The sequence below is a fragment of the Diplotaxodon limnothrissa genome, linkage group LG14, assembly GCF_057381915.1.
Source record: "Diplotaxodon limnothrissa isolate DT_005_m linkage group LG14, D_limnothrissa_male_GT1.1, whole genome shotgun sequence".
Lineage (NCBI taxonomy): Eukaryota > Metazoa > Chordata > Actinopteri > Cichliformes > Cichlidae > Diplotaxodon > Diplotaxodon limnothrissa.
In genome coordinates, this window is record NC_140609.1 from 30,576,179 (window position 1) to 30,643,443 (window position 67,265).

At 40.3% G+C, this 67,265-nt stretch overlaps 1 protein-coding gene across 1 annotated transcript; it reads right to left on the reverse strand.

The window, feature by feature from the left end:
* Positions 1 to 13,826: 13,826 nt before the first annotated feature.
* tada2a (transcriptional adaptor 2A) lies at positions 13,827 to 30,898 on the reverse strand. Its single transcript, XM_085370416.1, has 15 exons — positions 30,808 to 30,898; positions 30,302 to 30,408; positions 30,161 to 30,220; positions 29,973 to 30,064; positions 26,043 to 26,200; positions 25,520 to 25,608; positions 25,034 to 25,106; positions 24,865 to 24,928; positions 22,935 to 22,978; positions 18,173 to 18,283; positions 15,987 to 16,058; positions 15,422 to 15,554; positions 14,967 to 15,010; positions 14,524 to 14,603; positions 13,827 to 14,053 (listed from the first exon to the last, which is right to left on the reverse strand). Exons 1-15 carry the CDS (start codon positions 30,830 to 30,832, stop codon positions 13,868 to 13,870), a joined length of 1,338 nt encoding a protein of 445 aa, XP_085226542.1. The 5' UTR covers positions 30,833 to 30,898; the 3' UTR covers positions 13,827 to 13,867.
* Between the last annotated feature and the right edge of the window lie 36,367 nt (positions 30,899 to 67,265).

Below are 67,265 nucleotides of genomic sequence, written 5' to 3' on the forward strand. Positions count from 1 at the left end.
CTTTAAGTCCAGGTAAAAGATGATGAGGCTGTGTGATTTCACAGTTGGCATGTGACATGTGATTATAAAGTAGGCTTTGTTGTTTTGCAATCTAGAACAGACTGTATACCTGAAATATTTACTGTTATTTCAGCTGCAGTTCTGTGTGGTAACCCCTTAATCAAGCCTACTGACCTTAGTTCAGCCATGCTCTGACCACCATTTAGTTTGAAATCTATCACAGCTAATGTAGGCTGACAATGAGTGGAAAGAAAGAAATAATTTATCAGTGTTTTAATTCTATAATCCCAAGAACGTTTCCCACAAGGTTATTGCTATGCTTGATTTAATTAACAAAAAGTCAAGACTATTTATTACTAAAAAGCACTGAATATGATGTAGAAGCATGGTGAGGTGAGAATCAACAATCAGAGGCAGGTGTGCCTCGTATGCTACTGTGTCCCTGGCATCAATCACTCCTCATACAGAAGCTGTGGGAGGATCAAGCACCTCCCTGAAAACTGTGAGCTACAGCTATGGAACAAACAAACCTGTTAATGGAATCACTAAAGTCAGAATGAAACTCGTTTTGCTTCTTTACATGAATACAAACAGGACTTAATGAAGACTACAGACACAGTCACACCAAACTGACACCCACCAGCCAAACTCTGTAATCATTTATTCTACTTATAACCATATTTCTTCTGTCCACCCATCCATCTGGTTATTTGAGGTTGTGGTAGTTTATATTTTGTATAAAATCCTTTTAGGCTTATATATCAGTATATTTGGTGTAACATTTAAAACCAGGATGTGAACTGTTCTTTAAAAAAGTTGTAAGCTCCCCTTGAAAATTTGGTTTGTGAAATTGTGTTTGGGTCTCTAAAACACTGACAATTTACTGTTTTTTTCTATCTGCAACATTAGGCTGTTACTGATTAATTTAAGAGAATGATTCATCACCAATACACTTTAGTAATGATACCAGCATGAATGCTGCGCCCGTGAAGTGTAAAACAGAAAATAAACAAGTTAATGAATGTATGAAGAGCAGCACTCAGGAATCCAAGAGCTGTACTTGCTGAAGTCGTGTTTTCCATTATGACCATCGACATCTTCTTTTTTTCCAAAAAGGACGCCTCAAGCAAAAGGTGAATCATAGCCATTCAGAGCATAGACACAGCCTGTGTGTTTTATTGTTTTTTAATGGAGTTTATTCTAAATGCAGACAGTAATTTACAAAGTCAGCATATTGAACCGATGCCTTAAACTGTATACTTAACTTTATATTTAGGTCATAGCTCAAGAAAGTAGAGGTTATCTACAGACTTCTGTTTCATCTACAGGAGTCACACCCTCCCAGACTAACTTTTGGCCACCTTGAATGAGACCAGGATTGTTTGTTAGCATATTAAAACAGTGTTCCTGTAGCTAAACACTGATTGGAGCACCTTAAGAATTTCTGGTCAGCTAAACTAAGATATACTAGGTATATTTAATCTAAAACACAAAGCTCATTTTTTTTGGCTAACTATAATAAATTAATGCAACTTACTTGTTGTAAAAAATTCACCCCAAAGTGAGACCGTGCAATGTTCATAGAAATACCCAAGAGCTACATCTCAGACTCTACAGGCTTCAGTTAGCATGTTAAATGTTGGAGTTAACTTGATGCCAGATGGTGGCACCTTATTTGGCTGCAGCTGCACTGGCTCCTGATAGTAAAAGACATTTAATGTCTCAAATGCCCTTAAACTGGATCGTTTGGCTGTGAATCTGCTGGATGGTAAAGCCAAACTAATATACAACTGTCAGTCATTGGTAGCACTTTGTGAAACCAACAGTTTAGGAACTATACATGCAAGCACTCTGTAAGGTCTGCGTAGCTGGCTACACAAGCTGCATGAGCTATGATTGGTACATCAAGCAGTAAAGTCTCCTACCAGCACTGTCTGCTAGTGGAGTAGAAGAAGGTGGTGCAATAGAAAAATAGAAAGCATTGCAGTTGATGGAAGAGGGGGAGATCGCCCATGCAGGATGCACGCAAGGCCCCAAGACCTTATGTCCTCCTTGTTAACATCTGCGCTTCTTGGAGAACAAACTGGACTACCAGAAGCTAAGACATGGCTAAATCCATCCATTCCAAGTGTTGCAATAATATTCTGAAGCTGTGCTCTTATTACCTGTAGTCGTCGTGTGTGCATTTAAACTTAAAAGAGCTTGTGCAAAAATACTGAAGTCATCTCAAGTCACAGCTCTTCACACACAGCGTTTTTTGTAAAAGCTAGGCTCTTCTACCTGACCACTGAATGTACTGTTGTTATCATCACAGCTGTGCACATTCCCTGCAGTGAAAATATCAAGGAAGCCCTGAATACTCTCTACTGCCATCAATGACTTGCAAATACTTATCCAGATGGTGTTTTCATTGTAACAGGAGACTTTAATCAGGCTTGCATGAGAACAGTTCTCCCTCATTTCCATCATGTAGATTTTGCAACTAGTGAAAAGAACACACTGGACTTAGTCTATTCAAACATAAAGGAAACATTTAAGGCAGCACCCCTTCCTCACCTCGGTTCTTTGTGTGATACTGATTCCTACATACAAGCCTTTGCTAATCAGAGAAAAACCCACCATGAAGCAAGTGAGAATCTGGCCTGCAGGAGCATTGAAAGCATTACAGGACTGCTCTGCTTTGAATATGCTTACTGGGACATGTTCCTGGCAGCTGCAACTGACAATCAACATGCAAATGTGAATGAGCATGCCAAGTCTGTGTCTGCATATAGTCAGAAGTGCATGGAAGATGTCTCTGTCACCAGAAACATCATCACATACTGGACAACAATAAACTGTGAATGAGTAAAGAGATACATGCGATGCTCAAAGCACATAATGATGTGTTTAAATCAGATGACATTGTGGCACTCAGAACAGCAACAAGTCAACATGAATCATTCCATAAAAGCAGCCAAGCAAAACCACGGTACAAGAATACAGAAACTTCTCCAATGACCCTGTAAGTACCAGGTGAATGTGGCAGGATATCAAAGCCATTATGGACTCTAACCCTACTCACTCACCCTGTGAGAACAGTATAATCTTTTTTAATCAACCTAAACAAACATTTTGGGAAGTTCAAAGTGCTTAACAACACCTGTAACACCTGCCTGCACACCCTGATGTGCAGGCGTTTAGTCTTGAAACAGCTCATGTCTGGAAGACCTTGAGAAAAAGGGAACATAAAGGAAGCATTGGACCCTGAAAACATACCAGGATGGGCCCTCAAGGAGTATGCCAACCAATTAGCTCTGGTTCCCACAGAAATCTTCAACATGTCACTGAACAAGGCTGTCATAGCATCTTGTTTCAAGATTGCTGCCATCATTCCAGTACCCAAAAATACCCACAGTCACTCATCTTAATGATTACTGCCCTGTAGCACTCATCCACATAATGAAGAAGTGCTTTGAGAGGCTGGTAAAGGACCACATTGTTTCTGACTACCTCCTGCATTCAACCCATTCTGGTTTGTTTACTGCCCATATCACTGCATAGAAGACACCATGCCCTCTGTGCTGCTTCTAAGCCAGGCACATCTAGAGGAGAATAAAATACATGCAAATGCTGTTCATGGATATCAGTTTAGCAGTTAACACCATCATTCCACAACACTTGCATAAAAGGGTTTACCTGTGTAACTGGCTGTTAGACTGCCTCACCAGAGCCCAGTTTGTTTGGGCAGGTAAAAAATGCCTCTAGCATCATCTCCCTGAGCTGCCATCAGGGCCGCGTCCTGATCCCACTGCTGTCCACTCTGACGACCCACGACTGCTGTGCCAGATCAACCACTAATAACCCTGAGGCCTGCTACTGTTTACAACAGTATTGTTTACAACACACTGTTTACAACACATGAGGCCTCATGTGAGATAATGACAGCTAGGCCCATGCAGAGGAAGTGAGCCAGCTGGTGGACGAGTGCAACACTAAAAACTTGACTCAAAATGTTGAAAAACAAAAATCAGTAGGATGCAGCAGAGTCACACTTGGTGGTCAGCAGCACAAAGTTCCTGAGTGGACAGATAACAGCCTGGTCATTTCAAATTGGAGCAGAAATTAGTTTTTGTGCTGATTGAGGAGAGCTCACCTCTCCCCACCCATTTGCAACATTTGCAGCATCTGCAGCAGAGCAGCTAGATTCTGCATCAGCTTCTTTCCCCCAGCCATCAAGCTGCTGAATTCTCAATAAGTCCCCTCATCACTGACACACACATACACTCACTCACACTGGACTGACTGATCCTGGAGTACTCAATATGTTCAACACAGGTTTCTATCTATGAAAAAACAAAAAACAAATATGGCTTGTTTGGAAGGATTGCCTCTTCTCTCTAAGAAAAACATGGCAACAAAATTGCATCTGAACAAGCCACAGGACTTCTGGAACATCCTCCTTTGGAAAGACGAGACCAAAGTGGAGATGTTTGGCCACAATGTCAGAACCAAACACAGAATATCAGCACAAGTACCTCACACTGTCAGCCCCGTGGTGCAGGGTTGATGATTCGGGTGTTTGTTTTGCAGCCAAGGGACCTGGGAACCTTGCGGTCATTGAGTCGACCATGAACTTCTTTGTATACCAAAGTATTCTAGAACAGACAGTCCAGACCTCAGCCTGATTGAAATGCTTTGGTGGGACCTTAAGAGAACATAAATGACCAAACCACAAACCTCAATGAACTGACGCAATGGAAAACTGCAAAAACCTTTGTTTTCACATGACTGTAGTATTTGACACTCTGAAAATGAATTAAAGTGTTGGGCAATCAAAATAAGTGACAAAGGTTTCTGCTAACTTTTCAATGTAATTTTTATGATGCGCTAATTTTGCATATATTTGTAAGCACAGCCAACTCGCATTAATTTCAATTAATACCATTGTAATTAATTTACAGTTTACTTTCATCTGATCAACTGATCAAACTGCTCTCGTATTTGTTCCTTCAGGAATTCATCCTGTTGAATTAGTGAGTTAGCAATTTATTCACTGGTACTTTGTCTGAAAAATACAGATCATCTGATCAATCATTTATTATCTCTCTCACACACACACACACACACACACACACACACACACACACACACACACACACACACACACACACACACACACACAACATGCCACTGCTTGTTTACTATTCAACCTAGTACACTCTTTTTATCATGCTTCCTGTCTCGTAACCTGTTTATTTAATTTATCTATACTCCTGTTATTGTTTCAAATAAGACAGGGTGTAACAGGCTGCAGCAATAAATGTACCCCTCTGCTACGCTGCTATATTATATGTGCAAATACACTCACGAGGTGTTTTCTTCACCTCTTTCTTTGGTGTGCAGACAGCTGCATCATACAAGAGGAATGCTCGATACTGTAGCTTCACAAACAACGTGAACTATTTATTTGACTGCCTGCAGAGACGTGTGATCGTGTTGCAGGTCTTGAACTTATAAAACCCACGAGCAAACCGAGTTGGAGATGTAATAAACAATGTAGGACCACACTCCACAGCGGCTCAGGCAATACATATCCACTTTAGTATGCTACTGAGGACGCGCACATTACCAATTTAAATGTTGCCTTGGCATGGCAGGCTACAGGCGTACATGGAAAACAAATATACTGACTGTTCTTTAGGTCTGTTATTTCAAATCTCATTATGCCCTGCCTGGAAGAAAACAGCTCTGACCATCTATGGCCACAGCTCGGAGACCTTGGAGATTGCAGCTGCATCTGCGCGGCTTTCTGTGCAACCCTTAGTGAATACATCCATGTGCAAAACCGTAATTAGACGTGCCTTCCAAAGTCAATTCTATTTCAAAGGGCTCCTAGGGGAGATATTACGCTACCCGTAAACCCATGGCCCCGGCCTCAGTCACTCCTAATTACATTCCAAATTCAATCAAGTGGAAACAAACAGCAGCAGTAACAATAAAAAAAAAAGGTTTGAGGCAGACTGGTTCTGCTTTATGAGAGAAAAAAGTGACAGACTGACACCGATTTGTGATCCTGTACTTAAAATGCATCCTGACAAGAAAAATGCAGAGGAGAGGTATCAGCTCGAGCTGATTGAAATTCACCTGACGAATGTTTAAGGGGGAAACTGTGACACCAAATGTCTGTGAATGAAACAAGCAAGGAGTAAAAGACGAGTGATAGATGTGTTAAGAATGGCTAACCTTGAATCAGAACAGTGAAAAGTGAGAGAAGAGATGGATGGAGATGGAAACGGAGAGAGAGAGAGAGAGAGGGAGGAGAGAGCTGCAGGCTGCAGAGACAGGGACTGGGGTTCAGACTGAAATGTCAGATGAGTCAGAGGCATTCTGGGAAGATGCTCCTGTTTAATATGTCTCCACAGTCTGCCATGGAGGCTGAAAATTTACAATGACACCATTACCATAATAACAAGCACCTGCAGCCACGTTGTGAAGAAGCTGTCTGCTCCGAATGAGCGGCGAAGTGACATTGATTAACCCTGACCGCCTGTAACACCAGATAACTGATGTGGAGAGGGTGCCACGGCGATTTAACCTTAAAATCCTGTGCACATCCCTCAAACGCGTGGACACTCAATAACCTGTGCTTCTCAGTTATGGCTACTTATTTACACTTTCTGAGAGCCAGCACAGATCTGCCAATCCAAACACTGAATGATGAGCACGGCTGTGAAAAATCACTGAGGGGGAAAGCTGTAGAAGACAGACAAGCACCTTTTGGAGTCATGCTGTGAGAGCTGAGGCAGAAACACATGCAAGAGGGACCAGAACATCTTTATCTCAAGATGGGTGTGCGACCTGCAGATTATCAGAGTATCTGTGTCGTCTTGGGGATAATTAGAGGAACGATTATCTCTGAGAAAGTAAAAGCAAAGTGTGAAAATCTGATCCCAGCTGGCTGGTAACACTAGAGATGTTTATTTCTGTCCATGGTGCTGTGCGTGTGTGAGTGAGACCAGTGGGCCGGGGGGTGGTAAGATGAGGAGAATGGAAAGTGTTTTGTGGTCAGATGCAGGCGTGTGTGTGTCTCTGTGTGTGTGCACATCTAAATAAAGTTGCCGCTGATCCCACAGGCACCCCAATCGCTCCAGCTGTGACGGTGGTAAATAGACATGGGATCTAAGTGTTTGCTGTGGCAACATGTGAGAGCAGCGTGGAGGCTGAGCTCAGCGGGAAGCCTCCCCGTCACTCTGATCCGCTCTGACATCAAACGCGCGCATACGCACATGTCACATGCGTCACGCTGCACAAAAGAAACACACACACACACAGAAATACAAACACACATCCTCCGTACAGTGGCGGCATCTCTTCTCATCCCAATAATATTATCTTACTGAGTGCTGAATGGCTCCCTCCATGACAGTGAGTCGCTGAGAAAAATTGCACACAGACGGATGGGTGGGGGAGAAGAGGGGAGGGGGCCACAGCAGACTTCACTGCTCTGGTTTAGTCACGACTCCTCTGCCCAACAGATGAGCATGAGCAACAGGGCGAGCGTGTGTGTGTGTGTGTGTGTGTGTGTGTGTGTGTGTGTGTCTCCATGGAGCTGGCCCCCTGCCCCTCCTCTCCAGCATGCCACAGACCTGGTTGCCAAGGTAACCTCTTGTGTTGATGGGTTCACCTCTGTGTTAATCACCGGCTAGCAATAATGACCAAAGGATGCATGGTGTGTGTGTGTCCTTGTAAGGTCGAGTTTAAGGCTTAGGTTAGAGCCACAATAAGAGCTTGGATTATTCATTTAGCTGTGATGGTTAAAGAAAGGAACCACTGTCCTCACAAAGGTAGTACAAATACGTGTGCGAGTGAGCCTCTCAGCAACATACAGATGTGAGAGACATCTTTTTCCCTTTTCCCTGAATAGCAGCAAAGTTAAAAATCAATAAGACAGCAGCAAAGGAGAAGCTCTGAAACCAATCGATCGATTTTCTCTGCAGAGTTTGTGTTTTCTGTTTCCATATCCACAACAAAAGAAATGTAGTCTAGTTTTTCTGCCTTAAAAAAACAACTATATTCAAATGTCTCTACTGCAAACATGCAGATCATTAAACTTGGTATATTATGGACGATTAATTAACATTTGTCAGCTGGGATCGGCTCCAGACCCCTGGAGAGATAAGTGGTTGAGGCAACAGGTGGATAATTTCCTCTGTGTTATGTATAAAATCCAGCGCAGCCTGATGCAGATTAGCAGTGGAAAAAAAACCAACTAAACTAAACTAAAAATCTCTAAACTTAAGTGCAGCGTTCAGATCCTTGCACTTGTCCTTCAGTCATTTTTTGTCACTTTAAGCTTTTATTTGATCTCAGATGGAAAATTGTTCTTTTTAAATCCTCTGTGTTTATCCTGTGATTGAGAATATTACATGTATTATTATACTACTTATGTTGAATATGTTGAAGCTAGGCAACAATATATACATAGTGCGATCAGGATTTTTACTGGACCATTGCACCATTTTGATTCTTTTCTTTTTTCAGCAATTTTGTTGTAGATTTTCTGCTGTGCTTGGAATCATCGTCCTATTGCACAACCCAAGTTTTAGATGTCAAATTGATGACCTCACATTTGACTCTAGAATATTTTGGTACACAGAGGCGTTCGTGGTGGACTCAGTGACTTCAAGGTTTCCGGGTCCTGTGGCAGCAAAATAAACCCAAATCATTGCCCCTCCCCCACCACACTTGGTAGTTGGTATGAGGTGTTTGTGCTGATATGCTGTGTTAGGTATTCTGTAATTGTGGCATTGCGGTCAAACATCCCTACTTTGGTCCAAACAACATTGTTCCAGAAGTCTTGTGCTTTGTTCAGATGCAAGTCTTCTTTTTAGAGAGAAGAGGATAAATATACAGTTAAATTCACGTAGCGAATAGAATCGAATAGGATAGCCCTTTATCATTGTACATGTACAAATGAATGAAATTATGGAATTTATTTTCTTTTTCCAAAGTGCCAAAATGTCTGCTCTTACAGAGGTGCTCACACTTGTTAATGAAGTGCATTTTCACCACCCTACATCACATCTGCTGTATAAAAATCTAACACCTCAACACTGCTAATTTGGGGTTGCTGACTTAAAAAAATAGCAACGCATTTTGCTCGCTCACATTGTGTTTTTTTTGGCAATTGTAAACATGATCAAAATGGGTTCTTTTTTTCTGGAATATCCGTGGATGCTTTATCACATCAAAACAGCCAAAACAACCAACAACCAAGGCAAGCAAGCCACAGGCACCTCATTCGGTTTGCCAGGAGCGTGTCAAAACCTTGAAACACTGAGTAAGAGAAGGAGAAAAGAGCCAAATCACTTTGATGACAGCTACTTCTGTTTAGTTAATATTCTGGATACACACATGCACGCAGCAAAACAGAGAACAGAGGAGAGCAACACAACAACAGGAGAGACTCACACCAGACTGAAAGTCAACACAGACAACACAAGCAGCAAAGATTCATATGTTGTGTAGCACAATGAATGCTATATTTTCATATTGCATTGTAAATCACCAGTTAGTGGCAACAGTTGCTAATGTTAGATAAACCTTTTTTGAGATCACCTACTCTGACAAGTTAAAATAAAATCAGTTTCTGAGATTTTCATGTATGAAACCATTTGAATCTGTGCATCCTGAGACTGTCATCTATTAATCTGTCAGTCCAGCTTACTTACATACTGTATAGATGTTACATAAAAAATATTTTAGGGTATGACTGTGCGAATTTCTCTGTTTGAATATATTTATTACCAGTATATAAGCTGAAATTCAGCTTTGTTTTACCTTTGTGAGGAGTCTGAAATGAGCACAGAGCAGCAGGCACAGTCTGCCTGAGAAGACAGTATGTGGGTGGATTGAGAAATGCTGCATCTCTGCACACATGCAGAGCGTTGACACTGACATCTGCTCCATCTGCTGCCCCTGCCACTTCAGCACAGACTTTACAGTGACGGAGAGAGGAGTGAGACACGTGCTGGGCGAAACAGGTGAGGAGTCTGTTCAGCTTCACTGCCAATGGAAGACTGGGGAAAAATACCTGCTCAATTTGGCTTGAAAGGGGCTAATTAACTTGATCATTTCTTACTTCAGCACACTTGATGAATCAGACTTGTTGCAGACTTTTCCTGAAAAACGTCATCTGCTTGTGTTGTCTTCGTACACCTCCATCTTTGTAAGCCACAAGTAATCCAAAGCCAGTGACAGACTGGCGCACACATCACTGAAAACGAGCTAAAGCTGTTGGAACAAATGTAACACCTCTGCCACCTCAACCTGACACAAATCACATCCCTACAGTTCAAAAAGCTGAACTAAACCAGAAGGAAGAGCTTGTGCAAAGGATAAAGCGGCAACAGCACCGTTTACATGTTAAATTAATGAGCAACATTTATTCAGATGATAATTGGGTAGAGCTTGAAAAACAAAAAAAAAGAAAGAAAAAGATTCTGGAATAATCCAGAATGTAAAAGCCAAAAATTAGCCAAACTGTCAATATTAACACATTTTAAGTGTAAATGATATTTTACTATTAATGAAGACATATCTAGTACCTTTTCCAGATAAGAATTTCCAGCAGACCAATTTCTTTATGTAGTGAATTTTAAAGGCCAGTATATAGCTGCCTGTTTCATACTATTCATTAATTTTTTCTCCTGTTCTCAGATAATAAATTTCTCAGCGTGTCACATATGAGACCAGCTTGGCTATGTAAGATATATTCACCAGCCGCTTTGTAAGGTACACCTGTTCAAGAGCTTGTTACTGCAAAAGTTTAATTGTCCAATCACACGGCAGCAAATGAGTGCATTTAGGCACGTCGCCATGGTTAAGACGATCCATTGAAGTACAAACAAGAATGAAGGAAGTGTCTGAGTGTTTCAGAAACTGCTGATCTACTTGGATTGTTCAACACAACCATTTCTAGTGTTTATAGAGAACGATCTGAAGAAGAGAACATTTCCACTGGTTGAAAATACCTTGTTGATGCCAAAGGTCAGAGGAGAATGGCTTTGGGCTAACAGAAAGGCAACAGTAACTCGACCATTCAAACAACCATTGCCCAAGCCACAATTGGTGCTGGAATTTGAATGGTAGGGTCAGAACTTTGCATAAATGACATGAAAACATGGATCCATCCTGCCTTGTATCAGTAATTCTGGCTGTGCAGTTACTTGAAGAACTACAAAAGTCGCATTGTCTCAAGAAAATCACCCATATCCTTCAAGACCCATCATGCCTCAAATCATCTCAAATTGGTTTTCTGGACTTAGTTCATTGTATTCAAATGGCCTCCACAGTCACCAGATCTCAATACAATATACAGCCTTACTTTAAAAGTCACAAAATTCAGCATTTATTTATGTGCCTAAATCGCAGACAGAATGAGCACCAGTTTCCACTCTGCGGAGAAAAAAAAAAAAAAAAAAAAAGAGTTGAAGCTTTAGACGGAAAATAAAAGGCAAAGAGGAAAGATCAAAGTCTAGTTTTTCGAGGCTGGGTGGAACACATTCTCCAGTAAAGACACAAAGTTGACATGAGAAAAACTGTATTGAACGAAATAAGCAATTTCACTCTGCTGCCTCTTGTTTTGTTTTGAAACCTTGATTTTAGAAGACTTGTGGAGGCGTAACAAGTTTTTTCTCCTTCACATCCTCTTAAATTTTCTGCATTTCAGTACAGACGCCTCTCCGCAGTCATCAAAGGTTGAATGTGCAGTTATAATCAGGCCGTTAGCTGAGGCTGATGCGGCGGTTGCTCTCTGCTCCGATAAGCCTGCCAGAGGCCGGCGGTCTCCTGCCTGTAATACATTTGTCACAGTTTCCCCAAGACACATGAGCGAGCCCCACACAAATGAAGACTGAAATATCTGCTTCCGTTTGTCTGCGTCAGAGAAGAGCATCGTTCACCCTTACTCAGCAGTATTCTGTCTCAATTTGAAGAATCTGCAATGAGGTGTGAATGCCTCTCAATAATATACTCGTCATTCCTCTGCCAAGGGAAAAGCAGAGGTATACTTTCAGTGCTTTTTGTCAGCAGGAAAGATCACAAAATCTAGAGCCAAAGATCATGTAACTGGGTAGAGAGATGGAACCCCAGCCAGAGGAATAACCCATTAAATTCTGGCACAGATATACATGAACCAGTTTAAAGATATGACAAAGGACATTGTTCTTTCTATTTGTGTAACTGTTGAAAGAAATCTACAATAATGTATTTATTATATGAGAAATTCTAAAGTGAAATAAATTCTGATTAGCTTTTATTGAAGTTCATGAAACTATTTGCAAAATTAAATCAATCTTGCATAGACTGACTCTGCACATTTCTGTGGTTTCTCTTCTTCGAGTTTGCCTCAAACTTATTTCAGCAGATCCAACTTAATTAAAAGGAAGATAATCATTTCAATTAGCAGTAATTTATATTTGGAGGTAAGGCTCTTTTTTGTGACCTACCAGTCTGTTTCGGTATAACCTTGTATGTGTAAGCATTTAAAAAAAAAAAAAAAAAAGGGAGGTAGTGACATGGATTTGGGTTGCCAAGCAGCTTGAAGATGCAACTGTAAGCAGGCTAAAGATATTATTCTGTGCCCCCCATGCCCTCCTGACACCCCAAGTTCTCATATGGGGACATTAAAATTTGATATTTCTGCACCTTATACTTCATTCTGCTTAACAAAGTCTTTTATACTTTGTCAAATAACGGCAGCTTTATTGTGTTTTACTTTAAACTAAACTGTCCCCATGTGAGGACAAACAATCCCCAAATAGCTAGGTGAAATAAAAAAAATAAAAAATTCAACCCCAAACAAAAGCTCAGGTCACGGTGGGATGGAGACTTGACTGATACACAGAAGGAAGGTTCAGCTGAGTAATCGAGTGACTTTGATTTTATTGTCTGCATTAATTAAAACTACATCCAATCTAACAGCCATGACATCCCGAAGAGGATGCTGCTTATTATCATTTTAACCCTCAGTGCTGCAGTTATGTGGCTTGTGCCAGTTATACAATTTTCACCTCTGCAGCTTTCCAAAAAAATTACAATGAAATTATGTTTTCTTTTTATACTCTTTCCCCCATGAAAGCAGCATTTGATGACTTCTTCCTCAATGATGAGTTTTGACACCTCAGTAAAAACCAATAAAGACATGGTTAGACAATCATTAGAATAGTTTTTGTTTTTCCAGGAGTAGTTAAATGGGCAGAGACCACTCACACCAACATCTGATTAAAAAAAAACAGTTACCTTGCTCTATAAGCAGCCCTGAAAAACCACTCATTTCATAAAAGAGCTCCTTTCATCACTTGTTTTTTGCAAATGCAAACGGATCTCCACTAGGAAGTACAAAAACAGCTAAAAAAAAGATTTGAAGTAAATATTCATGTTATAAATATAATTTTACTATAAAATTTACTGAATTGTATGGTTTCGACAAGCCTCACATTTATGACCAAATGGTGCTCCGGTTCCTAATTTCACTAAATGAATCCGCTTATTAATTCAAACCTACAGTAAACTAAAAAGTTACCAAGAATTTTAATCCAAGCGGCTCTTTTACAGTTTAAAAATATCAACATGTACATCAGGTCATTTTCTAACACTTTATATCAGGAGAAATAAATACATAATTTTAATACAATCCCCTGTTCTTCTCACAATTATACAAGACTTGAGTACATTTAAACTAAAAACACACAATAACAAATGTTATAATATAACAAGCAGCAACAATCTGAACGTCTTACAAAACTTGAGCTGACAACATTACAAGATTAAAAACAAACTAAACACTAACCACGATCGAACTTCCCACTGTGGTCAAACACTCCTACGCCTTGGTGATGTAACCCTCTTTGATTAGGAAGTCATAGATCTTGCGAGTCTTGTTGACGTCGATCTTGATCAGCGCCCGCGCCTGCGCCAGCCGCAGCCCGCCCTGCCGTCTGCACTCGTTAAGTAAAGCTTGTTTGTACTCCAGGTAGGCGCCCGGTACCAGCCGCACCACCTGACACAGCTACAACCACAAAATAAACACAGGGTTTAGAAACGGAGGGAGTAGCTTTAAAAAACAAACACACCGGTAAATACAGTGCTAAAGTCTTGAGCCAACTCTCATTTCTTTACCTTTTTCTAAGAAAATACGTGAAGTGATTTATGTATTTTTCCAACTTCGGCATGCTTTTATTCCAATGGCAGTGTATTTGGCATCATTGTCAAGCTGGAAAAATTAAGACAATCACATGCTTTCAGATAGTATTCCACGATGGATCCAAATCTGACTGTACTTTTCTGTGTTCATAATTCCATCACTTCTGATAAGATTCCCAACACCACTGTCCAAAATGGAGATCCAAACCATGACAGAGGGAAGTCATTAAGAGAGGCCAGGGCCATGTTGTTGACATAGATGTGTAAGCAGATGACTAATGAGAAACGACTTAACGCATATTGACCCTTATTCCATCTGCCTGACCATATCTTTACCTCTTTCTCCCGCTCGTTGAGCTTCTCTGTTCCCGGCAGTCCGGTCAGGTTGAGAGGTGGGGCGCTCCGCCTACCTGTTGCTGTGGAGCAAAAAATTTCTACAGTCAAATGGAAATTCAGCACCACAATGTTAGCCAACCCTTCAGAGAACATAATAGCAGCCTGGCAACATGCAGTTAATTCCTTTGCATTGAAGAGACGGGCGAACAAATATTTACGCTGTGCAAATTGTGTAAATATAGCCATGTGGGAGTGTGCGTCCCATTTGTGCTCTGGAGGTTAGGGAAAGGCAGTTAATTTGAAAGGGAAACAAAAATAGCTAGGAAAATATGCAAGCAGGGGGCTATTTTTGAGCAGATAAATGGAGAAGTTGTTTGCATTAATGTGCCAGGAGCCACGGAAAGGACAGAATACATAAGGAAAGGTGGAAAGAAACGCCGTACCTGACACTGTGATTGTTGTGACAGCTGGAGTGATTCCAGCATCTCTGCAATCATTAAGAAAAGTGTTATTATCTTGGCTGCCATGTTTATATATGTACACACACACACACACACACCCCCACCCCTGGGCTTTTGTTCACTACTCTCACTCCAGGATCATCAGCCAGAAAAGAAGAATCATAGCATTCAAGGTTTTTTTTAAAAGGTAGAATAATTGGAAGAACTTGGATAACATCCAAAGAAAAGGATGAAAACAAGAGGAGCAGCGACCCATTAAAAGGACTAAAAATACAGCAGAGACTGTGGTGTAAGCGAGATGCTCTATAATACAGCTCGATTCATCTCAGCATGAACAGTGCTGGGAGTGATGACAGAGGTCAGTGTCTCCGGAGAGCGCGGCTTCACCAGCCCTTCTATTACACGCTGGGCTACAAGCGGGGAGTTTAGAGCCTTACATTGCAGCCTGTTTGCTGAGCCACTGCTGACAGGCTCTGCCATCCTGGATGTACTGCAGCACGTCACACAGCATGGTCCTCTTCCTCCGCTCGTCTTCACGCATTCGCTTCACCCGCTCGTACACCTTGGCACCTATTGCACAGAAAGGTGAACAAAGAGCGTACAAAATTAGGGCTGCGACTCGAAACTGCTACGCTGTTTAGGCCATAAAGTATCAGAAACTGCCAAAAATGTCCTTTACAATTTCGCACAGTTCAAGCTAACACCCTCACATGTCTTACTCTGCTGGATCAACAGTCCACATACCAAAGAAAAGCCCTAGGAGCCTGTGCACTTTTAGTCTTTCCGTGGCACACATTAACAAGCTGGTCCAGGATTAAAATTCCAAAAATGATCCAAACACTGTGAGTGTTCTGCTGGTGCAGCAAAAAATAATTGATTTGAACTGAACTAAAAATAAAGTGCAAGCCTGAATATAAACACATTTTCCTGCTTATGCACACAACTTTAAAATGAAGTTTTTGTTCAGGGGAGGAGGGAAAGAAAAGTTCAAACTTGACTCACTGCAGAAAGACTTGATCCCTGCTTTCCTGTACTCCTGCAGCCTGCGGATCTCTCTCCTCAGCTCAAACTCCACTGGAAACAAAGAGAGAGAGAGATGAAGGCAGTTAAAAGCAAACCTGTGCAGACTGTTGCAGAGATCCCTGAACTCACTTTCACACAGCTGCAGCTCACATTTCATTTAGCACAATGAGTAAGCATTTTGTGCTTCTCAGAACAGTTTCATACAGCATTCATAAAAAATTAAATCAACATCTGGGAACTGGACGGCTCGAGGACTACTGAGAAAGACACAAAAGAAAACATCAATGTCTGAATTGATTACTGGACTTTTTATGACTTTCGTGACATGAGTAACCCCCCCCCCCCCCAAAAAAAAAAAAAAAAAAAAAAAAACAACATTTAGAAGCATCAAGCTCCATTACATATTTTTAGTATCTCATATTCAGATTAGTACATCTATGGCCGATATAACACCATCAATTAATCTACCAAGCTTCAGACTGTGGGAGGAAGCCGGAGTACACAGAAAACCTACATGCACAGTATTCAAACTCGACAGAGAAAGGCTGCAGTAGACCAGGAGATCTGAACCAGCAACCTGTTTGCTGCCCAGGACTCTAATTTTTCCAGGTTTGAACTGTTTTATTGTTGTTTATCTAGGTCATTGTCTTTTTGTATCACCTAGCCTCTCCTGAACTTTGGGTTATGAACTGGTGTCCTGATTTTTTTTGATACATTAGATACAAACAGGGACAGCAAATCCCCAACAAGCTTTATTTGTGTGCACTGCTTTTCAGGACACTGCCAAGGAATTGTTATGGGACATCCAGCTGGTCTGTTGCAGACTGCTTTCATTCACAGACACATGAACACGGATTTCAGCAGACTGTAGAGAATCCTGCAGGCTTTGATGTTATCCTGGTGTTTTTTTCCCCCCTCCTTTTTAAGCAATGGACTTGTTCTCACTGTGAACTTTGCAGCACGTCCACCTTTAGGGACAGTCCTGAATTTTCTTCATGCATGGACACTTTGTCCTACTGTGAACCAATTAACAGTGTAGTTTTAGCTTTGTGCAGCTCTGCAATGATTTGTCTGCAGTCCTGAAAAAGTTGTTGCAATAGATGCACGGTTCACATGAACCGTAAGTCCTTGACCATAAGAGCAGGTCTTTCTAGTATCCTGAGTTTTTTTTTTTTTTTTTTAAAGAAATCACTAACCTGCGCTATGACTGACTAATTAGTGTGGTCCAAAAAATAACGTTATCAGTTTAGTTCGTCTATCCATCTTCCACTTATCCAACGCAGGGTCACTGGGTGCTGGAGCCTAACCCAGCTGCAGGGGGTACACCCTGGACAGCTCACCAGTTTTGTGCAGAGCTAACAGCGAGAATGTGTTGCTCAATAACTGTGAAAGTGATTTTGATTATACTACATGTTATGAGTAATCAATCGATTAAGAAATCCTGGTTGTTCCAAAGATTAGTTACGATTTTTCTTGTAGCAGGATTAGCGTTCAACTTGAAGGTTAAGAAGACTGAAACCAACCTAATACATGCCTGTTTAATCTAACTGTGTGCTGGCTGTCGAACTGCAGCCAGAGCAGACTTAGCTTAGTTTAGCATAAAGATGGTAAACAAGTGGAAACAGCTAGCCAGGCTCCGTCCAACATGTAAAGAAAAAGAAAAAAATCCAGTCAGCACTTCCAAAGCTGACTAATTACCTTAATATATGTGAAGTGTAAAAATAAAAATCTGCTGTTTAAAGAGATGTAGGTGCTTGACTATTTCTTTGCAATGAACTGCAACTTCCTGGAGTCCCTGCTGGTTGCCAGGAAACTGCAACTGTCTGTGAGATGCCAATTTAAGAGATATCCAAATGACAGCAGAGGTTCAAAAACTTGATAAGCCTGTGTCAAGAAGCATTGCTGACTAATGAAGACATTTCGTGTTAGAATTTTCTTTAATTTGTACACAGACATAGTGGAAACGTGGGAATCTCTCAGAGAAAAACAGGAAGTGGTCTGGCATTACCTTCCCACAAAGATTAAAAATAACCTCCCTTGACGCTGCGATCGTCTGTGCGATGCTGAGACAGTGTGGCAAAAACTGGTCAAATCGATTCTCTGTGTTTGTGACAGTTGCTTAAATTGCACGTAACCCTGCCATGTGAACTCAGCCAGATACTAACATGCGTGACTTTCGATGAATTTGTCATGTTCAATTGGTCCAACCACTCTGGCAAATCTTCTCATGACATCATACAGCTCCTGCACCTCCTTTGGGTAGCATCGCTCCAGCACTACCGGAGACAGAGAGACGAGAAAGAGAGAGAGAGATGTGAGTAGGCAGGCAGATACAAACAAATATAAAACAGAAATATGAAAGAAAAATATCCCCAGCAGACACTTTTAGACGTGAGCAGTTTTTTTTTTTTTTTACTGCATTCTAGGTGAAGTAATTTGGTTTCTTTTTTGCAGTTAACCACCAGAGAACAGCCGTCAACTTGCAGCTCTGCATCAATGCTGTGCATATAGGCATGTAAATATTACCAACATTTATCACAGTCACCCTGTAGATGCACCGCTATGATTCTCTGAAGCTGGTGCAAGGGGAGAATTTGCATCCTGTAGCTACTAAATGGCCTGTATGGTCTCTCAGCATCCACGCAAACAGTGCTTAACAGATTTATCTAACCACAACCCAATGTAAGGCTTATGGAATAGCTGCCCTGAAGTAACAATACTGTTAGTTACCATCATTTATTCATGTTCTTGTAGGGGTTAACTGTACAGTAACCGTTCTTGTTCTGACAGGTGAACACACCTGTCAGCAAAAGGATTTCACACACATTTCTTTATTACACCTTCTTGCAACTGTTTCTTAATTTCTTACAATTTACACTACTCTCTTGCACATCTCTCAGTCTCACTGTTTACTTTTTGTTAACTTAGCTCTTGTTGTTTTTCTTTAACCACTGTTGTATGTATGAAATGTTTGCACTCTCTCACAGTATAAGGCTCTCTCTGTGCACCCGTGGCACTTTTATTATGTTGTTTATTTTCTGTAGACTGTACCACTTTTAATCTTGATCCTGTTGCTGTAACACAATATTTCCCTTGCGGGACGGAGTGACTAACTGTAAGCAAGAAGTAGCAGCTCTTTGATCTAAATTAGATTTTTAATGCTAAAACCTTGTTATCCAATAATTTTCAGATTTGCTTTAAAAAAAACAAACAAACAAACAAAAAAAAACAAAAAAACAAAACAAAAACCAAAACACGTCACATGTTTTTTGATTAGGTTCCAGTTATTTAGTTGCATTCCTGACAGATTTGTGTGTTTCTTGTTTTTCTGTTTTTCCAAAACAGCATCCAACACTGTTGATCCATGAAAAAATGAAAAGAACCCCCCCCCCCCAAAAAAAAAACAAAACAAAAAAAACAAAACAAAAAAAACAAAAAAAAAAACACAACAATTTTATCCACCTTTTCTAAACTCACAGTCCACAACACCTCATCCCAGCTATCACAAGAGCCAGGGTTACTCTGGTCAGTTTGCCGTTCCTTCACAAGGCTACGACAGAGACAGACAACCATTCATCCTCACATTCACACCTACAGCCATGTATCCTAACATGCATGTCTCTGGCCTGTAGAAGGAAATTGGCTTACTGGGGAAAAAACAAGGTCCACAGCCAGCAGGTGGATTTAAACAGAGAACCTTTTATCTAAGAGGTGACACTGGATCATTTTACTGCCCCTAAAACCCTTCTCCTATCATAACTTAGTGAATGAACAGACATAATCATAACTTAAAGACTTAATAGCATCATATCATCTCAACAGAGTTCTTTGCTCTGAGCTTCCAGGCTTACACGTGGTTCACAGAATCTCCAAAAGCAGAATGGGTCTGACGAACTCTGAGTTATGGAAACAAATGCCATCTCTACTTTCAAGATTAGATTTTAAACTTTCCTTTTTGATAAAGCTTATAGTCTGCAGGGGGTCTGCTAACCTGAACCACTGCTTAGGTGTGTTGGTACAAACAGACCTCAGCAAAAGTGCTTGGGGACTTCCTTTGATGCACTCTTGCATTTTGTCTCCTTCAGTTTGTTTTGTCCCATTTGTTTTCATCCTTCTCCCCAAAAGGTTGTGACAGATGGCTGTCTCTCTCTGTTAAAACTGAGCTTTTCTTTCTCCCCATATGTGACTGTCATATCCTGGGATCGACAAACACTGAACTGAAAATATATAATTTCATAATATAAAGCACCGTGAGACAACAGTTGTCCTGAACTAGCAATATATAGAAAAAATTCAAGTGGAAAAAATCCATCAAAACATTTTGATAATTGTGATTACAAGCTGAACGTGGGTGACAAGTTAAAAAAAAAAGTTAAACTGTGTTGGGTTATAATATGCCAACAGAACACTTTCAACGTTCCATGGGTTTGCACACATTTTGCCTAAAATTCCTGACAACTGTAGTCCCGGGAGATTTTTAAAGCAACTTAAAGGTTCCCTCAGACTGCTGGTTGTCAATGTCACCACACATCATCAGCGTACACCTGTTGTGTGCTTTCATCTATAACTCAGTGGATGTGCTGAAGAACAATGAATTAAACATTGTTTTGTTTAAGGTTGGCTGTAATAAAATGATATTTGATCAAAAATATTCAGGGCTGTCACGAAAAAAAAAAGGATTTCTCCAAAAACGGGACGGTGGTAGAGATAAAAGAAAAGAACTCTAAGATGAAAAATAGCAAAAATAGTAAAGGGCATGAATGATTGTCTGCGTCTCGGAAACTCTACAGGAGAGATGGAATACCTTATAAAAAGATATTCCCCCTTATCTGTTACTTTTACGATGACGGCGCGACCGCTGTCCACTACATGTTCAGCAGGGATGAGATCTGGAGATCGCAAATGCCACAGCAAACGACTCACATCATTTTCATTACATCACAGTAGAGACCAGAACAGAAATGCTTTATCACAGTATTAAGGTGAACACTCAGATCAACTTTATTGATTTGCAGTGACTCTTCACTCCAAGGAGACAAGTGAGCAAAAACCATTTGGAAAAATGATTCTCACAGCAATAACAGAGCCACTGCATAACCCTCATCGCAAGGGTCAAGGGCTCAGGTTTCTCTTTTAATTTGCCCCGCCCCCTGTCTACAGACAAGTAAATAATGGCGAGTTTCAAGGCAGTTTCACCTCCAGACTGCTCAGGTCGGACAGAGGCGGTACGCTCACTAATTGTTTTTGCACACAGTCTGTCACTTTACAAAAGTGTTTTGAGACTGAGTAATTTCCACACAGACAACCTTCATCAGTCGGAGGAGGAGACTGAACAACCCGAACAATTTTTCTGTGTATGACTATTTGGTGTTCGTACCTAATTCAAATCTAAACAGCCTAAATGAATTCGCACATTTCTGTACAAAGCTGCAGCGTGCCTTCTTCAGCTATAAATGCTGAATACATACAAACTGTCCAGCTAGCATATAGCCGATGGTTTAACTTGACAGTGCAATCAAAAGGGGCCAAAAGATTCAAATTTCAAAGCCAACAATGATTTTAATGCAACAGTTCTACAATTAGTTTTGGTCCCCTATCTTTTCTAATTGAAAGTGTAGTCAAGGAGCACTACAGGAAGAAAAAATGAATGAAATTAAACAGAATCAGCAACCCTGTCCCTGTGATTTGTCACAGTAACGCCCCACTGCTGTGTATTCACCATGTTTAGCTCTCACTCTGAAAGCGCTTGTTGTGCTCATGTGAAAGCATTGCCCGTGTTGCTGAGTAACAGACAAGTGTCAAAGCCACCGAGGAAAGCTGATGTGTGTGTGTCAGGGTCAAATTCCATCGTCAGACTCCAGCCTGCGAGAGCTAATTATCAGCTGCCATCTCAGGCTAAACACATGAAGTCATGCTCTGAGCAACACAAGGAAAAATGTTCATATCTCCGAGGAGACATCAATGCTGGACCTGTGTGTGGTTTCACATGATCGGCACACAAAACTGACTGCAAATAGCAACGTAACCTGAATCATTCAGAGAGGCGAGCTCTTACAGGACGTCAAACAGATCGCTGTCCTGAAACAACAACGCTGGTCATTCTGCCTCCAGCAGTCACTGAGACATGATACCGTGAGCCTCCTGGGCTCAGATACTGCTTCCATTATTGCATGTGACACACACACACACACACACACACACACACACACACACACACACACACACACACACACACACACACACAATCTTTGACAGTCTCCATGACAACCAGTCTGCAGCTCTACAGCTACTCCGAGTTCCCTTTTGTCTCCAAAGACTGGGGAGATAAGGGAAAAAGAGGAAGGAGGGCTAACTGGAGGCTGGAGGATACATAAATAAAACATGAGGGGAGAACTCTTCAACTCCCCAACCACAGACAATTTCACAGAGCAACACATGGAGATATAACGAAGGGCAGGGTGGTCGCACATAGTTTAAAAAGACACGCTCTAATTGGACAAATCCATTCACAGCAGTTCTCGCTGTGTAATGAAAAAAAACCCCCAGAGATGCAAAGAATTACGTTACTGAGCTCGCTGCAACCCAACCTGTAACGGGTGGATCAATAAAAACAGCTCTCTTTCTCCTGACACACTTCAGCCATTATGGCAGCAAAGCTCACCGCACTGTGATTGCAATTATGCCGCGGCACACTCGAGCCAACGCAGGCTATTCGTACCCTTCGCTGTAAATATAAGCGCGGCCAGTTGCCACACATCAGCTACCAGAGGGGCCGTGGAGGTTAACGGTGGTTATTACAGCGGAGTTATTTGCATGCATCCATAGAAACCCTCTGTGCCGATTTGGCTGCCAGATATCGCATGTCTCCCTGAGCTGCTATGAATACTGTCGCAGCCAACCCCAAGAGTGTTTCAAAAGAGGACTCACTCTGGAATTTCCGCAGGTTGATCAATCCATGGTCTCGGATTATCCTGAAAGAAACAAAGACATGGATGTAGACATTTATTTTCTGACTTACGCTACACTTTGGAAAGTTAAAAATACAGTATATATCAACTATATGATCATTTTGAGGGCTGTAGTTTGGTGTGCTCGTGTCCATCACATTACATCATAATGAGGTTCTGCATTACAGCCCACAAACGACATTCTCCAAACTGATCCTCGAGCTGAATCAATCCTCTGCAAAGTAATCTGCAACAAAAACTGAGCATGCTGATCTTTGTGAAGACGTCCAAGCTGCACTGCACCCAACAAACTGGACACTGAGTGCATCGACATTACGCATTAATACACTGAAGCTTTTAATAACAAGCAGAAATAACTTACCATGTTAATTAAATTAGGAACAATAACATTTACAATTACTTACAGAAAATGAATTTAATGACTTATAACAGTATAAAAGCAATAAATGTGACACATTCAGGAGATTCCTACTTTCACGTCTGAGTTTCACAACATCTTTTTCAACCACATACAGAAACACTTTAAAACCAACAGCCCTGTTGATAAATGAAGGAGGAATATTTAGGACGCCTGGAAATTAAGCTCAAGGCTTTTCATGACTATTTAAAGGCCTGTTTTGAGGGGAATAAAATAAATGGCCTTTAGGCCCTCAAAACCTGCAATTATGCTAAAAAGTGTGCTTTAAGGTTCAGCTCAACTTCTGATCTTAAAAGCCTTTCTGACAAGCTACAAGTTAGCAGAGATAAAACCGGGTCTCAGGGACAGATGAGGGAGCTGTAAAACACTCATTCCCTCCTAGTCAGACATGCCATTCCAAGCGTGCTCAGGGAGCATGAAGTCGTTAAAAGTTGATTTAGTGATGGATACGCTGCAGCAACGCTTGTCCGTGTATGTCCAAGAATGACAGCTAATGTGTTAAAGGCAGATTAATATCCTTAGAAACCTTTAAAATTGACTTCAATTTCTTATTACATCAGCTGACTATCAGAATACAGAAAAATAGTCATTGTGATTTCCTGCAGCCCACAGTGACTTGAATTTGAGGGCTTTCCAGTACCCAATGATAACCACCAGTTGCCATTTTATTAGGTACAATGGGTTTTACTGTTTACTGTTTTAACTGCTGCTACATATGCAACGTTATCTATATTTCTCTACCCACCAAACTTAACTCAATAAATGTGAGATACATACAACAGAACTGAGTATTACTGGGATTTACAGTGGACTGTGAGACGAGCGTGAGCAGGGGGTGTGATCCCGGTAGCCTCTCTGATTAGCTACAAGTAAACTGTGCACAGTACATTTTCTATGAGCTTCAAAACATTTTCCAAACTCTCCTCTGGTGAGAATGCTCTCCATGCCCAACTAAAACTGGGCAAAATGTCAAGCAGCTTGGCATGCACGTCGTTCACTGGGGGGACAGACACATTTTCCCAATTTCCAAAAATATATTCAGGGTTTGAATAGAAGTTCCCGCAGCTTGTAAGTTGCACCTGAATGACTCCCTGCGGCTTGTAATGAGAGCCTGAAAAAGGCTTAAATATGCAATTATAATCACGCTGCTGACTTTGTGACAATCCCTCTCAGGATTCGTGTCTTTAAAAAGCTTTTAAGAAAATAACAAGGTTTAGATTAGAAGTTATAAATGTATTAGCGTAATGAAATCATTAATATTTAAATGGTGTAGATAGGATGTTGGAATTGTTAGCCTTGTTCATTTTAATACAGTATGAAATGCATTTTTTTCAACCTGAAAGTATAATGAAGTATCCGTGGAAACTGAGGTTCCACAATAAAGGCTTATGATGCCACCTGCTGACACACTGGAGTCATTACATTACATTGAATTAATTTTTCATCCCATAATAAATTAAAGGAGACCTACTTCTTCCTCCGTTGTCTCTCCTTTAATCTTGAATGATAAATATCAACAACTGCAAGCTTCAGTGCTGAAAAACAAGAACATGTGCGACACAGTTCACAGGTTTTGTAATGTAAATGCTGGGATTCACACTGTTGTTGTTTAGTTGTCAATAAAACAAAATGTAACCCACCACGAAGGACGTCTGAATCATCATCCACAAAGTCAATATCTTTCAAATCCCATTCTGCATAGTTGTCAAACTCCTTTAATAGAATGGACACGTAAGGGAAAATGCTATCAATATTAAACAGCAAATCAAACAACAGGAAGATTCATAGACCTTTTACATATGCCCAGAACTTGGAGGAAAGCATCCCTACAGTAAAGCATGGTGGTGGCAGCGTCATGCTGTGGTTAAGTTTTCCGGCAGTAGGAACTGGGAAACTAATCCGTGATGAGGGAAAGATTAATAATAACCTGCTCCATAGCACTTTTTTGTGTTTTAAACGCCAAAACAAAACAAATATAACACATTAAAAATTAACTCATGTAACTTGCCACTTAAGTACTTCATGAGCCACCTTTATCTTTTCCACACATACCTTTATTCTGTGCACTTTCGCGCTACCATGCATCCAAACACACAATCAGCTACAGGACAAATGTGTTCCCTCACCTCCATGAAGTCGGCTCTGGCAGGCATGTATCCAGCCATGTCGCGAGACAGCACCGAGTCAAATGTGGGCCGAGGGGGATCGTCGCTCGCTGTGGCATCACAGAAAATTTAGCAAGATAAAGCTTAAAAATGTAAAGATCAACAAAGAGCACCACCTCCAAATTTTGTGCATTTTATAAAATCAGACACGTAACAACCGTCTGTCTCTACTTTGAATTTGTCAAATGATGCAAGAATAAGACGTTAAAATGCTTGTGGAGCAGTCAACACTGTGACAGATGGAGACCTGAAGCCCGCCAGGAAATGAGACACGATCCTCAGTCACCAACTGCTTCTGCCCAACTGTCGGGCCGGTGGCTTCAAATTTTATATGTTAAACTTTCTTCTAGATGCCCTAAAGGCCCATAATGAAACCTGGAATAATATTTAATAAAACTAAATAATAAATAATAATAATAATAATAAACAATCAAACTTAATCTAAACACTTTTTAATAGTGAAGTAAACATTGTGGGTGCTTACGTTTAAAAGGAATAGCGCCCTCTGCAACACGAGAGTCTTTTGCTTTCCGCAGGCTGAGCAGGGTGGAGGAGAAGAGTGGGTTATTGATGAAATTCTTCATGTAGTGGCTCTCACACTCCTCTTTGGTTTTAGTGCGCATCTGATACGCAACATCTTGCCTGATGAAGACAAGCAGGGAGAAGGAACAGATCAAAAATAACTGGAGGCTTTCATATGATACTTTTAGCCAACTAAGGCTATAGTTATGGCACTGTATGGTTCAAACACCTTTTTATGGGAGAAAAAAAATGTTCTTCATTAGAAACTTCAACCATGTCCTAAAACCTAATCTCTGTTTTCAAGACATCACCAAATCAAACATTTGAGTTTCAATCACCAGGCGTCTAAGTCAAACAATTAATATTTAACTTGTGAGCAAGCAAAACAGTTTGTGAATGCAGTGGTGCAGAGTGGTGACTACAACTCAAGAGTTTCAACCTCCAGGCTATGAAACTCAGTGTGCTCAAAAAAGAGCAGGAATTATAGGAAGAGGTCTCAGTCTTATGCAGGCTTGGCATAATTAGAAGAATTGAACTGATTTGTTTCACTCATTTACTTATGAATTACATTTTCTGTGAAAAACAGCAACTTCTTTATCATCAGAGTTTGAAAGCTGTGCAGAAACAGGAGGAAAAAAATGGATTTGCAAGATACATGGATATGAACCTACAATGCATTACACAAAAAACAACTATACAGTTCATCTACACCTTAATCTGTTCATCAGCTGGCACATCGCTACCCGCGGGGAGAAGGACGCCATCTCCTGATATTCTAGTTTTTCTACTAGTGAGCTTGAGTTCAAACATGGGTGACTGCACTGTGACCCTTGTTCAGCCTTTCCTCCCTCGTGTTTTTCTCTCCCTGTGCATGAAAGCGTGGAAGGGTTTTAACAGCTTCGAGCTGATGGGCAACTTGAGCTGTAGCAACCGTTAACAGACAGTTAACTCTACATGGGTCAACATTATAGCACTAGCCTGGAGCCAGCTCTATAATTGATAGTTTTAATTATAATTTCATTTTAATTATAATTATAAATTATAGTTTTATAATTTATAGTTTTATAACAACTAATAAAGGCCTGTGCTACAGTACTGTTTGGCCAATTCATGATGTTGAGAAACCAATAAACTTAATCACACTGAGAAAAGTAGATCATAAAATCAAATATAGCAACATCTCCAAATTGTGACCCTTACAGTAACAATGTTACATCATTTGAGTTAAGCTTACGGTATTTCAAGATTATATTAAACATTTAATGATGGATAAAAAACTGTTTAAATGTACTTAAGCAAATGGGATTTGAAGCCATAAATATGCAACTATTATGAAAAGTTATGTTCTAAAATCCTCATTTACTATACGGGAGTGCACTTCGTTGAACAAAACCTTGCATACCAGTTTTTATTTAAACAAAGAAGAGGCGTGGACTGTGTCAGACTGACAGGTGTAGTAATACAATAGTAGACAGTGGGCCATTAACCATACATAGATGTAGATACATTTTGCTCTATATAAATATACAATCAGTCCAATATTTATTTCCTATTTATTTACAAAAATAACATCCCATCCCAACATTTCTTTAAAACTTTTCTCAGTTTGATTAAGTACATCAGCCAGTCAACAGCATAAACAGGCCAACATGTACTGTCTGTTTTTAGGTGATTCCTAGGCAACATAACATTGTAATATCAGATATAGATAAGAACTTTCAGGTTTCTAAGTCACACCTACAGTGGGGCAAAAAAGTATTTAGTCAGCCACCGATTGTGCAAGTTCCCCCACTTAAAATGATGACAGAGGTCAGTAATTTGCACCAGAGGTACACTTCAACTGTGAGAGACAGAATGTGAAAAAAAATCCATGAATCCACATGGTAGGATTTGTAAAGAATTTATTCGTAAATTAGGGTGGAAAATAAGTATTTGGTCACCTCAAACAAGGAAAATCTCTGGCTCTCACAGACCTGTAACGTCTTCTGTAAGAAGCTTTTCTGTCCCCCACTCGTTACCTGTATGAATGGCACCTGTTTGAACTCATCATCTGTATAAAAGACACCTGTCCACAGCCTCAAACAGTCAGACTCCAAACGCCGCCATGGCCAAGACCAAACAGCTTTCGAAGGACACCAGGAAAAGTATTGTAGACCTGCACCAGACTGGGAAGAGTGAATCTACAATAGGCAAGCAGCTTGGTGTGAAAAAATCAACTGTGGGAGCAATCATCAGAAAATGGAAGACATACAAGACCACTGATAATATCCCTCGATCTGGGGCTCCACGCAAGATCTCATCCCGTGGGGTCAAAATGATCATGAGAACGGTGAGCAAAGATCCCAGAACCACACGGGGGGACCTGGTGAATGACCTGCAGAGAGCTGGGACCAAAGTAACAAAGGTCACCATCAGTAACACACTACAACGGCAGGGGATCAAATCCCGCAGTGCCAGACGTGTTCTGCTGCTGAAGCCAGTGCATGTCCAGGCCCGTCTGAAGTTTGCCAGAGAGCACATGGATGATACAGCAGAGGATTGGGAGAATGTCATGTGGTCAGATGAAACCAAAGTAGAACTTTTTGGTATAAACTCAACTCGTCGTGTTTGGAGGAAGAAGAATACTGAGTTGCATCACAAGAACACCATACCTACTGTGAAGCATGGGGGTGGAAACATCATGCTATGGGGCTGTTTTTCTGCCAAGGGGACAGGACGACTGATCCGTGTTAAGGACAGAATGAATGGGGCCATGTATCGTGAGATTTTGAGCCAAAACCTCCTTCCATCAGTGAGAACTTTGAAGATGAAACGAGGCTGGGTCTTCCAACATGACAATGATCCAAAACACACCGCCCGGGCAACAAAGGAGTGGCTCCGTAAGAAGCATTTGAAAGTCCTGGAGTGGCCTAGCCAGTCTCCAGACCTCAACCCCATAGAAAATCTGTGGCGGGAGTTGAAAGTCCGTGTTGCTCGGCGACAGCCCCAAAACATCACTGCTCTCGAGAAGATCTGCATGGAGGAATGGGCCAAAACACCAGCTACTGTGTGTGCAAACCTGGTAAAGACCTATAGTAAACGTTTGACCTCTGTTATTGCCAACAAAGGTTATGTTACAAAGTATTGAGTTGTATTTTTGTTATTGACCAAATACTTATTTTCCACCCTGATTTACGAATAAATTCTTTACAAATCCTACCATGTGGATTCATGGATTTTTCTTTCACATTCTGTCTCTCACAGTTGAAGTGTACCTCTGGTGCAAATTACTGACCTCTGTCATCATTTTAGGTGGGGGAACTTGCAGAATCGGTGGCTGACTAAATACTTTTTTGCCCCACTGTATGTGCCAAGTTTGCTTGCTTAACTCCTGACTGTGTAGAAGTTTGCAGACAAAGAAGCAAACAAGAGAAATTCTCTGCAACATTTCGTTCACTTGTTATCTTTGTTACTGTCGGTAACAGATGTTTAGAGATTTTTTATGCACAATGATCTGAAAAATTAGCTTAAAGAGATGCAATTGCCATTAAATGAAACATTTATGTTGGAAAATAAGTTAGTGGTTATTTTTGCTGCCTGAGAGCAAGTAGAAGCTGTGTTCGAAGCCACAGGCCAAATAAGGCACAATACTAGATACTCTGGCTTCCTCCTAAAGTCCAGAGACTGCTTTTTAGGTTAACTTGTTCTAAAGTGACAGTAGATGAATGTGAGTGTGCACAGTTATCTGTCTCTGTGTTAGTCCTGCGACAGACCAATAACCCGTTTAGCTTGTACCCCACCTCTGGAAACTGGACTGCATGCCATAAATCTTAGCATTCAGGCTTTTTAAGAAATAAGGACATGTGTATGTAGTTTATAAGGAAATCTCACCAAACAACTAGAAAATACTAACCAATTTCCAAAGCCACAGTCCATGACGGCTTCAAGCAGGGCCATCTCTTCCTGGGCTGTCCACCCAGGCTCCAGCACGGGGAAATCTGACGTCTGCATAACGGGGTGAAAGATGAACATTGATGTTGAAAGACAGCCACACTGGATAAGATTTTATTTGTTTGTTTGTTTGTTTTTTATTTCACTCACCATGATTTCATATTTGTGATCACTCTGGTGCTTCTTGTACTCAAATCCTCTGGTGAAGCACTGAAGGGAAACAAAATGTTTAGTTTCAGTCGGACTGGGTTTGTCTGCAGGTAAATTTAAGAGTTTTTGTGACCGATTCACCTGGAGGCACAGCAGGAAAGGTGAGGGTCCACATTCTGCACATTTGATATAAGGCTCAGTCAGATACGATGAACAACCTCTGCACGGCGGTTTATCGGAGGGGTCATCTGAAATCACGTGATTTTAACACTTTAAGTCACCAGGTAGGGTTGTATAACAAATCAGCTGACATTTCTTTACATGAAACGAGCTTACAATGTAAACAAGACTGCAGATTTCAATTTATTAGGCTTTACAGCGAGCTTTAAGCTAAACCACACATGCTAACTTTAAAGCGCCATGTATGATAATGTTTCATCACCGTTTGAAAAGCAGCTCAATAACAAAAGGCACTAAAGGCTGTTAAAGTAGTTAACACGCCGTGTTAGCATCGCTGCACGCTAACGTTAGCATAGCAGACCCAGCTTAATATAGCTAACCTGAGATAATAACCCCAAAAATGATAGACGATAACACTTTAAAGCTGAAGTGGATACGTGTATCTGTGACATATTACTAAAACTTACTTGCAAAAGATGCTAGGCGGTCCATAGGATTACGTTTAAATGAAACTTAATAACAGCTTCGACGTTTAGATTCCATCTATTTTTCAAAGCTCGCAAGTGACCCTGATTGTGAAGGCACAGCTAATCGAGCTCAGATAACTCAATACTCCCCTTAGATATTTTCTATAAGGAGGATCGATAACTAACTAAGAAATGTAATACATGTAAAATATTTGGTATTTATATTACGGCTAAATATATAGAGATTATAATAATCCCACATTGGGCAAATATACTTGCTACAGCAGCACAAGGGTCAGAGACAAAATGTGAAGTAATTATATATTAGAAAACAATAAAAACAGAAAATAAAACAAGACTTACAAAAAAGCTAATACTTTTAAAAATGCAAAAATCAATAAAATACAAGACTAAAACATTTTTGTAGAAAATGTACTATATACACACACACTAATATACACTAAAAGCCACACCACAGAGATTAAACAACAAAACAAAATATATGTATAAAAAGTGCAGTGGGAATGATAATACATACACAAAAATGGTGGGCCGTCCTACACTGCGGCTAGAGGACTGGCCATGACAAAGCTGGCCCTCTTCATTAGAGTATTAAGTTGTTTCTGGTTCCTCTCCGTGCTGCCACCTCCCCAGCAGAAAACTGCATAAAAAATTGCAATAGACCTCACCAGGTCATAAAAAGTCCTCAGTAATGTCCTGCACGATCAAAAAGACCCAGAAGCCAACTTTGACCCTTCTTGTACATAGCCTTGGACCAGTAATCAAACCACTCCAATCTACTTTTAAGGTGAACCCCCAGATATTTGTAACTGTCCGCCACCCTGATGTCCAAACTATGGATGTTCACTGGTATGATAGGTGTTGGTTTTCTCCAGAAGTCAACCACCATCTCCGTTGTCTTACTGGTGTTAATGTGCAGGTGATATACAACCACTTTAAGCTAGAGGTAGAGTGAAATGGAGGCAGATGATCTGCTGTGGTGACCCCTAAATAAAAGGAACAGCTGAAAAAAGAAGACTGATATATATTTATATAATCATGTTAATTAGTTTAATTTTAATGTCACTTCGCCATTTATTTTTTTATTTTCTTTGCAATGACCTACCAAAACTTACAATTACGATTATATTGTACTATATTTATTTTTGTATGTTTTTTTTTTTTTTTCATATTTCTTGTGTTTCAGCATTTCAGCTTCAGTATTCAAAGGCGCTGTCTGCTGTCTGGGTTGACCTTTCACCTGGCTGGCTCACAACACAACTATTAAAAAGGCAATCAAAATACATAAATAAACACATAAATATAACAATTATTAAATGTAGGAAAGGAAATTTAAACAAGAATATAAATAAATAGTTGAAATAATAATAATAATAATAATAAATGGTACAGGTAGAGACAAATTAAAGGTGAAATTTCTGTTAATGTTGCTGACAGCTCTTTATTGTTGTTTTTGCCATACATGTACAACAGTCCAAGAATAGTATGGAGTATAATACCTAATAATATCATATAAAATATAAAATCAAAATGTTTCACAGACACATGGAGATGATCTGTTTCACTTTTAATCTCTCACTTCTCTCACTGCAGTTTAGTGACATAGCCCCAGACCTAGTCCCAGTGAAAAGCGCCTTTATTAAAAACGATATTAAATAAAATTACAGCATGTTAGCAGGCTGGACTTCTTCTGAAAGGACCCCGTTTAGAAAAATTAAATCGTGTATGTATGTGATCTTTATTATTTTCGCCACTCTTCTGTCATTCTCCCTCTTACCACAGGGTGCCGATCTTGGACTATTTCTCTAATGAAAACAATAAATGTCGTGCAAGTCTTTGTCTGCCTTTCTGTACACAGCACCACCTGAGCTTCATATAAGCAGCGTATATTAGGCTGAATAATGGAAAGAAAGATCATAGATGTGGAACCTTATACGCAACATCCCCATGCTGTTTTTTCTTGTCCCCCATAAAATTCTTCTACAAGTACTACTTGCCCTGAAAATGACTTTAAAACAGCTCATTCTGATGCAATAAATAGCTATGACTCCAGATATTTTCCAGGGTCTGTATCCAGCATTGGCCCCCTGAATCAAATAAAACCCCAGCAACTTAAGGTCGCCCCCTGTGATTGCACGCTAAGGGACCTAGCAAAGCAAATATCTGAACATTGATGTGTAAAACTGCAACCTTGCATGCATCAAAACCACTTAAAGTATGAAAAAAAAGAAATATTTTTGTGATTTGAGTAAAAGGACCCTCTGATTCAGTCCAGATGTGATGGAAGTAGCTCGGTAAAAAGAGGGCAGGCACTGGTGTAATGGTGTTAAACTAGGCCTATTGCTTTACACCTTAATTGCCACTCATGATATTTACAAAGAAATGTAATCCATTTCACATTTTCATAGTTTTCTGCTTGATTTCAAAAGATATAATGGTGTGCTTTATATAATTTGCTAAAGCCCAAAATTCATAAACAGGCTCTAATGTGGCTGTGAACGTGCACATTGGGTTAAATCTGTGTACTCTGCTTTCCTCCTGTTAGCCTGCGCTATGTCCATGAGGACGATCCACAGTGACAAGTGCGTTCAGTTGCAGCATACTCTGCGTCCCATCTCCTGACCCTCTGGGGCTGCACCAGACCTCTGGGGAGAGACTCAGACAGCACAAGAGCCCAGAGCAATGCAGATCCACTGGTAATGACAAAGTGGCTATCCGACAGACTGTGCATAATAGAGGGACAGTTGCACTCTCCCCCTCATTGGAATTTCCAGCTTCCTGCCAGAGCAGAGTTTATTTAACAGTCCTGTGAGAACGTTATGATTTATTTATCTTTGAAAGAGGAACTCTTCATTTCTGGGTGACAGTTTGGAGTACAAATGGAATATGGATGTGTGTAAACTCATAACGGCCACCTTTAAAAAGTGAACCTTTTCTTCCTGCTGGAAGTACACTATCTGATCAAATGTTTTATGTGCATACAAACACAAATCTCACATTAAACAAAGTACAATGAGATTAGTGCGTGTACATAAGTGAAATTTACAAGGCAAAAGATCAGTCTGAGAACGTTTTTTCTCCTCTGTGATTTGTGTGACATCAGTGATATGTCCTTGAGCATTTTTACAATCACCCTATGATTCGGTAGCTTGTCGAAGCAGCTTTAGCAACAACAAGTTGAAGTGATTGTTTTCTGTAAGACTTTATCAGTGGAGGAACTCTGGCTCACTCTTCTTCACAAAGTTCCTGGAGTTCATTGTTGTTTGTGAGCATTCGGTTACACGTAGCTCTCTTAAGGTCCCACCACACTGCAATCAGGTTGAGGTCTGATTCTTTTCTTTCTTCAGACATTCTGCTGTAGATTTGCTGCTGTGCTTGGGATCATTGTCCTGTTACATGATATAATTTCAGCCAACCTTTAGCTGTCACGCAGATGGCCTCACATTTGACTCTAGAATACTAAGGTATACAGAGGAGTTCATGGTCGACTCAATGATTGCAAGGTTCGTTGGCTATAAAACAAGCTCATATTAGCACCCTTCCACAACTGTGCTTGATAGTTGGTATTAGACGGTTGTTCCAATATGCTGTGTTTTGATTTGCCAAGTATGATGCTGTGCAGTGTGATGAATGTCTCCACTTTGGTCTCATCTGTTCAAAGGATATTGTTCCAGAAGTACTATGGTTTGTTCAGATGCAACTTTGTTCCTGAAATGTTCTTTTTACAGAGAAGAGGCTTTCTCTTGGCAGTCCTTTCAAACAAGCAAACAAGCTATTTAACATTTGACATCTTGACTGAGGTGTACAAATGTCAGGCTCAGGAGGGACTCGGAGTCAGACCGTCACTAAAGTTCACGTTTTATTTACACACACAGACACCAGGTGCGAATATATACAGGTGAGGGGGCACAGGAAGAGGGTCTCCGGGAAGCACAGGCACGGGAAGAAGAGGGCTATGTACAAAATCCACTGAAGCTCGGGTAGCTCGGACTCCGGCTTTAGCTCACCAACGGCGGTCCTCAGGCTGGCGAGAATCCTGGCACAGAGAGGAAAGGCAGGTAAGTAGTGGCACGACAGAAACTCAGAAAAAGGCTCAGATAGGTGATGACACTGACGAGTGTTACACAATAATCCAGCGAGGAAGCACTCTCCGCAGCCGCCTTAAGAAGTGAGTGAGATGATTGCTTGCAGGTGTCCGAGCCAGGGGCTGGAGCCGTCATGACTCCGCCCCGGTAGAGCGCAGTGCAGGGGAGAGAGAGAGATGCAGCACAACAAAAACACTTGTAGCCATACAGAGTCAGCCGAGAAGGCACAGGGTCATGACAACAAAGGCTCAGATGGAGTACTTGGATTGGAAGTTGCTGAGATGTCCACTCCTTAGGAAGATTGTAGAACTTTGATAACATAAACCTGAATGCTCCAGATGAGGAAACTGAAAAACCTCTGCTTTTATAGAGGTGCTCACACTTGCTAATGATCAGTTAACCTGACCTGACTGCTACTTACTCTTAATTTCAATGGAAGCAGCAAGTGTTCACTTGGTTTTCCTCAGTACTTCATATATTAAGGACATACTGTTCAAACCTTGAGGCAGGCTGCCTAAAAGGGAGAGGGCACCTTGTTTTTGTCAGAGTTTGAACTGAGAGGCTGGAACAGGGCCCAGTGTGTAATAAGGATTGTTTTGAAATGAGAATCATGCAAAGCTGCTTTTTGGATATAACATTTCAGAATTAGTAAAAATTATTATAAAAGAATTGCAGTCATTAAAAAGAAAACAATCGCAGAACTCCAGATAACATCAGGAAAATGAAAAAAATTAATATGGTAGGATCAGGAAGTACTATTGGAATATTTTCAAATTAGACTGTAAATCAGTTTTTCCTCTGTATGAGGTCAGCAACTGATGCTCATACTTCCCCCAAAAAGTATTGGATGGGGTTCAGGATGGTCAAGATCTTCCACAAAAATTAAAAGAAAAAGCTTGATAGACTTTTCCATAAAGATTTGCTCAAGGTATCTGAAATAAGACCTTTCACCTAACACTTCAAACTAATTTGTAGAAAATACGGTTGTCTAAATTATTATTGCATTATGTAGCATTGGTGGCAGAGTGACCCATCTACCGATTGGAAAGCTGGCGGTTTGACTACAGTATTCTAGAGTGAAAAGATCAACTCCTCTTAACTTCTCCAGTCTCCAGTCCAAGTATTCTTGGACAAGCAACTGAAGCTTGAGTTTCCCCCGAATGCATCTGTTGGAGTGTATGAATGTATGTGACAGGGTGAATAAAACATGCTTTGAGGGCTTTGAGTGCTCAACTGAGTAGAAAGGTGTATATAACTACCAGCAACTCAGGATCCCACAGATGGTAATGAATGCATAAAGATAAGAATATAAAAATATAAATATTCTGAAGCTGGCATTTCCTGCAGCCCAGTTTATGAGGACAGTGCTGTAGCCTCCATATGAATTTAATTAAGCAAAACTCTCACTGGAAGCCAGTTTCAGATGCCAGGGTCAGCATATGTGAGAGCATACTGTATAAAATCACATCTTGGCAGAATCCATTATCCACATGGAGGCTAACAAAGAAAATAATGTCAGCCTCGCAGACTGACATGTGCGCTCCCCTGCAACGGCCCCTGCTGCAGCATCACTGCCTGTGGGCAGACAACCTGCTGTCTCTTGAGCCACATGCCACCCCCACCTACTCACAGTGTCTGCTCCCTCTGCCTTCACACCCAGAGTAAAGGACCTGAACGACCAGGCGAACCCCCATCCTGCAGGCCTCACACTGCTCATGTGGATCAAAGGCAGGGAGCTTTGGGGTTTCTCAGCAATAGAAGTGTGCCAGATTATACAGAGGCCAAACAAATGCACACCCCACCCCATTAGATCTTTAAAAACTCCCCCAGTCCCTGCCCACTTCTTTCTCTCTTACCAAAGCACTTCCCAGCTGCTGTGATTTGAATATGGGGGTCCTGCTCAAGAAAAGAGGGCATCTGGCACACGCCTTGCAGGCTAACAAAAAACCCCTAAACTGCTCCTGTCCTGGAAATGTTCGGAAACAAGATTAAGCATCTTTAAAAAAGCTGAGAGTTAAAATGGAGACAGCCACTAAAACAAATCTGGGTAAAAGGCAATAAGATACGAAGGCAAGATTGAATGCTACAGACTGAGAGCTTTTCTGTTGATTATACATTGAAGAAAATACTATATTATTTTAATTGTGTAACTCTCCAAAGGAGGCTTCCATTTCACATTTATTAAGCTACCTGCCTCCATCTGGCCACTAATGCTAATTAACATATAGTTGCTCAAAGTGTAGACAGAACAGTGTTACATTTTCTTTCTTTCTTTCTTTCTTTTTTGTTGAAATATACTAAAAACACATTTTATTTTTACAGTACTTCTAGTTGATGACATATTGCAGAGTTTTGAAAATGACCGTAAGACCCAACATTAGCCATTGTACATACATACAGTACATGCAGTTACTGACCTGTTCAAGAGCTTGTTAATGCAAATATCTAATCAGCCAGTCAAATGGCAGAAACCCAATGCATTTAGGCATGCATTCACCATGTACTGTTGAAGTTTAAACTGAGCATCAGAATGAAGATGAAAGATGAATTAAATTAAATTGAATGTGTCGTGGTTTTTAGACATTTTGATCTGAGTGTTTCAGAAACTTTGGCTGTACTTGGATTTTCAGAGAATGGTCTGAAAAATAGAAAATAGTGTGGGGGAGTTCCCTGGGAGAAAATGCTTTGTTGATGCTGATTCACATGGGATCACCAAAACTGGACAATAAAAAACTTCCTGATCTGATAAGTCCTGATCTGATAAGTCTTGATGGGTAGCAAAATCCAATCACCACCTCCTAGTGGTGCCTCCTGAATAACCAACCAACCAACGGTGATGGTCTTCGATGTCAGGCGGTGCGACAAGTCGATCGAAGTTTCAAACCGTCGCATCAAATGGCAATGGAACAAGCCGTGAAAACTAGGGCGTCCCTGCAGGCGGCAAGCAAAAGAAGGCCGCTTTTAAGAAATGGCGTCAAACACTGGCAGACTCTGATTACCAGCAGTACAAAACTAGCAAATCGGCAGCAAAGAGAGCAGTAGCAAAAGCGAGATCAGCCCACTACGACCAACTATACGCCGACCTAAATACACCAGAAGGAGTGAACAAGATCTACCACCTCGCGAAGGCATGCCACCGCTCAGCGCAAGATATCGGTCAAGTCAAATGCATCAAGGACAATAACCATCAGGTCCTCTGAGATCCGCCAACCATACTAAGGCATTGGAGCAACTACTTCTCAGAGATCAGTAACAAAGAATTCCCCCACCCTCCAATTATAAGCGCCGACCCAGTACCCGGACCAGTCCCGCCTATTACACCCGCTGAAGTGGAAACGGCCGTCAAGAAGATGAAAAATGTAAAAACCATTGGACCAGATGATATACCAACCGAAGTCTGGAAGCTTCTCGGGCGACTGGGAACGGCCATCCTGACAGAACTGTTTAACAACATTGTCAGCACAGGGGAAGTCCCAAAAGTCTGGACGACCAGCATTACCATACCCATATGGAAGAACAAAGGGGATGTAGCCGAATGCTCAAATTATCGTCCTATCCACCTACTATGTCACACAATGAAAATATTCGAAAGAGTCATCAATGCATGTCTTTGGGAAATTGTAAACGTCACTCCAACCAATGCGGTTTCATAAAGGGATTTGGAACAACTGACTCCATACACGCCGCCCGACTCCTGTTGGAGAAGCACAGTGTAGACTGTACATATGGCCTTCCAAGACCTTGAAAAGGCTTTCGACAGGGTACCCCATGACCTCATATGGCACTCCCTAAGATCGCATGGTGTCCCTGAGGCGTACATCAAATGGATACAGCTCCTCTACGACAACACCACCAGTTCAGTCCGATGCGCCGCTGGACTATCACCTTCCTTCCCAGTTAGTGTTGGGGTCCACCAAGGGTCAGCTCTGTCACCCCTCCTCTTCATTCTATGTATGGATACCATCACGGCCGACCTCCAGTTACCTCATCCATGGTCTCTCCTCTTTGCTGATGACGTATTCCTCGCCAGCAAAGACAGAGAAGAGACCCAAATGACGACGCAACTCTGGAAGACCCGGCTCGATGAATACGGTATGCGGCTCAATACGAAAAAGACCGAATACCTGGAAGGAGGCACCCAAACTGATGGCACCATCATAATTGACAACGAAGAGTTGAAGAAGACAGAAGAGTTCCGCTACTTGGGCTCAGTCATCAGCTAAATATAACCTCCGATGTCCGAGCACGAATAAATGCAGCCTGGTTAAAATGGCGACAAGTCACTGGTGTCCTTTGTGACAGAAGAATGCCAGATCAACTCAAGGGAAAAATCTACAAAGCGGTGGTCCGCCCAGTAGCCTTGTATGGTTCCGCATGTTGGCCCGCATTGACCATACATGAACAATCCCTAAACACCATGGAAATGCGCATGCTCCGATGGAGCCTGGGAATTACAAGACAGGACCGTGTTACAAAGACATACGGAAGCGACTAGGTGTAGCCCCAATTAAGGAAAAGATGCTCGAGTCCCGCCTGAGGTGGTATGGACACGATTCGAAGCGATGAGAACTCTGTAGCAAAAACGGCAATGATGATCGACCCAGAAGGATGCCGGCCTCGAGGCAGACCAAAGAAACGGTGGATGGACAAAATTAAGGACATTAAGACCATCAATGCATCACCTGAGGACGCCTTGGACAGAACCAAATGGAGAAACCTTTGCTGAAGAGCGGACCCTGCACCAGCGGGAACAACGCCAGGATGAAGAAGAAGATAAGTCTTGATTTGCTTTTCAACATTTGAATGGTAGGGTAAGAATTTGGCATCAACAACATGGATCCATCATATCTTGCATCAACAGTTCAGGCTGCTGCTGCTGTAATAGTGTAGGGGATATTTTCTTGGCACACTTTGGCCTCCTTTATTTAAATTCCACTGCCTACTTGAGTGTTGACCATTCTTTTACAACCACAGCGTACCCATCTTCAGATAATGCACCATGTCGCAAAGCTCAACTCATCTCAAACTGGTTTCTTGAACAATGTGTCCAGTGTACTCAAATGTGAACTGCAGCTCCAACTTGTTTAATTCCATTTAAGTACGCTTGAAGTTATATGCTTCATTTCCTTTAAAATACACTTAATAGACCACCTTTCTTCTAGTTTCGAGATTAAGTCAACCCCAGAAAGGTAGGCACCTGTTGAGCTTATCCTAATAGCAAGATTCATATATTAGTCTGATGTGCAGTAGTTTCAGACTAATGTCTTCTTTAGCCGTGAAGTCTCAGACCCACCATATGTTTGCCCTTCTCCTTCAGAATATACATTTTATTACCACCTAACAACCCATAGAGATAAGTTTATTATCAGCAGCTGCAAATCCAGCTCTAGCCTTTGCTGTGTTTATGATCCTGCAGAGACTACAGAGAAGTTTACATACAAGTGACCCTATTATTCACTAAGGAAGCAGAACCTTTCTGGCAGGAAATGCTCACGTAGTGCAGTGACTCAGGACAGAGCTATGAGTCTTTAAAGAGAGAGCATGTGTTGATGAAACCTTTGATAAGAAATGCATTTTGTCATCATAGGAGCAGATGGTAAACCTAATTTTCCACTTTTCCCACATTTAGCCTTTGCAGAGAGTTTTGAGTGCAATTGAAATGGCTTTTCACACACAGCACTCGACACTTCTGATTCATGCGCAAGCACAGGCCGTGAGGTGATAAAGAAATTAAGATGTCTCTGTGTAATGTGCCATATAAATGTCAATAATAATATATGACGACCTTACTGCTTTTGAAATTACTCAGTTTCAGCAAAAGGGAATAAATTCATAAGCACAGATGACTCCCACACAATTGTGTCATCAGTTTATTTTCGCTGAGTGAGAGGTTCTCCTTACATATGTTCCTCCTCCCTGTGAGCTTGGTGGATGTCCTCCCCCCACGCCCAAGGTAACATGGAGGAATCAGGTTCAAGAAGGTCAGTAAGTGGGTGTGGAATCCATGTGTTTCCCACGCGGAGTAACTTGAAACTCAAGCACTGAGAAACATCAGTTATTGCTCACAGAACTGGAATTCAAGTAGACCCAAAAGGACAACTTTTGTGATGAGGCATCAGGCTTATTGAAAAATAAAAACACTGGTGGGGGAACTCCAATCCTTTACTTAAGCACAAACGCATATCAAATCCAGCAATGTTACCACAGAGAACAGAGAATCCAAGATGTTGAACTGACTTCAAAAGTCCCCAATCCGACAGAGTAATGTCACAACAAGTCTGATCTTTGGAGGACATTGGAGGCCCTGCAATTCAACCGAGAGAACCCAGAAGATCTGCTAATGTTCCAGTGCCAGACACCACAGGACACCTCCTGAGGTTCTTGACCAAATGAGTGAGAGCTCTTTTTGTAATATAAGGATACAACTTTTCAGAGTGGTGATTGTGTTGTCATGTCAAAGCCCTTTAAGTCAGAGCATATAGTTTTAGGATTAGATGATACGTATTAGATGGCGATGACTATATGATTTTCCTGTTGCTTTTCTGCATTTTATGTAGCGTTCTAACCTCCAAGTCTGAGGCCATAGTTTTGAGTTGGAAAAGGATGGAGATTCCACCTCAGGTCAGGGTTGAGTTGCAGTGGAGGAGTTTAAGATTCCCAGGGTTTTGAGTCGGAGATTGACATGGATTTATCGGTTGGTGTCATGTCTGCAATGATTGCACTGGATCGATCTATGTTCCTACCCTCACCCAGGGTCACAAGTTCTGGGTAGTGACTGGAAGAATGAGATATAAGCGGCAGAGAGATGAGATTCTTTGAAAGGGCGTCTCTCTCTTAGAGATAGAGTGAGGAATTCAGTAATTTGTTAGGATCTTGGAATGATGCCACTACTCCTCCCCATTAACAGAGGTGGTTCAGGCAATGGATGGATGGATGAATCAGCATTTGAGCATTCTTGCATTTAGAGAAACACTGCTAGATTTTTAACATAAGCTCTTAAACTGAAATGTTGAGCATAAAGTCACATAAAATGGAAACATCTAAGAAAAAAAAATACTCCAAATTATAATTCCTGGGTTGGTTTCCACCACTGCGGGGGAAATTTCATCAGCACCAGAGTGGGAAAATGTTGTGGGAGCTGAGAGAAGAGATCCGTGTGGTTGAAATGTGGCCACACGCACACACATAAACACACAAAGGTGATGCATCCCACTGAGGCAGAGCTGTGGATGGAGAAAGAGCTCCCCGTGTGAACCACCATGTTTCCTATGTACCTCTTACGGCAGAGCGGATTTACCACAACACTGTCAGAACACATCAGCTGCAGTAGCCCTGATGACCTCCACACTCAGGCTCTCCCAGCACAGCCCTGGAGACACACCACAGGCCTGTTGCTTTAGTCCTACTCCCAGCGGCCTGCTCAGCCTGCCTGGGTCTCAGCACAGTGGAGAGGGCTCCCTAACACAATACTCCCACCCCTCAGTTTAATCTAGGGGAAAAATGATGACGTGGATTAAGCATTATCCATGCTGGCGTTTGGGAGACTAGACAGAAATAACAGCAAAGGGTCACATGGGACATTGCAAAAAGTTTTTTTTTAAAGGTTGCTCTATTGTAGCTGGAGCAGAAATGGCATTGAGCCCTTGAGCTATAGCTCCTGCTGCTTTGTGAGAAGAATAATATCCTCTGAACATGCCCACTGACCTCTTTGGGTTGAGAGACTCAACATATTCTGTAATGTCTTCCTTCTACTAGGTGGCTAAAAATGTGTCATGTCATCACTATATTCTCTTCTCACAATGGTATGCAGCCTGTCAACAGAGTGAAAGTATTCTTGGTTGTCACCTGTTCTTTTAGAGATGAAGAGGCATGAATTTCTGTCGGGTCAGGAGCAAGAATGCAAAAGAAGCAGTGAGAAGTAGAGAGATAAAGACACATGCATGTGGCTTGACTGACACCGGTTCAGGGTTACGACCTGTCTGCTTTGCCACTTTCTATTACACAGGGGAAATGTAAATCATTGCACTGAGCCTTGGTGAGTTTTCTGTTGAATGGGACAGCTACTGAGTTGGGGATTTCGAAGGTTTTTCCCCCTAAAGTAGACACTTAACAAGGGCACAAAGTGTCCTTTTAACAGCCCGCTGGTCAGTGGACACAGCGTCATGACACCAAACCCTGGAGTGACACAAATGATATGTTGTTACCAGCTTGCAGACATCACAGGCAAGGATGAGGACAAATGGAGTAATTTTGCAAGTACATCCTAGCAGGATGGTCAGTGGTAGGGTTTATTGAGTCAGCCGAGGCAAGAGACTTAAATAGTGGCAGTATTTTGGAATAAACATTATAATTTTTGAGTTGTATTAAAAAGAAAGCATGCCAAATGCTTATTTTCACCAGTTTCTCACACTTTTGTTTAACACTATTCCTGTCATTGATAAGATATTCTGTCAATCAATGCTTTTACTGTTACACAGTAAGGAGCATTGTTATATATCTAATTAAATAACACAGCGTGTTAGGTCCAAAGCAGACAAATATAAATATGTGATTGGTGTTTTTATATGATTATGATCAACATCCATTCATGCTGATTAAAGAAAGAATGAATAGGCGCAGAAGCTGTGACATCTCTTGTTGCAGTGACTAATCTGTTCCATCATGTAAATATAGTCTATAATTTGCACACTTTTTTCCACAACATTAATGTGTGTTTGCTACCTTTGGAAACGTTGCAATTTCAAGAAGAACTTAAATAACTTAATCTACACTTTCTTAAATGAAAATTAAAGCAGTTTGCATTTTTACACCCATCTGCAGATACCGTCAGCATTACTAAGATTTGAAATTCATGGCAAAAACATCCACAAAAGATGAGTAAGAAGCAAAGATAGCCTCTGATGAGGAAAGTTTGCATTGTTTTAATGCTTGTGTTTACTTCTTCTTTATGTCAGAGCCTACATGAATGGACCAACTGGTTGTTCTATATATTTTCCCTCTGCTCCCTGTTCACAATAGAGTTATGGTATGTAGAAGATGTTCTCCAAAGCTCTTTGTAGGACCAGCACACAACCATGCCAGTCCCTTGAATTTCAGGTCATTTTTAAGCCATCCAGAGACAATATTATAGTATTTTATTTTGCTATAGCATGGTATATTATCACTTTGGATAACTGTGCTTCTGTGAAAAAGCCCTGAAAATAACTACAGACACACACAGTTAGCAATTAGCTGGTAAACATTTCCCTCAAGACCAGCGAGAGACTAAAAGCAGAGCTAAAAGAGAGTGATTTAGACATATATTAGCCAACTAGCCAAAATTGGCTTCAAGTGAATACTTTTATATTTTGTATAAAAGTTGATGGTTATATTAAACATCATCGATCCATCCATCCATTAAAGTCCAGGTCAGAAGAAGAGCCACTGAAAGATATAATCTCTGTAGTGTGTCCTGGGCTGCTTCGTGGTTTCCACCCAGTTGGACATGCTCAAAATATCTCACCTAAGAAGCCTCCTGTTCAGATGGTTGTACCACATTAGCTGGCTCCTTTGGATGTGGAATAGCAGCAGTTCTACTTGGAACCACTCCCAGATGAACAAGCTCCTCGTGCTTTCTCTAAGAGAGAGCCAAGATACCCTTCCAAGGAAGCTTATTGGTAACCACCCTACTACTACCAACAGCTAGTGGCCATAGATAAGTGCGAGCATGTGGACTGACCAGTAAAACCTAGTATTTCTGCTCAGCTCTGTCTTTACCACTGCAGACTGTCTGCATTACACCAGGCCGTCTGTCATTCTTAAACTCTATCTTTCCCCCAAATACCTGAACTTCACTTGAGGAAATAACTCCTGTAAAGCCCTTTTCTAGCTTGGAACCATGGTTTCAGACTTGGAGGTGCTAAGTTATCACTTGACTGCCAATCGCCACAGTGCAAGCCCGAGGTCACTGCTCGATGAAGCCAACCGCAGCACCGTATCATCCATCAAAAATTATGAACAGAATTGGTGATAAATAGCAGCCCTGATGTTGGAATACACCCACTAGTGACAACAACACTGGCTTAATGCAATGTGAACCAAGCTCTAACCATAGCTGTACAGGAACCAAAATTATCTTTGACAACATGAAATTCCAGTTGTTAAACTAATTTAAACATATTTGGATCAGTCCTACATACAACAGAAACAGAGCACCATCAATCTAATACACAGGTGAGCAGTGTTTTTTTTTTTTTTTCATGTTTGTTGCGTGAGCAGCAAAGGTTGCAGAGCCAGTCTGCAGACAGCTGGCTTCAACATGTCTGATCTCGTATTACAGGTGTGAAAATATAAACTCAAGCATATTAAGCCTGTTTTTCCCCACCAATGCGTGCACTCTGTGTCATCTCCTTAAACTATCTGTAGTTATTTAATGTCAAAAAAACATGTTTGGGAGGGGCTTTATAGTCTCACAACAGCCTAAAAAAGTTGAATGAATACAGAGCCATTGTTTGCAAGCTTGGGAACGGGGTTCCCAAAGGACAAGACATGACAGAAAACAGGGACTGTGATCAGGGTATTTGGGTTTACACTAGCATGTGGTTCTCATTGCTGCGGCATAGTGAGTGATCATTGTGTACTAAAGCTTTAACTGGCCCCAGCCTTGCACGTGAGCTGATCAATACCACATGTTCCAGTGCGATTGTGTCTGTGGGCTTGTAAAGATGGAGCTTTGGCTGAAGAGCTGCATTTGGCTCACACAGACATACAGAGCACTTTCTGCATATTAAAAACATTTTTTCCACTCTTGGCTGATGCAACGTAGTACAACTTCCACATGGTGAGTATTTTCCCTGACTAAGGGGTTTGGGATCTGATTTATAGTACAGCACCGTTGTTCAAATGAATCTGAGGAGTGAGGCTTTGTTTTTCTAAGAGCCCTCATTGAGTTAATATTCCAACAGCAATCAAAGAAGAAAGGAAGTTATTAAATTGATTATCCAGGCTATAAGCAAAAGACTATTTGGAGGCACTGAGAGATTCTTTGCAGAGTTACCATTAAGCTCAAAAAGATAGGCTGAACTATTTCTACATAATTATTTTAATTTAGCAGCCTTTGAAATGCAAAGATTCTGTTTAAAAAACTGTTAGGACAGCTGCTTTGTATTTCCACAAGCATTTTTCTTGGTCTCGCTGCTTTAAAAAAAACAAGCTATGATCTATTTCAGATAAAAACTCACAAAATGTCCTATATAATAATTATAAAGCTTATGATTGCACGTTTTTATTGTTTCCAAAATGTTTCTTCTTGTCCTGCGTTGGCGTGCAAATTTGTAATTCGTGAAAAGTTTTCTTACACTTAAAAAACCACTTAAAATGTAAAAGTCGATTAAGAGCTTGTCCAAAAATTGAAGCAAAGAGGGAAATTAACAATCAATATCAGTTAGCCTATATTTCCACTGCTCCACCTGGTAACTTTCATTGGTGTTTATAGTTTGTTTAATAAATGATCTTTTATTCAAGTTAACATTTTGTGTTCACATACCCTGAACCACTGTGTAAGACAAATGGGGTCTTGTCCGGGATTTGAACCCAGAACCTCTGACAGCCCTCCACTTGTTTATCTGGGCTGGCTTTTATAGTCTGAAAGGTCCAGGCGAGCTGCATCATCTCCCGACCCTCCCATGTCAGCCAGTTATTGGTAAGAGTGTGGCAGGACTTTCCTGGAGACTTTGTTATTTCACTCCTACAAACATATGAAATCATCTTTAATTCAGTCCACATGTTTTAAAGATATTCATTACATAGATCACATCATTATATGTCAGTTAATCTATAAATGTTAGATGTGTGCTAAAGCATAAAGCAACTTTTCAATTTTAAGTTGTATTACTTTTAGCTACAATTAGCCTATTTAATGTAAAAACAAACAAACAAACAAACAAACAAACAAACAAACACACAAGCAAAAAAGCAAACCGAAAGAATCCACTACTTATAGCTTTATGCTGTTCTAATAATCATTTCAACTGTGCATTAAATACATTTTCAGTTATTTTTCTTTTAGATGTTTGTTTTAGTCTTTTATTTATAACTTTCTGTAAATCTGTTGCTTAAATGTGTTACCTTTTCCTTTTAATTCTGTCCATGACCTACCTTTTCTTAATGTTTTTTACAGTTATCACTACAAGCAATCCCATATGTAAATCCAGCATCTTAAGCTTTTTCAACTGTAAACCTTTTTAAATAAGTGTATTCCATTATTTTGATAACTTCTTATTTGATTCTGGGGGTGAATGGCTGGAGCCTATCCCAGCTATCATAGTGGAGTCTACCTTGGACATGATATTATAAGTTTATACTGGTTAACTGTTTACAACTTTAAGTGCCATTTTAACTTTTCAGCTTTCTGTCATTATACTCACCTGAAAGCTTCAACCATTTGTTTATTGGCTTTATTTTTGAAACAATGGACTTTCACAGCTGATTCCTGAAGCATTTCCCAATTGCTTTCTATTCCATCAGTACTGCAGAAACATTAAGATTCAAATGTGAATTAGTCAAATCTATTTTGTATCATCTGAGTTTCTCCACAAGACCTGAATACCTGACTTACACTAAAAGGTGAGTATATGACGATGAGGTGTTCAAGGGAGTGGTATGTGTTAGTTGGGTGATAAACGAGGGACCGTTTGTGGGCTGGCCGAGGTGTTCACAGTGTTGCTGCCCTGAAGTCCCCTGGAAAAAAGCCAGCTGCAACCTCACGGAGACATTGTGTGCCTTATCTCCAGCAGCCAGGATGCTGATTACAGGGCGACAGTAGAGGCATGCGCATATATCCTGGTCTGTGTCAGAGACGGTATGGCTGTGCATCTGCCTCCATGGCACCACAGACATTCACAAAGTCATTATAATGTCACTCACTGTAATAGGATGGTGGACTTTTGAGGCAGCAATGTTTGACAAATACTGTTTCCTTGGACACTGGTGGCATCAGGTTGCAAAATTGTTTTAGGTGATGCTAGCACTCTTTTATTTGTATTTTATACAGCCAACAATATCTTTGTTGGCTTAAAATCTAAATGCACATAGACTCTGTCAGCAGTAGACTTTTAATGTACCTGGTTTAAATACCCAGAGTTTTTAGGTTTATTGTACATACAAAATATTATAGTATATTATAATATTATATTATAATAAAAGTCAAGTGTTATCTTGTTATCAGTGGTCTTGCTGTTGTGTCATGGATCAGCTTTGCTATCAAGTTTTGTACACATCGCCATCACATTCTTTAGACCTCAAAGTCCATTGTTTACCAGTGGTGCTAGTTTCAGTCAAATGTACGCTTTATGCATCATCTCCTGATCCTCCCATATAAACCTTATAAAGAGCCTCTACTCTTTATAAGGTTGTGGAAACCTGTAGTCAAGTGAGACCAAAGTAGTCACTTGGATGAGTGATGAAGTGTTTCTCCCCCTGAAAACGCTACATCCAGATGAACAGAATCAACTTTTGGGGGGGTTCTTCATTTGGAATTATTCCACTTTTTACATTTATAGCATTACATATACAGTAATGAGCAAAAGTCTTGAACTACCCATCATTTCTTCATATTTTGCTTCTAAGGAGCCAGACTTGTAAATTGTTAAAATTGTCTTGAGTAATACATCTTCAAGCTTTCTAAAGGTGTTTGAAAGTTTTTCTTTGGACATTGGCTGCTTTTTCACTCATTTTGTCCAGTCTGTGTAAATGACGATTTTCAGAGACTGTTTTGTTCGTTTTGTTCATTTGTTTGTTGGATAAGCGGAAGACCATGGATGGATGGGAACCATTTAACACTAACTTGTGAATCAAACACAAAAAGGCACCTAACTCAAAACATTTAAATCAACAAAAAAACAACAACAAAACAAAACGTTATATTAACTAATCGCTCCACATGTGGCCAACGCCTGGTATGCCAGATTATAGTCAAACCCTGAAGAGAGGTACAAGAGTGAGTTTCTACAACAATCTTTGGAGGCTCTGTCATGGTTTGGGTCAGCATTTCAGCCAGGAGTGTTTGGAATCTTGTCAAAATTGATCAAGTATGAACACAGAAATGTGTAATGCTATCTAGGAAATATCTGATTGTCTTAGAGAATTCAGGCTACTCATGTGCCAAATAAAACAAAGGAGGCGTGGCTCAAGACCCATACAATACTTGGTTCTCAGATACAATTCCCTGCATAGAGTAGAACAGAAAAGAAATCTGAGAGGAGTTTAATGAATAATAACTTCAGTGTTTGTGTCTTTCCCACATTTTTCAATCATAGATTAATTTTACTCTCCTGGGATGAATAGTCACACTTATGTCAAACAAGTGGGATGTTAAAGGTCCTGAGATGTGTCAGCGTGTCAGCTGAGAACTGGACTGCTATTTCTGAAACTCTGCAGCTGCGAAAGAAAAGTGGCAAGAAGGTAAGTTAATGATTTGTGTCAACTATATTTGCTTCACAGGAATGTGACACCAGACACACAAGCAAAAAGTAAAATTTGACCCATGAACTCTCTGACTCTGGTTAAAAAAGACATTCCACACAGGTGTGTGCCAGAACAACAGACTTGTCTCTGCTCTAGATGTTTCCACACATATTTCTGATACAAAAAGGGGAAATACTTGAATACAATAAATGTCAGGAGATAAAGGAAACTGTACAAATACAATGCTTGCTTTTAACATTGAAGAGGATTAACGCTCAGCTGTTATCAAGTGCCTCCAGCAACCTCCAGGCTTTCTGTTTGTCTCCTCACCAGTTTGGCTCTCCTTTTGATCCACAGAAACAGAGCTCATGAAGCTCTTGCTCCCTTTTTCATACACTGGCAGTAAAAAAAAAAAAAAAAAGACAGCATTAGCTTTTTATTTCAGTGTCCAGTTCTCTTTTCAGGAGAAGAAGGCCTGTCGCAAATAGATTTAACCCTCTCAGGCTCAAATTAAACTTTTTGTTGCTAATGCACAACCAAGTCCTGCAGTGGTACTTCTGAGTAAAAAAAACCTCAAATTATGTATGTGGGGTAATCAGGTTGTTAGTTTTTAACTGTTGCAAATCGGCAACGCCTGCCTTGAGAGGGTTAATTACATCCTGAACTAAATGCAAACAAGAAAATGTTTGAAACTGAAAGCAGACATTTGGTGCACATACAGTATTACATCAATAATGAAGTTCAGCTGGCTTATATTGCCAATTAAATGAACATAAGTTTAAATTTATTTATGACAAATTAAATTTATGTCATTATTTGTTTTTGGTTTTTTAGGTCTTCATTGTTGCAAAATATAGAACTACATATGGATAAAACAGCAAGCTGCAATCAAACCTCTTTTCCCTCCCTCTTTTTAGTGACTGCAAAAGGGCTAAAAAGTCCACTAATGTGTTTAGACAAGGGGATTACATCTACATTTTCTATCAGTATTCAATAATCTTACAAGCTCTTTGGTTTACCAGCTGACTAAGACATTGTAAAATCTAACTTTAACCTCAGACTATTTGCCTTTTATCCTGACACTTAGATGCAATATCTCTCTTTTGCTTTAGGTTGAAGATGACCGCCTGCAGCAGAACAGAAAGTCTGGCAGCACCTGTCTCTGCTGCTGAGCAGGGGGATCTCGACCCGCAGACCACCAAGGCTGCTAGATGTTAGCCGAGATTACAGTACATTCTTCGTCTACTTATAAATCTTCCCAATTGCTACATCTTACAATTTTTCATAGTTTCTGAAAAGTAACTCTGTCACGTCATTGTCAGTTACGTCTATGGATTGTTGTAAAGTTCTGCAGAGTTTCTGTAGTTAAGAATCATGCTACAGTGTCCTGGCAGGTCCATAAGGATTCTCAGAGTCAAAGACATATGTGTATGTTTATTTTAAGTGACTTAAAGACTTCACAGCTCCCAAACAATTGAAGTCAGGCAATAATCGCTTTCCTGTATGTTTGCAAGGCATATACCTGTCATGGCTGGGGCGGCAGTCGTGTGAAGGGTGAGAAAGGAGGATCCAATAGCAGACAATGGCGGAGGTGCAAGTGGGTTTATTTACAGTGCACAAAACCAAGGTGTGAGCAGAACCGAACATAAACCTAAACTGGGAAAACTAACGCAAAAGGGAGGACATGAAACGAGGAGCAGAGCGACACTAAGAAACATGGAATAATGCTGACTACATGGAATTAAACAGACGACACGACAGAGAGCACAGGAAAACACAGGGCTTAAATACACGGGGAGTAATCAGGGAATGGGCCACAGGAGGGAGACACAGCTGGGAGCAATTAGGCTAACGAGACAGGGGAGAGGTAAAACTGAACACACTGACATGAGACAAGAACTTTCAGAATAAAACAGGAAACTAACAGACACAGAGAACCAGACAGGACACTGAACTTGACAGGCAGACTCATGAGCAGACACAATAACACCATGGACAGACAGAGGGAACACAGGCCTCATCCAGGCCTCAGTCGTCAGCTTCACCACCAACACCATCATCTAGACTCCAGGGAGTCTTTTCTTATATATTATCACTGTTCTGTTCTACTATGATGGGTCATCGGAGTCTAATCATCAATTACATTATTTTTCTATATCAATAAATCATGCTTAATTCTTCCAAACTATTTTTTTCTCATTGAACTTACATTGTTTATTCCGCTGTTTATTTTTTCCATCATTTTTTTTTTACTTTGTTGATACTACAGAGCAAGAATGGGCTTCTCATGTTATGCTTTAGAGTTGTCATCTTCATTTGGTGTGATCTAACCACCGGTGGCTATTAGATGGTGCAGCACCAAAAACTGCAAAACATCAATTGGACATTGGTGCAGTGGTTAGCCTGATTCTTGGTTTGACCCAAAACTAGTAGATAATATAGAAGTAGAAGCTTCAACATTAGCATTTTGGCTAATGCTTGTAAGCCTGGTTAACATTAATAAACTGTGGGAGTAAGCCATACATCATCATATTATTCATTAGTAATTCGGAAATACAGAAAAAAAAATGCTATAATTTCTCTAATTTCAGGTTACTTGTCAGTGAACCTGTTGGCCAGCTAAAACTGTGTGATATATATTAGCTAGCTAACTAGACAGCCTTCAGTTAATACATTTTTCTTTTGGGAGATATTTTGGATTTTTCCAGTTTAGTTAAGAATAGTGAGTTATTCTCTAAAAAGTAAGTTCCACTATGCTTTCTTGTCATCATCTTTTTGTAAATGCAATGCTCTTTAGGACCATATTATGTTAATAAAATATTACTTGCTACTGATTAATAATTTTATTTTTAATCTTAGTTCTTCAGAGAAAATAGGTGCTGTGGCTGTTGAGCACACCAGCAGGCAACAATGTCAGTTACAGTCAACCATCAATACAATTTTCTCTGCATTGCTTAACTTCTTTCTGATAACTCGTCCATGTGCTGAAGCAGTTGAAGAACTCTCGAGCTTTTCCTCTTTCTGCTATAGCAAAACCTGCAATCCATCACCAACTTCCTGTTTGTGCAGAGGCTCAGTTTACATGCTTCCTGTATATGTATGTATATATATATGCCAGAGGACTTCCCTCACGACACTCTGGATGCACCGACTCTTTCAACAGCCTGCTTATCTCCGAGGCACAGAGTGACACAAATACAGGCTTAAGATTCCCTGGTGACAGATGCACACACCTCAAAAGAAAGGCATCTTTACAAAAAAAAATTCCATGAATAAATAAATGAGTACTGGTTCAAATACAGGGCAGTCTTCATTATCCAGCACATATTTCTGATACATTTTAAAGTCATGAAATAGTTTTTGAATGAGAGTTTGCCTTTTTTCAAGTGAAAATCTGTGACAGGGGCTTTGACAGATTCTCTGGTTCAGTCAAATGTTTATTCAAATGATTTCCAGAAAAAATATCATCTTCTATTTGGGCTGAATACAGAAAGTAAGGCTGCCAGTGCTATGGATGAATCATAATATTTGATTGCTACTATTTTGCCCACTTATTCTTTTCCATTTTGAAAGCACCATTGACACTTTACCTTGGTGTTGACAGAACCTTTCCGGTTTGGGCTCTTGTTTACTTCTCTCACTGATCTCTTGCCATCATTGGGATCTGCCAGGAAAAGCTACAGACACCTCCACCACAGCAAACTCTGTCAGGCAGTCTCAGTGAGAACAAAGAGAGAAGAAAGTATGCCAAAAGTTAGTGTGTGGTATAAAAGTGCTGATCTTGTGTGTTAATCAGGGGGAAGAAGTGCTGAGATTGCTCATAATGCCTAATGGTTCAAATCAGCCTTAGGATGTATGGTAGTGGGTTATAAATACCACAGCTGCTAAGATGATGCAACTAAAGTGCTACTTGTGACTGTAAAGTTTTGAGACTCTTGTGCAGGCAGACCCAGCTGGTTATCGACTGATAGCAAGGTAACGCTCCCTCTGGTCTTTAATGGTACAATGTTTAATTCATAGACAGGCCACGACTCCCGCCAATGCTTTCATGCTCAGGTTAAATGTATCTGAGCAAAATAAGCAACTGCCTTACTACATGCTAAAATGTGTCTACCTTAATTATTTAGGACTGCACACAATGACAAGACTGTAGAGCAAAAAAGTCAAGTTAGAGAAAAAAAACTCTTAAGTTGATAGCATTATGGTAGCAGGGGTTTTTATGTGTGTGTGTGTGTGTGTGTGTGTGCTGTCCATGAGCAGTGATGTTATTCAGCTGGTGCACTTGGCCTAAGAGCATGTGAAGTGGTGCTTCACACAGAGAGGTGATCTGCCAGATGTAAGTCTTCATAAAATTCACAGTGCATTTGCCACTGTAGTCATTCAGGCAGGGGCATCCTCAGTAAGGACATCACTAGACTAAACTGGAGTAACATGAAACTAACATTACATTTTGGAAATTTAATTGCATTTCTGGTAATTTGGGCAACTTGGAGGCAGAAAACAAATAAAACAACTATTATCCCTCAAATATTATCTTAACCTCACCCAACAGCTCCACCTAGGCACAGGGTTATTCTTCTTTAGTCACATGCAGTCTTTGGGGATGCAAAATTGGTTAAAAAAAGAAAAAAGAAAAAAGGAAAAAAAAGTGACCGTCAGTGGATCATCACAGTGACCCATTTAGAGCAACTGTGGGGATCCCTACATTGGACAGCTGAAAGAAAAAGAAGATAACCAAGGTATGCAGAAGAGAATGTCTGAGCTCAGCAACAGAAAATCAAACCAGATGCCACTCCTGTCAGCTAGGAATGGGAATCTAAGGCTACGGTTTGCAAGGGCTCAGCATAATTAGACAACAGAAGACTGGAAAACATTGTCTGTTCTCATGAGCCTTGATTTCTGCTTCAATATTTGGATAGCAGGGTGAGAATTCAGGGTGGTATAAACAACACAAAACCATGGATCCTTCCTGCCTTGTATCAACGGTTCAGGCTGCAGGTGGTGATGTAATGGTGTGGGGAAAATTGTCTTTGGCGTCCACAGTACCAACTGAGCATTACTTAAACATCGTAGCCTACCAGAATATTGTCATTGAGCATGTCCATCCCTTTATGGCCAAAGTCTACCCACCTTCTGTCGGCTGCTTCCAGTCGAATGCACCATGTCCCAAAGCTCAAATCAACTCTGTTCCTTAAATCTGACGAGTTAATTGCGCTGAGATGTCCTCCACAGTTTTCAAATCTCAAACTAATAGAGCACCTTTGTGAACACATTTGGCACCCCCACAGCAACAGTGTGATGCTATCATGTCAATTTTTACCAAATTCTCCAGCCCAGTATACCAAGATGTAATTAATAAAGTGGCAGATGTTGTGATTTAATCTTTATTGAATGCTTGATCTAAATTTGGAACTGTCATCCCATTTATAGTAAAATAGACATGAAAACGTGATCTGCTTTAAGGTGAAACGCCCTTGTACTTGATAAGTTGCTCATATTTGCCATTCTGTTTCTCACCCCTCATTTCTTCTATTTGTGTTTATCTGGTGGATACATTTTAATTTTAATATATTTTTTAATAGCCAAAACAACTGAATACTGATCAGCTCTGCCCTCTTGTCCAAATACAGCCCATTCCAGTGTTACGGTTTGCAGAGAGGACCTAAATGCAGGATTCCAGGTAGGCTGGAAAAGTTTGCAATGGAATCGGGACACACACTTTTAAAGGATCGTAAGGTAAAACCAGAGCCTTTGAAATGGTACACAGTGGCTGCATTCATCTGGACATAAGTCCATATTAAACGTGTCTTTTCTGTTTCTTTCAATTTGATTGATGTTTCCAAAGAGCTGTTGACAGGTTAACAGAGATGTGACTGAACAGCATTGAAAGATGAAAAAAATAAAAACCTCAAAACAAGTAGCTAAAATGGGCTAAAAACCTAAAGTGGCATGCATTATTGTGTAACAATTCTATGTTAAATTTCAGAGGGGGAAAAGCTGCCTAATTGATTAACAACAGTGTAATTTTTAATAAATACTCTCATTATTTTCAACATTAACTTTTTAGATGAACATATAGCAGATACTTTATGACCCTGCAGTTCCCCATTATGTCCAGGATTACCTGGAATCAAGTTCATTTCAAAATTGCAGGTGGGGATTATGAGATCAAGGCATTATCTCCTCAATCCCAACTCTGATGTTCAGTGTTTAACCTGCAGATTATAGGGACACAAGGTTAGTGTGAAGTGTATTCATCTTAGGTCAGCAGCCATGGGACCAGCAGTTTATAAATCTAATTTGCATCTGACATGTGATGTGGTTTCCTCAGGGAGAAATAAATCTGTCCTGAGTGAGACAGATGAAGACGTGAGGTACTCCCCATTTTGGGTGAGGAAGTTGTGTAAGACATATGGCTGTTTCCCCTGATGAAAGACCTTTTTCTTATGTTGTCAAACTGCAGCACAGCAGCAGCAGGGTGAAACCCCCACCTTGCAAGAATCCAGCAGAGATCAAAGGTCACTGCCCTTCCTGCCAGTCAAAGCAGAGGAGTGCTAACAGAGGACTGGGTCCATCTGTAGGCTGAAATCGAACCACTAGCTTATACTCCTCCTGCTACATCTCTTGTTTCTATTGTTTAAACAAAGCTGCTTATTTAGAGTGGGGGGACTTACTATAATATTTCTGCCCTGCTTTTCTTGCTTTGTTGCAGAGACGTTTTGTGTTATAAGAGGGGGACGGACTTAGTGACTTTCTTCTACCTATCATCTATCTTTATTTCCTCTGTCGCCACAGAGCTCATAAAGACAGTTCATGACCCTCCCTTTGACTTCAGCTCCTTCATCTTCAGTTGTCTCGATAGGCTCAGCTGGCAGATTTATACCCACTCAAAGCCATTGTGTGCTTATCGCCCTAATTTCTCACCGCTTTTTGACATATTACATGCTGGTTTGATCAGGATGTGAAGGCATCCCTCTCACTACTTTAGAGAGATATAGTAGATTTCCTGTTTGAGTGGGAGAGGGTGTCCTCTTCCTTTGTGGCTGTAAGATGTATCTGTTCTTATTTCTAATAACATTAGAAACCGTATGAAACAGTTGCTAAATGCATTAGGGATATCCATCCAGAGATTTCACCTAATCACACAAATACTCTTTTTTTCACACACACCATTTTGTTAATGTGCGTTAGGGTGGCTCTTTGTAAGGTTACCAGGTAGAGTAAATGCATTACGCCATGGATCATTATGAGGCCATAACTTTGAAGGTTGGCTGAATTTATTCTAACTGGAGTCCACCGATGCGAAGCTAAAAGAGAAAAAACAAATTGATGAGATGAGGTAGAAAGACAACAAGAAAACAAAAAACACTTATCCATATTTATGAATAAGAGTAATCCCAGCTGTAACTGCAAAGAAAAGGGTATTCCCAAACGTTAAAGCAGAAATAAAAATCTTTGTCTGTTGCTAATTTCACCCTTTATAAGAACTGCATAGGAATTAAGGGTCAAGTGAAGAAGGTCTCCCTCCTGTGCACCACTTCCTGGTTACCGAGTGTGTGTATTTAGTGTCCGTGTCTGCTCCTGCTCGTTGTCGTGTCGTACCCTCACCAAGCGGTGTGCTCTGTCTCCCTTGCCGGTTTAGCTTATGTTTGTATCTTTCGGTTTAGTTCAGTTTGTGTCCAGCAATAAAGCTGTTAAAGCTCACACCTGCCCTTTTTTCGAGTCTGCATTTGGGTCCTCCACCCCTGCCTGCATGCATACAGTGATGAAAGTATGAACCAAACCTACACAGGGATATCACAGGGAATCACTGGTTGCTGAGGAAAAAATTTATATTCCCTGACTGGTTTGTATTAATCTCCTCACGATTGCTTGGTCCATCCATTTTTTTCCGCTGATCCATTTCAGGGTCTCAGGCAGGTTGGAGGCAGGTTACACTCTGGATACGTTGCTAGACATGCATGTCTCTGGATTGTGGAAGGAGTACCTGCTGAACACCCATGCAGATATAGTGAGAACATAGTGAGAATCCTCTTTTTTTCCTCTTATCACCAGTGGTCGCTAGATGGCTGCAGACTGGTCTCTAGAGTTGTGTGACTGAATTGCACTCTGATAACATCACATGGCTATTGGTCATCTGTCTGCAAAGCCACAATATCGCTCTGACATTCTATGCAGATCTTTTTATAAAATAAAATAAACATCAATTGCAATAAAAGATTGAAAGATAACCTAGCAGCTTCCCGCAAACTGAACCTTAACTGTCATAATGTTTAATCAAAGAAAGAAAGAAATGCTGATGGGTTATGGTCAGAAAAACATACATTTGTTTTAACAGACTCTCATCGCTCGTCTGCATAGATAACATCCACATCTTCATTGTGTTATTAGACCCTCCAAAGTCACATGCTTCACCGGTCTGAGATGTGAATGATCATCTTCATGTTTTCCTAGCAGACTAAAGATATCTACCTCACTGTAAGATCCCACGCTAACCACTATTAGCTGTGCCCTCCTCCACATGTACATCCTGTCAGTGTGACACTGTTACAGACGTATATATGACTTGATAAGACAGCACCAATATTACCACAGCAGTGCGTGTCTGTATCTAAAGGAACATGATGGAAATGTGAGACACCCCAGCTGACGTTTCTTTGGATGACTGGTAGCGTCACACTGTACAGCCTCGGTGACTGAGATAACACATCATTATCTATTTTCAGTTGGCTTTACTGCCTAGTCTGTCATTATGTATGCAGCACAGAGATGTGGAGGAGAAGGGTTATAGACAGGAATGTGACACAGCTATAATTGTTTGGTTGTCACAGAATGTAAAATCTCAACTTTGGTGTTGATCACATCATTTCCATCTTTACTGCTGAGCATTACAGATTTATAGCCTGAACTATAAACAACTTATTTTTATGATAGCAGCACTCCTGGCATATTGATTGGCCGCTATTCTTTCTTTCCTTCTCTCTTGCTTTGTTGTTTTTTATTTGTCTGGATTCAGTTGGCTGATTTCAGCTGAGGCAGGTAAGATCCTCAGTCTTTTTAGTGGCACTCTTGAGAGCAGCTTGAAACTGGACGCCCAGCGTTGCACTTTTGTCTCCTGACACCAACTCTCACAGCTCCTCCCCCCTCTTTCACTGGAGTTTCGCAGGGCCCTTGTTTTATCTAATTTGTCTTCAAAATGTGGTAATAAAAAGTGGGAGATCAACTTGCAGTTTCGGCTCCATTGTATTTGGGATTTGGGATAAGAGCCAGGCCTTCTCTGAACGGGGAGAAGTTGCGCTAATAAATGCTTCTCATGGTTTATCATCGGTGACACATGATGCAAGCTGCTGAACGTGGTTTGAACATGGTTTAATGTTTTACTTTTCCCTGCCTGTGAACGTCTGTGTCCATATGAATGGAATGTGTGAATAACACCCAGCAGCTTTGACTGTGGCACAAAGGACGTCGAAGTCACTGCGGTATAATGTCGAGTCCAAACTGAAACATGAGGTCAGTTTGCAAAGTACACACAACCTCAGTAAGGCCTCAAATGATTTCTGAAGTGTCCTTGGGCAAAGTCCTTCAGCACTAACCTTGTGTTTGATCTCTTGGAAGGCAAACTATGCTTGGGATATTGTGAAATCTTTCCTATTTTAAAGTGAGTTGGAAATACCAGAGTGATAATGAATAACATGCTGATACAGCTGACATATAAAATGAGCTCATTTTGTGTTAAATATTCAGAAACAAATGGTTTCTTTAATGAAGCACTAGTTTTGTATTTATAGTGGATAATATGAGTCATGTGTAGAGAAGCTCCAAGTGTAAGCTAACATAAGCACAACAGTACACTACATTGTTGTTTTACGTACTACAGGTACGTAAATTCTTTACTCATTAGTTGTTTTTAATACCTTCAGTAAAATAAATTTCAGCTATGAGATCAAAACAATCTAAAATGCAAACATATACTCACCAACCACTTTGTTAGGCACGCCTAACACCATGTGATTTTTTTTTGCTTGCATCTTTATGGCGTCGTTTCAACAAAGTGTTGGAAATATTTCATGAGGCTTTGGTTCATATTTACTTGATAGTATCATACAGTTGCTGCAATCAGCCACAATCTCATTCCTCCACATCCCAAACGTGCTCTAATGGATTGAGATTTGGTGACTGTGGAGGCTATTTGAGTACCATGAACTAATTTTCATGTTTCCGAAACCAATTTGAGATGGTTTGTGATATGGCACAACATCTGATGATGTGGTTATAAAGATGCAGAAATGGTCATTGAGATACTCAGGTAGACTGTGGCATTTATATGATGAGTTTGTTCTACAGGGTCCAAAGTGTGCCAAGGAAAAGCAGAATGGATCCATGTCTTCCTGTTGTTAATGCTGAAATCTGCCCCTTACATCAGCAGAAATCAAAACTCGTTGAACCGCGGATTGTTTTTTTCGATCTTCTATTGTCTTATTTTGGTGAGCCCGTTTGAACCGTAGCCTTAGTTCTTAGTTCTTGTTCTTAGCTTCACACAGTGAAATCTCCTGATGCGATAACCCAGCGGTCCCCAAACCCTGGGCCACAGACCGGTACCGGTCCATGAGTCATTTGGTACCGGGCCGCGAGATTTGAGGCTCAGGTGTGAAATTTATGGTTTTCAGGGTTTTTATCGAGTTTTAGCGTAATTTTTTAAAATTAGTTTTTATTGTTAACTCGGTTTCCCTGGGTTTTTTCCCGTGTGTTATGAATAAATATTCTGTTTTTTGGTACCGGTACTGGTTTTATTTTGTTTTATTTATTCACGACACCTTAAAGGCCGGCCTGTGAAAATTTTGTCATAAACCGGTCCGTGACACAAAAAAGGTCGGGGACCGCTGCTATAACCTATCCTATCTGCTTTAAGATTTGACGAGTTATGTTCAGAGATGCTCTTCTGCACATCTCAGTTGCAACGAGTGAAATTTGAGCTACTGTTTCCTTCCAATCAGCTTAAAGCGGACTTTTTTCCTAACCTTTGGCATCAACAAAGCATTTCTGCCCAGAGATCTGCTAATCACTGGATTTTTTCCCAGTAGATCAACAGTTTCTGAAATGCTCAGACCAACTCACCTGCCACATCTAAAGTCACTCAAATCAACTTTCAGTCGACTTCAGCAGGTCATCATGAGTTGCTCTAATGAGATCGGCTGATTAAATATTTGTATTAACAAACAGCTGAACACATGTATCTAATAAAGTGGCTGGTGAGAAGTCCTTGAAATACCCCTACCGTCAGTTTGAGAACACACAGCTGAAACAATAAATTAGTCTTTTTTCCAGATGTTACCTTCCCAGTACCAAACATAAGATAGGAAAGTTCCCACCTAGTGTAATGTAAATAGTGGAGTAAATATTGGACTTTGGCTGGAAACATTTGTCCATCTGAATTCTCTGAATTCTCGTGTCACTTCGCATCTGCTGGATGTGGACATGAGCAATTGTTAGTTTGCTATATCAACCTCAGGAAGTGATACTTTGCTTATTAAATCTGCTTTATTTGTAGTCTGCAGCACAAGAGGAAACATGAACTACATATGAGAACGCAAACTGCAGAATATAAGGTGTGGTTTACCCCTGATAAAATCTGTCTGCTCTTCTACAGCGGGTGCCAAATTCCAGCTGCATTCCTCAGACTGCTTTACAACAGCGATTTGGGCTTCAGTAAACGAGTAACCTCCTGCAGCAACAAGTCTTGAATGTACATTGTGTTTATAGAGAAAACAATACAGGACCTCTTTAACAGACCGGCCACTAGTCAGGGTGTTGTGGACCTCACCTTGGTAAAGTGCCACATGAGCTAGATAATCCACTCCATGTGCCTGTAACCCGACACAATGACTGAGAATGGACCTTTAGTTGATGGACGACTCCCCAGTGGCCCATCAGTACAACACAACACTGCCTAATGACGGATTATTATAGTTAAGGTTAAACTAAACTAAAATGAGGAAAAAGCAATTTGAAAAATTAAATTTAAAAAAGCTGAATGCCATGAAATTTGGTTGTGAGATGAGGCATAGACACTAAATGACAGTCACTCATACAGTTGAGGCAGCGTTGAGGACAATGGGGTGGAGGAGTTGGAGGTCACGTTTCAGTTCCCCGCAGCGGTTCCTCCTCTCTCTCAGCCATGCTGCAGAGCTTTCCTCCTCTTTTGGTTCAGTTGAACAGTCCTTCACAGAGAGAGACCGAGCACATCTGGAGCCGCAGCCATGGGGCCAAACACGGCGCCAGCCCAGCTCCCAGCCAACACCACAAACACACACAGAAACACATACACACACATATGTCCTAAAATGCTGCAGTGTGATGGCATTGAATAGTTTGTCTCTCACTCGTCATTTGTGCAAATAGGAGGCCAAACAGTATTTCATGTATATTTTCATTAATGCGGAAAGCTATTTTTATTCGGTTCAACAAAGCAGGCAAAGAGTTATACTACTTCAAAAAAAAAAAAAAATCCTTCCAACTGAAGTGCTCTTTAAAAGCTTCTTAAATTAATCCTGTGAAATTAACATAAGCAGATACCATTCCTTTCTTATTGAGGCAAAGCAGACCCTCATGCACGTTAATTGTTCACAGCTTTTCTAATCCAGTCGTGCACATGTGGGACCTGATCCAGTCTGCCTGTTTCTGATTAAAACTAGTGGGACAGGAGATGCTGAGAGCGCAATCCAGAGTGCATTTTTCTCGGTTTGTGGGATCCGAAACTATTGTCTTGACTGGCCAGCTGAAACGTCTCTGTCATGCTCAGAGTTGTGATTATTGCTGATTTAACCAGCTGAATGAAAATGATACATGCCAAATACAGCTGGGTAATTACATCTGTTGAGAAGGCCCACAATTGGTTGATTGCTCCTTTTAGGGGGAGGAACATTTTTAATGCACACCACCCTAAAATCTCTAGTCTTTGGGCTTCCACTTTTATGGGGATTCAGCATTCAGCATTCTTGGTTGGCTCCACATTTTTTTTCCTTTGGCAAGATTAAAGATTAGAAAGTACAAAATTATTAGGGCTTAAGATGAAAACAAAAAACAAAAACAAGAAAGCACAAACTGATAAGGGATTCTGCTTACATAGCATATTTTTTTAAGAGTGAAACATCAACAATATGATGGATTGCCATTAAATTTTGTCTCCTGGGGATGGCCTACTGAATCAGAGGGTCCCCCGAGCTTTGTATTTGTCAAAATGAGATAAATGAGATTGCTGTTTGTATTTTTGAATAAAATGTCTTAGCAATCAATATATTAAGGAGGACTGGATAACTCAACAGTTCAGCTGAATGAAAATTACTCACCTGGTGCATTGGCAGGGAACCATTTCCTGCTTGGTCCACAGAATTTATTCTGAAAAGCTGTCAAAAACAGAACAATTCTTTTTTAAATTTTCTGGGCAAATTTAAAATTTAAAGTTAAGTTAAAGGATAAGCCGAGGAAAACAGAAGCCGGTGCAGATGTGTCCAAAATTTGGATGTCCATATGAAGCTGAACAAGCTGTCTCCACCTCATATTGAAAATATATAACTTGCCATTTGTGGTGTATTAAAACTTAAAGATATGTGTACAGGCTGCAATACTGCTTTAAATAACAAATATAGATGCTCTATGCTAGTTATGCTTTTATTGCATTGGTTATATTTAGGGGGTCTTTGTCATGCTAGAAAATGAAGCTGTTGCTATAATCAGATGCTTTCAAATGCTGTTTTCCCTGTTCCCAACCCTGAGACCATTTCTGAGAAGGCTTTAGCAAACAGTACATGGATCAACCAAAGTGCCAGATGGATCAGCAAACAACAACAACAACAAAATAACATCCCCTGAAAATGGTCAAGTACAAGGACTGAACTGAAACTGAGTGAAAGAGCAGCCAATGTCTAAAGTAAATCTTTGAAATACCTTCACAAAGCCTGGAAAACTGTTGCTCTGACTTTTTCACCGATATTTGCTAATATTGTTGGAAGTAATTAAATGATTTATCCTCATCCAAGAGTACATTAAAGTAAATTTTAGCGTGAGGAGCACAGTAGTTTAACAGGGACTCAGGGTAGGGCTGCTGCTGCTCCACATCGAAAGGAGGCTGTTGAGGTGGTGTGGTCATCTGACTAGGATACCTCCTGGATGTCTGAGGTATTTTGGGAATTTTCTACCGGTAGGAGGCCCCAATGCAGACCCAGGACTCATTGGACAAATTATATCTCTCGGCTGGCTTAGGAACAACTCGGTGTACCCCTGAAGGAGGGAGGAGGGGTAAGGGAAGCTTGGCCTTCTCTGCTCAGACGGCTGCCCCTGAAACCCAAAACCACAGAAAGGGTAGAAAATAGATGGATGGAACAAACAATTTAGGTTTCAGTAAAATAAACAAGACCTTTTAGCCTTTCTCTTATATCCAGATGAAAAGTCAAGACTTTTTTAGGGAATCTAATTTATCCTCAGTTTTAACTTTTACCTGTGCTATTGGATTGCAAATATGTCCTCACAGACTGAATACACTTTTAAACCAGAGTAAAGTTAAATTTGATTGCTGCACTGATTTTTATGTTTATGAAGCAAACAAGCAGATCCTTATTGTCTACATAAGTGATGGCTGTCAGGTGTGCTGTAAATCAGCCAAACTGGAGACTTTTTAAAAAATCAAATTAACTCCCCCCTCTTATTAGGACTCAAATATCGCTGATTTACATGTACAATTAGCATTGCTGAAGGGGTACATTTCAGACTGACAGTTGTTGTTATGGTCCAAAAGAGTAATGTAATTAGAGGCCATTGTTTAAGCACAGCCGCCCTGTTCAATTACTCGTGTGCAGCTGACAGTCACAGCCTGGCTGTTTGAGATGCACGACTAATGAATGACATCAGGATGTGCTGCCACCTTGCATTACTGCACAGCTGACTTTACACACACGTACACAACCATCAGCCAATGTAGAGATTTCTTTGCAACAAACAAATAAGGAAATCTTGTTCAGTGATTTATGCTAAACAAGTGAATTCGTATTTGCTTGAAAGTTTGCAATGTCTCCTCTTAAATGTAAAACATGATCCAGTAAATGAGAGCAGAAGCAACAAAGCTTCATACTAACATTCATGAGGCCTTTTATATTAAATTTTACTGTTTTTCATGCAAGGAAAAAATAGTCTTTATTGAATTTGTTTCCCTGCTCACACCCAGCTTATAAAAAAACATGAGAAAGTGAAACCTTGGTGGAAAATACTGAGCTCATTGTTTTTTAGCCTTTTGCACAAAGTTGTCATCATACAACTTCCCACAGCCTCAAATCACAGAGGGACAAAGTTTTATTAAAAACAGGGAGGATCTGTTTGTATGAGCTGCTCTGATTTAATAAAGGATGCAGGGAAAATAACTATCATACATATTACAAACCTGAAATGCACACTGTGTAGTTTTGAAGTATTCAGCTGAATTTAAGTGATCTGTTATTTTAATAAAGAAAGGGGTCAGATCAGCCTCTGTGTACACTGAGCAACAACATTTGTAGCTAGTTGTTTCATGAGCTTTGATGATAAAAAGACTGTACCACAGGAGCACCAAGCAGATGTGTAGTGATGTTTCTTTCTTTCTTTAGCAGGCAACCTTCAATAATCGATATCTAGGTTTATACTTATAGAGTGGAGCAGTTCAGCTGCTGGGTCTCTTTAAGATGGGTGTATTTTTTGTTATTTTGTTTGGCAACAGAAGCATCGACCGCTGGTTGAACTGGAAAATCAAATCAACATTTGAATAATTTGCCTAACAGCTGTCCTTCCTGCCTTTAGCAGAAGAGGTCAGGTCTCAGAAAAGAATTAGAAATGTTGTTTTTTTTTACAGAGGCTTTTATGTTGTTTGGGCAGAATGGAATATGAAAACAACATGTAACTTTTAAAAAAACAACCATTAACAAACAAAAGTAAAATATTTAATGATCAGTAAGAGCACTTTGTAAAAAAAATAATTATATAAATAAAAATTGCTCTTTACTCCACTGCTGCAAATCACAAAAGATACATTTAGTGTTGGAAAAACATGAGAATATAGTATCTGAGGCGGGAACAGAGTTTGCACAATTCTAATGAGCTTGAAAGTCAATATTTGACCACTTATAATCTTTAACACAGCTTGAACTCCCTTCTTTGGATGTTGGCTGCTTTTTGTTCCATTCTCTGTCAAGATGATCCCACACTGCTTCAACGAGCCAGGCCAATCCATGACTAATAGTTTTCAATTGTGTGTTTTTCAATCCAGGTATGCTTTTACTGCACTGACAGTGTATTTGGAATCGCTGTCATGGTACCACATGGTAGATCGAAATCTGGCACTACGGTCCGCATTCATAATTCCATCAATTTCAACAACATCTCCAACACCATTGGCTGACATGAGATCCCAAACCATGAGAGAGTCCACAGGTCCAACTAAAGAAATGGGAAAAAAATGATCTGTTTACAAAAGGATGCTAGTAACCAAGTACCCAAAGATTGGTTGTTTGCTCACTGGTCTGATAAAGTTGTAATTAAAGTTTGTTATGGAGTAAATTTTAATAGTCACTCTGTGTGAGTGCAGTCAGCAAATGCTGCGCTCAGCTACAATTATCTGACAGCGACAGTCACATTATCCAGGTTCACCCCCTCAACCCCAGCCTGGATTAACATTGTGGATTAACATTTTACATAGAAACTATATGAAAACATTATAAAACAGGATGTTAACATTGTAGATTAAAATACAACAACCTCTTAACCCTGAGTCAAGAGAACCCATATGGAAAAGAAATAGTAAAAACTTATATGTGATTACTCATGAAAGTGGTCACTTTCTCATTACTTTCATATATTGTTTTAGTAAGTATCCAAAACATACAAGTTTCATTACATAATTTTTCAAGGGATCTTATATCTGTTTTCACTCTTATATGCTTTTCATACAAGTTTCACACAAGACAGATACAAACTTTATAAGATTTATATATATCTTTTCCATTTGGGAAGCCATGAGTAGATTTTTTTGGAAAACATATACAAGTGAAAAAAAAATCCACACATAAGGGTTATTATCAAAAAAAATAAATAAATGTTTTTATAAAACTTGTGTTTCAGTATCTAAAATACTAGTTTAAAAAAACTAACAGAGCTCTAGCAGCTTGTGTTAATGAGTAAATTAAGTGAGTGTTTTACTTTGTGTGTGTTTTTTCTTGATGCCCTACAAAAAATTAGATGAAATTCATTTCAAATAGTTTAAATAGAGTTAAAAGGCTAACTTTGTTGGGTTTCTTGCTTTGTGTGTGTGTGTGCGTGTGGGCACGTGTGTGTGTGTTTTACTTTATATTGCTCAAGAAACCCCACAAAGGCCCCATTTCACTCAAACCATGTTCCAGAAATGTGAATCCAGTCACTTTTATTATCTCTAAAACTGCTTAAAACAAACCCGTACTTTTGTTTACTCATTATGAGTTCCACTGGCTTTGCCCTGAAGCACAGCAAATCTTTCTGGAGTCTATGCAATGCACTGTAATGAAGGAAAATGTCAGCCATTTCAAGGCCCAATGCCCAACGCTGTAATTTTTCACAATAGCGGAGCTAAATAAGTCTTTGGGTAGACAGAAAGTAACTTTTTAATTGGATCAGTTCATTGTTTTTCATCCTTTCTGAGGATTTATAGGGTAAGAAAAAAATAGAGGAAGACGCCATATTCATCCTTTAAAAACATTTTAATTATGTAGATTTATTTAATAGACTTTCAAAATAAAAATGTAAAAAGTTGTTTAAATAAACAAAAGGTTTCTCTATTCATTCATCACCAAAAATACCCCAACCCACAAGAGCCACGTTTATTTCTTTGAGATGCTTGTATTTAAATTGTTATCTGCA

Bases quoted from the DNA above. Each gene is read 5' to 3' on its own strand.
- tada2a (XM_085370416.1), bottom strand. From the start codon at position 30,832: ATGGACCGCCTAGCATCTTTTGCAA. The intron at 25,609-26,042 runs GTAAGCACCCAC...GTGATGCCACAG, and splicing joins GGGCGCTATTCCTTTTAAAC to CGAGCGACGATCCCCCTCGG. The intron at 14,604-14,966 runs GTACGGCGTTTC...TTTGCTCCACAG, and splicing joins CACAACAATCACAGTGTCAG to CAACAGGTAGGCGGAGCGCC.